Source organism: Nicotiana tomentosiformis, chromosome 1 (genome assembly GCF_000390325.3).
Source record: "Nicotiana tomentosiformis chromosome 1, ASM39032v3, whole genome shotgun sequence".
NCBI lineage: Eukaryota > Viridiplantae > Streptophyta > Magnoliopsida > Solanales > Solanaceae > Nicotiana > Nicotiana tomentosiformis.
Window position 1 is genome coordinate 112,249,651 of NC_090812.1, and position 72,089 is coordinate 112,321,739.

The 72,089-nt window shown below is 35.7% G+C and overlaps 1 protein-coding gene across 1 annotated transcript; it reads left to right on the forward strand.

The window, feature by feature from the left end:
* Positions 1-24,068: 24,068 nt before the first annotated feature.
* LOC104108919 (myosin-6-like) lies at positions 24,069-44,406 on the forward strand. Its single transcript, XM_009618071.4, has 39 exons — positions 24,069-24,507; positions 25,345-25,473; positions 25,646-25,789; positions 25,880-26,025; positions 26,106-26,265; positions 26,395-26,453; positions 26,567-26,726; positions 27,446-27,595; positions 27,686-27,822; positions 27,936-28,082; positions 28,212-28,313; positions 28,692-28,749; positions 28,831-28,932; positions 29,550-29,587; positions 29,900-30,026; positions 30,131-30,301; positions 30,407-30,538; positions 30,627-30,736; positions 30,809-30,869; positions 31,718-31,895; positions 31,988-32,193; positions 32,485-32,604; positions 33,651-33,749; positions 34,374-34,586; positions 34,695-34,834; positions 34,973-35,084; positions 35,177-35,221; positions 35,310-35,390; positions 35,484-35,654; positions 36,889-37,044; positions 37,191-37,382; positions 39,900-40,025; positions 40,142-40,212; positions 40,294-40,393; positions 40,491-40,547; positions 40,911-40,967; positions 41,170-41,250; positions 41,356-41,438; positions 43,901-44,406. The coding sequence occupies exons 1-39, from the start codon at positions 24,505-24,507 to the stop codon at positions 44,013-44,015; spliced, it is 4,539 nt and encodes a 1,512-aa protein (XP_009616366.1). The 5' UTR covers positions 24,069-24,504; the 3' UTR covers positions 44,016-44,406.
* The last annotated feature ends 27,683 nt before the right edge of the window (positions 44,407-72,089 follow it).

Consider the following 72,089-nt stretch of genomic DNA (forward strand, 5'->3'; position numbering starts at 1 on the left):
ATTATCACAAGAAAATATGCCTATATGACTAAGTAAGTAATTATGAATATCCTTACGTGATTACCATTATTTATTATTGAGTAGAACACCTAGACATCATGCTTATAGGTTTAATCCCCTTATGCTTAAAATCAGTAGGCAAATTATGTAGGTTTCTGGAAATCGTATTTAGGAAATGGCTTTTGCGTGTAGCTGTCTGCTCATTAATTTGGTATCACATAGAGATCCTGCATATAGGATTCTGCAACCTTAACTCATTAAAATATGTCAATGTTAATCAGTTTGGCTTGCATTTGTTGTCTAAATGTGGAGGCTAACTTGAGCCCTTATTTGCTTATATGTGAAAGACCTAAATATTTTGCTTGTCGCCTAGTATTTTTCCTTTTGAGCAACCTAAGTTAAAGTCTAGAACCACCCTGAAATAGAGGTCCAAATGCCTCCTAGACCATAGGCATGAGACGGGTAGTGCACGCATAGAGTACGACTTAAAATTGACTAGTGCGCTTTAGGTAAACAACTTAAAGATAGTAATCGGGTAGCAGGAGATGATAGTTTGTGTCCGCTGAATAATATGAGTAACACCCATCTTGAGGGAGTTACGAAGTATTATTTATATTGCACAGGGTGATCCTTTAGGTTAAAAAACTTAGGAGCCCCCTCACCCCCACCTTTGTTTAAAGTCAATCATTTTATTTGCCCAAATTGTTTCCCTTCTCTTACACTAATTCATATAATTTGAGTTCGGTCGGGACCCACCATTGTGAACCTCGAGGAGTGCCTAACACCTTCTCATCAAGGTAATTTGAGCCCTTACCCGATCTTTGGTGATGCGAACTGGTTAATCCAGAGTTATATACAAAACAGGTGCCCTAACGCACCTTAATCCGTTATGTGGTGACTCTCTCTTTTAGTACCCTTAAAATATGAAGGTAGATGGGAATAGGAAACAAATTGTTGAATGGGATAGGAAGAGGAAGAAGAAGTAGTGGGTAAGGGAGGATGTACATAATCAGTTAACCATATAGAAGGTCTGGTGACCCTTCCTGACCTTCTAGGTTGATCAGGAGTGATAGTGACAGGAGTAACAGAGGTAGGAGAAGGGCAGGAGAGGTTGGCATAGATTCAGATGAAATAACATGTAATTATGGAGCAGGGGAGACAGGTGTAGACTCAATTGGAGAAGCTGAATCAAGGTGAGGTGCATGTATGGGATTAAGAGGGGGTTCATGATGAAAAAAGGGAGGAGAAGATGTTTTGGAATGAAGGAAATGAGATCTGGAAATTTAAAAGGGAAAATATGTTCTTTGAATACAACATCTTTGTTGACAAAAAACTTCTCAGACTCAATGTCATATAGTCTCTAACCCTTTTGATGTAAGGAGTAACACATGAAACTAGAAGGCCAAGACTTGGTAGAAAATTTATCACTGTAATTGGGTCTTGTGGCATAACACAAACATTCTAAAGTTCGCATATGATATAGGTTAGGAGGATTACCATGGAACAACTCATAAGGAGTCTTTCCATTCAAAACACTAATAGGTAGTCTATTAATGATGTAGGTTGCTGCAAGAATACATTCTCCCAAGTATTTTAAAGGAACATGGGCTTGAAATCTCAAAGCTCTACTAACTTCAAGAAGGTGTCTGTGTTTACTTTCCACTACCCCATTCCGTTGAGGGGTGTGTACACAACTACTTTGATGTATAATTTCTTTGGATTTGAAAAGAGTGGAACAAAGTGTATTAAAGAATTCATAACCATTGTCTGATCGAAATATTTTAACTTTGGAAGAAAATTGACTTTCAATCAATTGAAGGAAATCATTAGAACAACAAATACATCATTTTTGACTTTTAATAAGAAGGTCCAAGTCATTCTAGAGTAATCATCAACAATAGTAAGAAAGTATCTGAAACCACAATGAGTACAAATGGACCCCAAACATCCATATGTACACAATTCAAATGTAGAAGTAGACTTAGAAATACTAATAAAAAATGGTAACCTAGTTTGTTTAGCTAAAGGACAAATTGGACAACTACAATCAATAGATCTTGAGAGGTGATTTTTAATTGCAGGAATTTTTGGTAGAATATATCTATGGTGCATGACCAAGTCTTTGATGCCACAAAATATTTGAGTTAATCTGAAGAGAAGAGGACAAACACTTGGAGGCAGGAGCAGTAGCAGGTGTGTAAGGATTGAGAATGTACAACCCATTCTTTTCACTACCAATCCCCTTCACCTTGCCACTTAAGAGGTTCTGAAATAGAGAGAAATTAGGATAAAAAGCTATTAAACTCTTTAAATCCTTAGTGTATTTGGAGACAGACAACAAATTGTATTTGAAATGTGGAACATATAATACATTGTCTATGACTTGTGAATTGGGCAAAAAACAAGACCATGAATGCGTAATCTTAGTACTATCCCCATTAGGTAAGTGTGTACAATTAGAAATAGAATTAAAGGGTATAGATTGTGATTGGGAAAACAGATGCAAGGAGGAAACCATATGATTTGAGGCTCCGGAATCAATTATCCAACAACCATAGGTAGTAACGGATTTACTTGCCATTTTAGCTGTCTCGTTTGCAGTCGACTCTGCCATATTTTCTATCTCTATTGCAGCTGATCCTTTGTTCTTGTTCAGTAATATAAGTATCTGTTGATATTGCTCAAGGGAAAATATAGGTGCATATACTAGACCTTTTGTATGTCCGGTTCCTTTTGTCCCAGTGGTATACATCTCCTCTTGTGCTTTCACATTTGCATTGTGTGCCACTGCTTGAGTACCATTGTAACCTCCTCTTCTCCTATTGTTGTTGTTGAACTTAGGCCCTGTTGGATAACCAACCAGCTTGTAGCAATTTTCTTTTGTATGCCCCTTCATGTGAAAATAGTCACACTACAGGTTCCCATTCATCCTAGGCCTTGCATTGGAGATTTGGAGGCATTAATTGATATCATAGCACTGGATTCTCCATCCATAGGTGCACTCCGTAGGATTCCACTTTGTATTCCTAAGTTGCTATTCAACCTATGGCTTTATTCCTATATTAGCATCGAATAAGCTTGATCAATTGTAGGCGTAGGATTCATCATCAGAATTTGGCTCCTTTGTGGAGCATATGTATCATTCAATCCCATTAGAAACTTCATCAATTTTTGTTGTCGTAAAAAGACAACAAATTCTCTAGATTTTACACAATCACACCCAGGGAATTGACTCAAACTCAGCCCAGAGATCATTTAACCTTGAGTAATAGATTGAGACACTCGATATTCCTTGAGTCAGACTCCCAATCTCTATGTTCATGTGATACACCTTAGTCACATTTACTTTGTCAAACCTTTCTCTAAACGCTTCCCAAATTTTTTGTGCATTCGAGGAGTAAACAATACCTTTCCTAAGCTCTTGAGTCACTGAACTCATGATCCACGACTGTACAATGGCGTTACATCGACCCCACTGGTGCAACTTGAATGAATTTGCTTCATACTTCTCCTTAGTGCAGGTTCCGTCAATGAAACCTATTTTGTTCTTCACTAAAAAATGATATTTTTATAGAGCGACTCCATTCCGAGTAGTTCTCTGTTTCGACCAACAATTGAGGAACCAACGCAATCCCCGGCATGTATGAGGGATGAACAAATAACGGATCGTTGCAATCAAGCAATTGACTGCTTGCATGTGAAGTTTCGACTCCAATTTGTGGAGAATCACTCGTCATCGTAGCAAAATTTGTCAATAGTCAGAAAAAGGGTTAGGATGAAAATTGAAGAAGAGAGAACTTTATTTGGGGAAATTGAGAATATCTAGAAGCTTCAGATTACATATCTTACTTGACGTGCTCTGGTACCATGTCAAAAGCAAGCTAGATCTGCCATGGATATGGAGGCAAGGTCTAGTGAGAAGAAGAGAGGAAAAGCAGAGAGTGGGACAGAGAATCGTAGAGAGAGAATCAGAAATTATATTTCTTTCTTCTTATCTATACTGTACAAAAATATGTCTAATATACACAAAATTAATAATATGTCCTAACTAACCAACTAATAGATACATCTAGAATAGTGCATATTAAATAGCACAATGTACAAGTAACCTCAATTACACTTTATATCTCTATAGGAGTCTTTTCAATTTTCCATCTCGAAAAGATATTTAGAAATATTTTTTTAAAAATTTGGTCAAACTATAATTGTTGCTCGAAAGTACTTTTCGAGTTAAGTAGCCAAACATAAATTGTTTCTCGTCAAAAATACTTTTGAAATAAATAATTTTAGAAAAAAACAAACATTTCTCAAAGGGAGCTGATTTTAGAAGCTTGGTCAATAAGTGAATAAAAGGAGTGAGAGCAACCGGTGTTTTGTTGAGGTGACGTCTCTCTTAAACCATTCTCTTGGACCTTTCACCCTTTCTGTCAGCTCTCCTCTGCCTTATCTATGCATTTCGTTTCCTCTTTCAAGTCACCTCTCTCACTCGTCTACTCCGACACCCCATATTGTTTTACTCTCTCTGCACTACCCTATATTAGTACGACATTCAAAGTATTTAAATATGATCATCGTTATATATAAGCCATCAATGTGTTCTTATAATCATCATTTAAAATATAATTTAGAAATAATCATTTTTATGTGGAAAATAAAATTTAGCCACAAAATACATCTAGCTAAAATATGAAAAGTATGTTAGAAGTTTGAACTAGTAAAGGTTCAAATTCGAAGTTTGAACTACTGATAAATGTCCACCATAATAAATGTTCATGGAGTTTTTTGTCATGTTTTAACTGGGGATATTTTTATCAAAATTTTATTTCATATTTTAAAGTGGTCTACACGACTACTAGCGTTCTCTTCTTTCTTTTTTTCACAAAATATTTTCTTAGTGGAGGAATTGGCCCTGAATAGAGGAATAAGAAGCAAAAGGAAAAAAAAAAAGGTCATTAGTAAGAATTTCACCCAAAAAAAACATGCAGCATCTGATTACAGTGTAAAATTTTGAGCACCAAAACTCCAAATCTGATATCAAAATTATCTACATGTTCATGGTACCAATATAGCAGCTCATAACAGAAAATAACCCTAATTTTTAATTTTTACAAAATCTAACCAGTTTGATAACTATATAATATGGGTAAAATAAGTGTGTGTGTATACATTGACTTTATGACACATATTATACACTTGTATTTGTATATATTGTAGTCTGTATACATTTATTATACACTGAGTATATATTGGCACCAGGCACCGGCTACAAAGGATTACAACTAGGCGGGCGTAAATATCTTGGCTAAAACTGTTAAGAGCCTAATTTTAAATGCTTGCAATTCCTTTGGATAACTCGACAGCACGTCCATGCGAATTAAACCATCTTAGGAATTGGTTTAAAAAATGGAGAAACAACTATCGAAAGCAAGCAACCAACTTCTTCCTATAAATATATAGGACTTCCTATATAAAGAGAGAGAAATAGATTTTTTGGGATTTGGCATGGCATGACAACTAGGTCAAATAATTGGCATAAAAAAGCCGCGTTTTAGAATTTGGCATATGGTAGCCTTAAGTTATTCTATCTCTTCTAATGATTCAACCATCATCCTAAAAATAAGCCCCATCAAAATTATTTTCCTTAAAAATAGCAAAAAATATTTAAAATCATCTATATCTTCTCTCATAGCAACCATCCTCCTAAATTAGATTCCATTTCCTTCGGTAGTATCCGAAAAAACTTTCAAATATTTTTAATTATTTTTAAAATTATTTTTCTAATTTTTTATCTGTATATCCAAATATATACAACACATTAATAGTTATACTATTTGTATATCACAATATATAACATAATAATAATGTGTATATCAAAAAAGTGAAGTAAAATTTTATTTTTCTTCTTTGTATAATATATTTCAGATTGAAAACCCAAGTTCAAGACGACTCCACATGTGTATACCATATTGTATCCTGTGCATATCCCTATAAACATCAGTAATATCTCATGTATATCATGTGTATCTGTGTATATCCATGAAACATTATGTTATATATACGATATAGAATGTGATATAAACGGGCGTCCATAAAAAAATTGTGTTGTATACACGATATACAAGGTGATATATACATACGTCCTAAAACATGTGTGTGATATACGTTGATGTACACGATATACAACGTGATATACACATGTTGCAGTTGGATTTTTAGTTCTGATTTTTTTACCTGAAACCAGTCTAAATCACTTCCAATATTGCTCAAATTTTGTATATAGCCTCGTTTAGGTATTTTCAACCAATTTCAATCTCAACAACTTATTCAATCCAACCAAAAAAAAAAAAAAAAAAGTTGAAATGTATTTTCTCTCTCTTAGTTTTTGCTTCTAATTTTCTCTGATGTGAGATCAACCTTACCTTTTCATCCCACTGATTTTTTTGTATAATTTGCAAGAATTTTTTCTAAACTATGAGAGCGAAAGAGAAGAGATAGAAGACGAAATACAAAGAGAGAAAGGGGGGGAGCCAAAATAAGCGAGTAATTTATTTTTTAGAGAGAATATATAAGAGAGTAGTTTTTTTAGGATTTGGCTATATAATGCCAATTATTTGAGGTTATCTTTGCCAAACGTAATCTAAGGCTAAAAAATTATCAATTCCTGTTGTGTGTTGTTATAGGATGCCATTTTTCTATTTTTTTGCTACTATACTTTTAGTCCCCAAGAGGCCTGTTACAAGATTGGACCCAATTCCATCATTGAGAAAATATTCATTTGAATATGGGCTTTTCTACGTGCTTGATGCGAGCTTTCTTGTGGACGAGCCTCCATATACTATTGGCTTAGATTGCGAACTAATTGGAGTAGGTTATATCAATAATCATTTCAGGTAAAAATAGTATATACTAACCAGTTTTCGGATTGGTCATTGAAAAATAGTCAGCGTTTGCAAAGTCATTGAAAAATAGCTACTATTTTGCTGCAACACGGAAAGTTCCAGCATAATATACTAAGATCGGTGCACATGTGTATGAACTTCCAGCATATTATGTTGGAACTCCAACACGCGGAAAGTTCTAGTATAATATACTGGAGATTGGAGCACCGGTGCTCGAATCTCCAGTATATTATGTTGGACCGGTATATTATACTGAAATTCCAGTATATTATACTGGAGTATTTTTTCGGATTTTGAACAGTGTTTTCGTTCAGATTTATCTTTACATGAAAAGTGGCTAAATTTCGATTACTTTTGAAATTGTGACTATTTTTGAATGACCATTTGTCAATTTGGCTATTTTTAAATTTCTCCCCATTTCAGTGAATAATTTGTGTTCTCTAACCAAATTTAAAAATAATTATCAAACATATGACTTAAATCTGTTAAAACTTTATCAGTTTCTCAATTTGTGTGAGTCACTCTACCAAAACCTTGAAATTGATAATTGTACTATATTAATGTCTGTTAAATAATATACTTTAAATATGTTGACAAGAGAGTAGAAAACAGTCAAAAGAACGCAATTGCACAGTATCGGCCAGAAGAATATTATGATTTAATATGTGAAATGCAATTCGACTGTTAGGCTTTATCATCGGATACCTTTTACATAATAATTGAAGTACCTGAAAGTGTCATTCTCGTGTAATTTACATCATATATACTTATATTTTTCCTTACACATGAAATTTTCTTTCTAGACGAAAGATGGAAAAACAAAAGAAATGACGTACCTCAATGGGCCAACTGGGCCTAAACTCCTGGATTATTCTTCCTTGGGCATTAGTTGAGCCCATGAGAGTAGGACCATAAGGAAGTGCACAGTTAGTCAGTAATAAGAAATGTATTTACTTTTAAGCCACTGTTTAAAATATCTTTAGTCTTTAGCCACTGCTTTAATAAAATTTTACCCGCCCAGACGAAAATACCCTTCTGCTCATAAAGTTCAGGACTAGATGTCCTTAATTTATGAGCTTGTAAATCTAAGTTCAGGACTATCTGTCCTTAATTTATGAGCTTGTAACTCTAAGTTCAGGACTACATATCCTTAACTTTTGAACTTGGAACTCGAAGTTCAGGACTACTTGTCCTTAATTTCTGTGCTTGTAACTCTAAGTTAAGGGCTACTAGTCCTTAATTTATGTGCTTGTAACTCTAAGTTAAGGACCAAGTGTCCTTAATTTTTGAACTTCCAACTATAAGTTCAGGACCAAGTGTCCTTAAATTATGAGCTTGTTACTGTAAGTTCAGGACTAGCTGTCCTTAATTTATGAGCTTGTAAGTCTAAGTCAAGGACTACATGTCCTTAGTTTTTGAGCTTGTAACTTTAATTTTAGGACTAAATGTCCTTAACTTTTGAACTTGTAACTTTAAGCTCATGACTACATATCCTTATTTTTTGAACTTGGAACTCTACACATTCAAACAAAGAGAAAAAGAAACATGGGATGAAATACTAAATCCCAAATCCGTGTGTTCTAATTATGGGATAGCCATTCCAAAAGGAATTGGGTTATGAGATAAAAGCTAAGGCGAGATATCTATCCCTACTTTCTTTATTTTTCGTTACTTTGACACCTAGGAAGACGGAGAGACCGGCAAGGAAGAGAACATGGACAGAAAAGAAATAGAAGAAAGGGTAACATCGTATTTTCATATTAATTTTAATAGACTAATGGCTACTTTTGCTCAACATTAAAAATGCTGGATAAAAAGTAAATATCACTTTAAAAAGTGACTATCCCACACAATATTTACCCAGCTAATCTCAATGGGCCCAGTTGGTGGGCCTCCAAATGAGCTATCTTTGTGCCTGTATTTACTTTTATCAATTTCCCTCTTATTAAATTAGACAGTGGTCAACACGTGAATGCACCTCCGTGCGTTATGGCGGTGATACGGAAACATCACTCTCAATTAATCCACTCATTCAAGTGCTGAAATATATCAGAAAATATCAGTTTTTAAATTTTAACAGATGCAAAAATAAACGAATTATTTTTTTCTTAAACGAGTACTGTTTAAATTAATGAGTGTGCTGATAAAGAAATAGCAAGTTCCTGATAAATAAATATATTTACATACACTTGAATATATGACCTAGTAAGCAATAAAGTTGGATAAGGATCATGCGATCTCAAGTTTAAATTTGTCTGGAAGCGAAAAATGTTATATTAGCTTTTCACATCTATCTAAAATTTGATCGACAAACTTATTCAATTCATACAATGTCGAGCGATAGCAGGTAGACAAACGGTGCTACCGCCATAAAAATATATATTTGCACGTAAAAGTTAAACCAAGCACTTATGTCGTTAAAAAAAGATGATTTCGTTATGGGAATAAAATAATAATTGTAGCATCTTCTATTGCACGTCCTTAAATGCGTCAAAACGTAGTTGTCCTAAATGCTCCCAAGAACGTGCAACTAAGTTTCTAGCAACACCGTCAAGCAAATCTATCTTTCCCCACGCGCAGAAGGTTCACTACTCTATTTTGATACAGGGCATATTTAAAGGTCAGGGAAGTTGCTCCGCTGGCGAAATAAAGGAGGTGCTTGTACCTCCATATCAGCGCGTGAAAGCCGAATATTCGTCCGACAGCGAGGTTCAACCTCATGATTTCTGGCGACTACGTGGCATTTTATGAATGGCTGTTATTATTGTACTATCACAGACTTGGCCTTATTTTGAAATCTTAATGACGGTATTGGCACCTTGTGCTTTAAGGAACCGACAAATTCTTTCTTGTTTTATTCTTTTAAATTTGTTAAAGTAAGTTAGCATTAAATTTACCGTATTAATAACTCTTTGCTACCGAACCTCATATATAAACCTACCTTGGAAATTTACGTTTATATATTATGAACATTCAGTAACTTGTATCATGCATAAATGCAATTTATTACATTTAATTCAAACATGATAAAAATCGAGCATGTAGAAAAGTGAATGTTGATCTTGATGAGTTATGAAAAGATTTTGAATAACGGCTTATGTTTGTCGGGCCAGTTTTTGGATAAATTCACTTAAGCCCGAGCTTTAGGCCCCCAACTTTAAAAGGGCCTACTTTTTACCCTATAATTTTTTTTTAAAATTAAGTATATCTTGCTAAAAAACGAAAAGGAAAAATATCTATGTTCCTTAAAATTGGGTCCTTAACATGTAAATACAAAATTTATGAAAGGAATCAAGTGATTATGTCTTTTCCTCATTAAATATTATGTAAATTTTTCCACTTTCTTTTTAGGTTTTTACAATATTCAATTTTTTAAAAATATTTCTCGGTTCTCACCAAACGTTACTACTATTATATTTTTTCTTTGTGCCTCCAAGAGATCCTATTGTTCTGCATTTTTCGTCTATCAAGCTAAAGCCTATGAGAAGTATATCGTGAAAGCAACACATATTTATTTTCACATCAAATTAATGAATCGGTCCTTCTATTCCAACTTTTTAGTATTAGTTTTCATCTAACATTTATTTTTCTTGATATTTCAATATGTATGCATATATATTGTCCTTTTAGTATTTATCAAAATTTAAATATGTCAAATAGAAAGTATGAATCCGGTTATTCGAAACTTAAGAGGAAAAAAAGTTGAATCATTGATACAATACTAAAAAAGAAGAGATGATAATACCCTAGTCGATATACTCAATCAGATAAAAGACTTGATTCTTTTTCAAATGCTTATATCGCTTATAGAATAATAATACAAGTTCCTGTAACAATTGCCTCTAGCCACCCTCGACTACAAACTAGAAACTTGGAAGAAGTTTTTGAAAACTAAAATTAATAAAATCTTACTTAAAATCAATCGCGACGCAAGAAAGATTGAATGAATTATCTATATTACCGATTGAAAAGGAATTATTAGAAGAAATTTATAATAAAATAATTATTCATAATTTTGCATCTCAAAAAGTTAGAAAGTTAGATTTTAAATAAATTATAGTATATAAGATTTTTTTTGGGGGGAAGGTTAAATTCTTCTTATACTAGTTTGGCTTTAGGCCTCCAATAGTTTTGAGCCGCCCATGATGTTTGTAAAACCGTAACATTTCGTCTACTTCCTTTCATCTTCTTACTTTAAGCTAGCATTTGGATATAGATCTGACTGAAACTTGAAAATAGAATTTTTGAAGTTGTATTGAAAAATAAATTTTGAAAGTTAAAGTTGTGTTTGAACTTGTATTTTATTTGAAGAAAAATTAAAGTTTTGTAAGTGGAAGAAAAAATTTCACCCAAAAACTACCCTGAACTTTAAAATTTTTGAATTTTTTTTCCAAAACATCATCATATTTATAGAATGATGGTTCTTTAGACAACAAACTACTAGAGGCTTTTGTGAGATTCATCATACATTTGATGGTAGCTTAGATGTTCAACTTGTGTTGCCAACTTGTGTCACTAAACTACCAGCACTAAATTTGATTGATCTCTTTAATTAGCATTATAGTAATGGAAAGGAAATACTTAACAAATAAGGTAATAACCAAAATTATGCCTTACCCGTTTGATCATTCTTTAATTTAAACGATTTTTTTCGATAAAATCAGTTTAATATATTTCATTTAAAACAATCACAAGTTTAATAAATAGATAAATGTTATTTTGGTAAAACATGCTGATTAATTCTCAGTGCAAATTTAAGAATCACTTATTTATATAACTTAAAAGAGTAGTGGAGTCTAAACCAAACATGTTGTTTATTAGTTTTGTGATTTTTAGCCTTCACTCATTGTCTAGTAAAAATTGATGACACATAAAATTAACGCTAGTCTTCGACTCAATAAGAACCCTCTTGACATAATATTTATCATAAAACGCTTCTTTTTAAACATATCTAAAATTAACGAGATCAGTAATCTCTTATCTATTACTGTTAGAAGAGTAGAAAAATCAATCTCAATTAGCCCCACAATATGAGCGGCATTCAATTTAACCTTCAAATCCTCAAATGCCTTCAAACAATCATTTTTGAAATTAAAGTTTACATCCTTCTCAAGAAACTTACACATGGGATTAACTATTTTAGAAAGATGTTTAATGAATCGTTGGTAGACACATGCATGGCCAAGTAATCTCCTAACGATCTTTTCATTACTAGAGGAAGCAGTTTAGAAATCACTTCAATCTTTGCCTTGTCAACTTTTGTCTCATTCTTTGAAATCTTATAGCCACGTACAATATTCTCTTGGGCCATGAAGCGATACTTATCTCAGTACTAAATTTATTTATTTACCCGTACCAAAACATAATCTAAATTCTCCAAGCGCCTTTCAAATGAATCCTCCACAATCGAGAAGCCATTCATGAATATTTCAAGTTGACCCTCCAACATATTCGTGAAAATGGTCTATCGTATATCTTTGAAATGTAACTGGTGCATGACATTATTCAAATAACATCCTTTTGAAAGCGAATATGGCATGAGGACAAGGAAATGTTGTCTTACTTTTATCCTCCATAACTATTAATATTTATTTGTAACCGGAATGCTCATTAAGGAAATAATAATAAGCACAACTCGTCAACCTATCAAGTATTTGATAATAAATAACAAAGGGAAATGGTCCCTTATTGTGACGCGATTGAGCTTTTTGTAACCCATGCACACTCATCATCCTGTCACCGTTCATATAGGAATCAACTCTTTCTTTTCATTGGTGATACCATCATACCATCCTTTTTGACACACATTGGACTAGACTTATCCAAGAGTGATCATGCATAAGTTAAACCACCCTAGCATCCAATCACTTAATAATTTTTTCTTCATGACTCTTGATTGCTTGATTTATTTTTATTTTTTATATATTCTACCAAGGGCTTGGTACTGCATTCCAACTTACTCTTATGCATACAAAGTGCAATGCTTGTACTCTAGATATTCGCAAAAGTCTAACCAATGACCTTTTTATTTTTCTAAGTACATCCAATGTTAAGTTTATCTTCACATCAGACAAGTAAGATGAGACAACAATGGTAGAAATACAATAAGCACCGAGAAATTCATATATGTGATGGGGATGGATGAAGTTTCAACTTAAATGTTAGTGGCTCCTCAATTGAGGGTTTTGTAGGCGGAGTCGTCATCCAAAAGCAATTTTTTGGAGTGTATTTGTAAGAACTTATTCCTTCTAAGGAATGAACATAATCCACGAAGTCTTCGATATCGTCCATTATTTAAGCATTACATATATGTCGTTCCAACCATGGTGTAACTTTTAGGCACATAGATCATCCAATTCAATTTGGTACACTCAATTTACAATTTGTACTGTTTTTTCATAAAATATGTATCTCAAACTTTGAGGGACGGGTTGATGATGTTTAGTGAGTGTAAATGATTTACTCTCTTACTTTCTATACATATCTTTATGCAGATAGTATTTGTCACGACCCAAGCCTCAGCGCGCTGAGTCTCAAGGGGGGTGAATGTGATGCCCATGGCCATGACAGAGGGCGGTTCAAGCAGGACTGACAGACTTCTAGGTTGGCAAGCTTTTGAAGAAGGGGTGACATGTCACCTTAGGCAAATCACACATCAGAATGAGAGAGACAAATGATGAGCTATATAAGGAATGACATAAGTTTATATGGTACGTGCGCTTTTGGAGCTCGAGGTGGCGTAGCCCAAAAAGATAAATATGTGCGGGCTTAGGCCCAAAACGGACAATACGTGCCATGGGTTTGGATCGTGACAGTTTAGTAGACGTCCGAGTCTTTGTATTCTTCCTAGCGATAATAGTGGTAAGCCTTTCCCTCTCTCCCCGTCGAGGCTATCTTGGGATATTATGCTTGATTTATTTTATTTGGGATTCATCATATTTCAAATGTGCTCAAATATTAGATGATGCACCATGTACTATGTGGGTTATGAAATTGTTGAGCAGAATTGCCCTTGCTATTATCTTATTGGTATATTATCTGCCTCAATTATATCATATGCATGTTGTTTCGCTTAATATTCATTAATGTGATTAAGGGTCTGCTTAGTGTTGTAGTAGCTTGTTAAGTGTTATCACAATTGATTCAATTTTTGCTCATGATAACCACTTCTTATTGAAGGGTAAAACAGGTAAAGCAATGACTCCAGGCCCATAAATCTAGGGGCCCTATTTTTAGCTAGTAGTAGATTTATAAATTAATTTGTCTTTAAATAATTTGACGTATCATAAAGTAAAAAAAAATACTCATTTGTCTTATTTTTATATGACATTTGACTAGACATGAAATTTAAGAAAGAAAGAAAAATTTATGAAATTTGTGGTTTAAAATAAGTCATAGACAATTATGTGGCTTAGATCACTCATTAAAGATAACACAAAAAGTTTATAATTAAATTATTTTTAAAATATGTCATTCACTTATGGACAAATCAATAAAGAAAGAGTATCTCATAAATTGGGATGGAATGAGTAAAATATTTTATTAAAAATGAATAGAGAAACCTATGATCGGTGAGATCTGAATAATTCGAGACGTGAAAATATATGAAAATATATTTGATTTTCTATTTAATGGTAGAAAGTTAAGATTACTAAATAATGACATTTTTTAAAAAAACATTGTCTTAACACCAAAAGTTCCTTAAAACATAATAATAATTCTGATATTGATGATTTATACTTATTTTTTGATTTAAAAGTATTAAGAAAAATATTCTGAATAGAAGATAATACTCTAATCTACATACTCAATTAAATGAAACAACTCGATTCATGTTCAAATACCTATAATACTTGTAAAATAATATTAATAGCACTTGTAACAGCTCATCATATGTGGAAGAACGCTTTCCAAAGTTAAAATTAATAAAATCTTATCTAAAATCAATAATGTTTCAAGTTAGATAACATGAATAAGCTATGTTATTATCTAAAAAAATTATTAGAATAAATTACTTACAGGAAATATATTAATAATTTTTTTTTCGTTAAAAGGAAATTTTTCATTTAACCAAGTATCAGAATGTACATATGACTTAGTTTGATTCATGAGTTAAATCTCAAGTGAATCAGGACTATGCGAAATGTAGAGCTATATTTAAACCACTAAAATTGTATATCTCATACAACTCAAATCTATGTAGGGTAGCTATTCAAACAATTTAAACGACTCTGCCAACTACAAAAATTTTGACCATATATATGCAGTTGCTATATGATTTCTCAGATCAGTTTCCTGTCACCCCTTTTTGTTGTCCGGATCTTCTCTTATTTCTTTCCGCCCATATATGATATACATTGCTGCAAATACGAATCAAATGATACATGCTCCTTGTGTTTTACTGCTTGTTTTCTTGGTTGTCTAGGCGACTTTCTCCCCCATCTTTTGACTTGTTTCTGTTCTTCTATCCATCGCATAAGTGTGCTCCATACTGAGTTAGAGTAGGAGCAAGCAAAGAAAAGATGAGGTAGAGATTCCACATCATTAGAATTACACAAGACACATTCTTGCAGAACTTTTATATTCCATTTCATCAATCTGTCTTGACAACCTCTTATGGGCAGCTAGCCAAAGGATAAAGTGGTGCCTAGGTAGAATGTTTTTGTTTAGCACCAAACCTCGCCATGGTACCTTCTGAAAATGGGTCTAAAAAAATTAAGAACATAGACTTCTAATATATACAAAGTTGTTTTCTTCTTAAATTAAGACCTTTTATCAAGATTTGATTTTAAGCCACCAATTTTATTGAACCATCGTAGGTAATAATATGTATATAAGACTAGTATAAATGTGTTATCGATAGTAAATATGAGGTTAGATTTTTTCAGTACTACTAGGATAGTTTGTTAAATATGAAATTTGAGTATTGTACTTTTGTGATGAAAAAACTGAACATTAATTCTGCTTTGTTATAAATATATATTATATTATGGATGTTCATTTAGTACTCCGTTGTAAATAAACTTTTTGAAGAAGCTTATTCATATGAGACTCCACCGTAAATATGTTTATCTATTTAGTACTCTATTGGAAATAAGCCTATTGAAGAAGCTTATCCTTTCGGTACTCCGTTATGGATAAATATTACCCATGGTAGAATATTATCTATATATGACACAACAACTTAGAGTAGCAGCTTACAAGTAGCTTGCAGCAGCAGCTTGCAGTAGCTGCTTACACAACAGCTTCCTTTCTTCTATAAATAGAGGAGAATTGAGCTCATTATGTACATAAGTTTGAAGTTTGAATAATATATCAGCTTATCTCTATACTTGTCTTTACTTTACTGTCTTTATTTTATAACACGTTATCAGCACGAGACTCTGCCATCTCGAGCAAATACTTTGAAAGTACCAGAGGTACGAACTTTCCTTTTCTAATTAATGTCAAATCTTTCTAAACTTGAATTTGTAGCACTGGATATATCGGGCAAAAGCTACATGTCTTTGGTGTTTGATGCCGAAATTCATCTTGATGCGATGGGTTTGGCAGACACCATCAAGGACAAAATTCAGGCATCAAACTAAGACCGTGCCAAAGCAATTATATTCCTACGCCATCACCTTGATAAGGGCCTGAAAATAGAATATCTTACTGTTAAAGATCCAGTCATACTGTGGAATAATTTGAAAGATAGATATGACCACCTGAAGATGGTCGTTCTTCCACAGACACGTTATGATTGGACTCATCTAAGGCTACAAAATTTTAAATCCATCAATGAGTATAATTCTACTATGTTCAGAATTATTTCCCAATTGAAACTATGTGGTGATAATATTATTGATCATGATATGTTGGAGAAAATTTTCACCATTTTTCATACCTCGAATATGCTTCTGCAACAGCAATATCGAGAGATGGGATTCAAAAAATATTCTGAACTTATCTCACATCTTCTTGTAGCCGAGTAACATAATGGTTTATTAATGAAAAACCATGAAAGCCGACCTACTGGTCCTTATCCATTCCCTGAAGTGAATGAGACAAATTTACACCAAGCTAAGCATAGAAGATAACGTGACCCTAGTCGTGGTCATGATCGTGGTTGGGGAGGAAACTCTAATCGTGGTAATAACAATGCACCAAAGAACCATCCTCACCACCAGCAGTGGAAAAGGAAGGAACAAAAGCATGAAGCGATGCAAGCAGCAAAGCCAGAAAATGCATGCTATATATGTGGAGGAAAAGGGCACTGGTCACGTACATGTCGTAAGCCAAAGCACCTGGTTGAGATGTAGTAGATAGTATGGTTATGTAATTGTTGTACATAAATAAAAGTTATGCTTTGAAAATGATGTTTACAATCATATTTATTTTGTTTATGTCATTTTGAAGAATATGGATAATCCTCAAATTATGTTTGGATCAAAGACCAATCACGAAGATATTTGTGTAATTGATAGTGGAACAACTCATGCCATATTCAAAGATCATAAATACTTTTCTTATTTGCGCAAGGAAAAAGCAAATGTTTCAATAATTTTCGGTAATATAAGTTTGATTGAAGGCTCCAGAAGAACTACTGTATTTCTGTCTAAGGGAACAAAACTTATTATCGGCAATGCATTGTTCTCCTCCAAGCCACGAAGAAACTTGTTGAGTTTTATAGATATCCACCGAAATAGGTATCATGTTGAGACAATAGATGAAATGAACGTGGAATATCTTTGTATTACAAAGAATATTTCTGGCCAGAAATATATTGTAGAAAAGTTACCAACTTTATCTTCTGGCTTATACTATTCAAAGATTAATACAGTTGAAGCACACTCTATCGCAAACCAACAGTTTACTGATTCAAATACTTTTTTGATTTGGCATGGCCGTTTGGGCCATCCTGGATCAATAATGACGAGACAAATTACTGAAAATTCAAGTGGGCATCCATTAAAGAACCTGCAGATTTTTACAAATGGTGAATTTTCTTGTGATGCTTATTATCAAGGCAAAATGATCACTAGACCATCACCAATGAAGTTTGTCATTGAGTCCCCTGCCTTTTTAGAACGTATACATGGGGGTATATGTGGACCTATTCACCCACCAAGTGAGCTGTTTAGATATTTTATGGTCATAATAGATGCATTTTCAAGATGGTCTCGTGTGTGCCTACTATCATCTCGCAACATGGCGTTTGCAAAGTTATTAGCCCAAATAATTCGATTAAGGGCACAATTCCCAGATTATCCTATAAAGGCTATTCGTCTTGATAATGCTGGAGAATTCTCATCTCAAGCTTTTGATAATTACTGTCTATTAGTTGGAATAAAAATTGAACATCCTGTAGCTTATGTTCATACTCAAAATGGCCTTGCAGGGTCATTTATTAAACGACTGCAATTGATAGCAAGACCACTACTTATGAAAACAAATTTTCCCACTTATGTTTGGGGCCATGCTATCTTGCACGCAACATTACTTATCCGTCTCAGACCAACATATTATAATAAATATTCTTCGTCACAGTTAATTTTTGGTCATGAACCAAATATTGCCCATCTATAAATTTTTGGATGTGCTGTATATGTGCCAGTAGCACCACCACAATGCAGTAAGATGGGCTCCCAAAGAAGGTTAGGAATATATATTGGGTTTGAATCACCCTCTATTATTCTCTATCTTGAATCATTAACGAGAGATTTATTTACTGCTCGATTTGCAGATTGTCGATTTGATGAAATAAATTTTCCACAATTATGGGGAGAGAAAAAGGAAATCAAAAGAGAAATTGTGTGGAAAGTTTTATCATTATCTCACTTTGATCCACGTACCCCTATATGTAATCAGGAGGTCCAGAAGATCATCCATTTACAGAATATAGCAAATCAAATGCAGACGCATTTACTGATTTGAAAAGGATAACTAAGTCGCATATCCCTGCAGAGAATGTGCTTATCCGAATTGATGTGCCAGCAGGACCATCTTTTAGCATGAGAGTTAGTGAACCTAAAGCACGCCTGAAGCGTGGTAGACCTTTGGGTTCTAAGGATCGAAATCCTAGAAAAAGAAAATCGACAAATGATCAAAATGATATTATGAAAGGATCTTTTGAAGAGACCCAAGATCTAATTAGTTTTGAGATTCCTGAATAAATCAATGATCCCAAGACTTAAGTGAGTGAGGAACTTTTAATAAGTTCTACTGCTGATGGAATTAATTTAAATCGATCTAAAATAGTAGTGGATAATATTTTTTTGCATATAATGTTGCACTTAAAATTATGCAAGATAGTGAGAATCTTGAACCTCGATCTGTCGAAGAATGTTGACAAGGATCTGATTGGCCAAAATGGCAAGAGTCAATTCAATCGGAATTGAAGTCACTTGCTAAAAGAGAGGTCTTTGGACCAGTAGTCCAAACACCTACTGGTATAAAGCTAGTTGGTCATAAATGGGGTTTTGTGCAAAAAAGGAATGATAAAAATGAAGTTCAAAGATACAAGGCTCGCCTTGTTGCACAAGGATTCTCACAACGACCTGGAGTCGATTATGAAGAAACATATTCACCAGTTATTGATGCCATAACATTTCGATATCTCATCAGTTTAGCCTTACGTGAAATGCTTGAAATACATCTAATGGATGTGGTTACAACTTATTTGTACGGGGCACTTGATAATGAAATTTACATGAAAATCCCTGAAGGATTTAAAATGCCTGAAGCATATTCAAAAACTCGGGAAATGTACTAAATCAGATTACAAAGATCTTTGTACGGTTTAAAGCAATCTGGGCGCATGTGGTATAATCGCCTCAATGAATATTTGCTGAAAGAGGGTTACATAAATGATGTTATTTGTCCATGCATTTTTATAAAAAAAATATCTTCAGAATTTGTTATACTTGTTGTTTATGTTGATGACATAAATCTTGTTGGAACTTTAGAAGAGCTCCAAAAGGCAATTGAATATCTTAAGAAAGAATATGAGATGAAAGATCTTGGAAAGACAAAACTTTATCTTGGTCTGCAAATTGAACATTTAGCATACGAGATCTTTATCCATCAATCTGCCTATTCAGAAAGGGTCTTAAAACGCTTTCACATGGACAAAGCGCACCCATTGAGTACATAAATAGATGTTCGATCACTTGAAGTGAATAAAGATTTGTTCCGACCTCCAGAAGAGGATGAGGAACTCCTTGGTCCTGAAGTACCCTATCTCAGTACAATTGGTGCACTAATGTATCATGCTAATGTTACAAGGCCTAACATAACATTTTCTGTTAATTTACTAGCAAGATATAGTTCTTCTCCTACACGGAGACACTGGAACGGAGTTAAGCATATATTGCGATATTTAAAGGGAACTCTTGATATGAGTTTGTTTTATGCTAACAAAGATAGTGTAGATCTTGTTAGTTATGCAGATGCATATTATTTATCTAATCCCTATAAAACTAGATCTCAAACCGGGTATGTTTTTGCATGTGGAGGTACTATTATATCATGGCGCTCCACAAAGGGATCTATTGTTGCTACTTCTTCAAATCATGCTGAAATAATAGCTATTCATGAAGCAAGTAGGGAATGTGTATGGTTGAGATCAATAATTCATTTTATTCAGGAAAAATATGGTTTGGAAAGTGAGAAAAGACCCACAATTTTATGCGAAGACAATGCTGCATGCATAGCCCAATTGAAGGGGAGGGGGGGTATAAAAGGAGATAGAACGAATCACATTTCACCAAAATTATTCTACACACAATCTTAAGAAAAATGGTGATATTGATGTGCAACAAATCCAGTCAAGTGATAATCCAGCAGATTTATTCACTAAATCTTTACCAACTTCAACTTTTGAGAAGATGGTATACAAGATTGGAATGCGAAGACTTAAATATTTGAAACAAGGTTTTCATCAGGGGAGTAAAATACGCGATGTACTCTTTTTTTCTTACTACGGTTTTTTCCCATAGGGTTTTTCTTATAAGGTTTTTAATGAGGCAACTAGCAATGCATATTACTAAATATGTGTACACTTTTTCCTTCACTATGATTTTTCCCACAAGGTTTTTTTCTAGTAAGATTTTAACGAGGCACATTATCTTTTAATGAATATCCAATGGGGAGTGTTATAAATATATTATATTATGGATGTTCATTTAATACTTCGTTGTAAATAAGCTTCCTGAAGAAGCTTATCCATATGAGACTCGGTCATGAATATGTTTATCTATTTAGTACTCTATTTGAAATAAGCCCCCTGAAGACGTTTATCCTTTCGGTAATCCGTTATGGATAAATATTACCCGTGGTAGAAGATTATCTATATCTGGCACAACAACTTAGAGTATCAACTTACAAACAGCTTACACATCAGCTTGCAGTAGCAGCTTACAAGCAACTTACACAGCAACTTGCAGTAGCAATTTACACATCAACTTCCTTTCTTTTATAAATAGAGAAGAATTGAGTTCATTATGTACATAAATTTGAAGTTTGAATAATATATTAGTTTCTCTCTATACTTGTCACACCTCCTTTTTACCCCCTCCCCCCAAAGGATAAATATGTATTATGGATGGTGGGTTAAATCGTTTTTCAAATTAAAGTGACAAACTTGATTAAGGATTATTTTATTGCTCAGAGTCGCCACTTGGATTTGATTTTCGGGTGTTCCAAGTCACCTTTTATTTGAATCCCTAGACAAAGGAAGGTTTGACTATTTTATTATTGGTCTGCAAAAACAAAGTTCGGGTAAGGAAATCTGTTGAATTGAGAGAAGGTGTAAGGCATTCCTCGAATTCCGTGGTTCTAGCACGGTCGTTTTATTGACTACAACTTGGCTTGAATTAATTTTGGATAACCTGTGTTTTATTGGTTTTCATGTTTTAACTATGTCCGTTTTAATTGTTTTATTGGATTTATAAAAATTATCTTGAAATAAGTCGCGCGTACGTGTATTTATTTTGTTTGGTGTGTCAAAGACATGTCACGCGTACGTGTACACAATTAATAACACTTTATTATTATCAAGAATGTTTGGTCAAAGTCGCGAACACGTACTTTGATTTATGTTAAAAATCAAAATTATGTCACGCAAACGTATAAATAATCACGATAATTTGATTAATTAAGAGTGTGCCTAAAAGCATGCTATCGATGTTAATTCTTACTATATTTGGGGTTCCTTGTTAGGCCAAAAGATTATGAATATAGTGAGCGAGAGAAAGATGTGAACTTCAGTTTCCATGAATTTCCAGCAAAAGCAATCATATTCACCAAAAAGGAAACTTAACAAATTATCAACATTCTGTTAGAAGCTTAGCAAACCAAACCAACTCTTAGATCATATACTATCAAAACCAAACAAATATCCTTAAAGCAAAATATAATTTTAATCTTATGTCCGGTAGCCCAAATTACCCAACTTCAAATTAAACCACACGACAAACTTTTCATTTTCCAAGACTATACGGTGACCTACCAAATTCAATTACAACGAAACCTCGTTCAAACTAATCTATTTAACAAATAATAGAAATACACAAATGGAACCTAAAACCATAACCATTACCACTAAGTTGTAGTTGTAAGCTAATAAAGAGAAACTAAAAATCAGTATAATGTTATAATAATTTTTTTGCCAAGAAAGAATCGTCTCCATAAACACATAAACAGTGCACAAATAATGTAAGCTCAACAACATTAAGCATCAAGCCATGGATGAAATAAATATCGAAAGTAAAGATGGCCCTATATTGATAAAATTCTAACCTTTTGCTACGTACAAAAAAAGTCAACAATTTCGGCTTCGGAAATGAAAATCGACGGCGACGTTCGCTGACTGGAAAACCTCTAACGGGATACCTCGACTTGCACCTGAACAAAGACTCGGACCACGACCTTCGACGACCTCGAAGCTCGCCGGAACACTCGAGATGAACTAGTGACCAATGAACAGAGCATAAAGTTGCTGCTGCGTTTTGCCTTTTTCCTCAGATTCCCTTCTTCTTTTCTACCAGGGTTCGACTTTGAAATAGACAGATCGCCTAGGATTTAGCTAAGGGAATAGAAGGATTCATGGAGATTTTGTGCTAGTGGGGTGTGCGGCCGAGAGTTTTCGAGAGGTGGGGTGGTCGTTTTTCATTTTTTATGTGTAGATTAGGGAGATGCTCCTGTTGTTCTGAGGTTGAGCCCCCTGAGAGGTGGGGGATGCTAAGATATATAGAGAAAATGTGGGTAACGGCTAGGGTTGAAGAAGAGGGTTGGCAGCTGAAAATAGGGTACGAGGTTTGTAAGCGGGGGACAAAGTGTGAGGGACAAGCATGAGGGCAAGCGTGAGGAACAATGAAGAGTGGAGTAGGGAGCAAAGTATGGGGGACAAATAAAAGTGGAGTGGGGACACGCCTGAGAAGATGTGAGCGGAAAATATTCAAGCACGATAAAAAATTAGATGCTCACAGTACTTATCTTTACTTTACTGTCTTTATTTTATAACATGCTTATACTTCTTAGGTGAATCTACTTTTTAAGGTTTTCTTTCGCAATAAAAAAATAACTTTTACTATTACTCAAAAATATTTACTCTTTTCCTCAAAAAATAAGTCAAATACCTCAGCTCTTCAAAATATAATATATTTTGAAAAAGAAAAATAAAACTTTTAGTATCCTGAAAATTTGGGTAAACAAATAGAAAAAGAAAGGAAAAAGAAAAGACACTGTTGACCAATTGATTAGAGTTGGTATATAGGTTTCCCTTTTTTGCTTTCACCTACCTGTGGGCTGTGGGTAATAAGTTGACCAGAAGTCCTACTGTGGCAAACAACTTAACTACTACTCCCCTAAACTGACTGTTGCTTTATTACCTAGTGGAATCCATTTTTACCCTAATTTGACAAAACATAAATTGACAACATTACACGATGTCGTATAACCTAATCAAACGCTATATCCTCGGTACATTACCGCCGCGCCGTTTTAAACGGTAGGGACCACGGACAATATTTTGTCCGCGTTTCTGACCTGTTCGATTTTGGTACTCGCTGTAATAACGCAAATCTAGGAGGGTAGACTTGGTATTCAGTTCATTTAACAGATATTCTTATTACTCTCTTTAATTACAATTAAGTCATTAAAATACTTACTTATTAATATAACTTAGTCCAAACCCCAAACAACGTGGGTTTGTGAAAGAAGCAAGAAAAAGAAAAGAAAAGAAAAGAAGACGAAAAACCAAAAAACTCAAAACAAAGCCTCAATTCTTTGCTCTTCAGTTAGAGCATTTTCTTGAAATCTTTAAACCTCTCCGATTTTTCTTTAATTTTCCACGAAAAATCGGACTGGTTATTGGTACAGAATAAAGGTTTTTTTTTCCAGTTCATTTGCTCACTAGATCTTGATTTGAAAAAGTTGAAACAAATTTGAGTCAAGTTGAAGTCAGAGTGCAATAGAAGAAAAGTGGAGTCTTGCTTTATACTTATCATTTTGAGGAGAAAATCAGATTTGGGTTTATTCAGTCACTGGTTTCTTGATCTGTTTGAATTCAGAAGCTGATTTTGAATTACCCAACAATCTGATCTGATTGGACTCATTTAAAAATATGGTATTAGATTATTTCTTCTTCTGTTGTTATTGCAGTACAGCATTGTTTGATTTGCAATTCTTGATATATTGTTTGTTTTGAACAGATTATTTGATTTAAAGGATATTCCTCATTCTTAGTAGATTGTGTGATTGCTATTTTATGCCATTGGGTTAATTTGGTCATTTTCACTAAGACTTGTTTATGCCATTTTATTTTGCTAATTAAGTACTGTAAAAACTTCAGCTTTGGTTGAGAAAAATCATATATTGCTACAAGTCTATTGATGTTGAAGGGACTATGTTGTTTTCTTTTAATTTGTATCGTTTTCTTTTAGGTGGAATTATTAATTTTAGGTCAAGTTGGTCATGGTGATTAGACTTATTTATGCCTTTTTCTATTGCTGACTAAGTACTGTCAAAGCTTCTGCTTTGGTTAGGAAATTCTTAAGACTCTACGAGTTTAGTAAAGCTGAAGTACTATGTTAGTGTTTTTTTTTCTTCTCCAATTTGTGTAGTTTATTGACTTGTTGTTTTAGCGGGTTGGAGGTGGGATCATGGTTGATGTTTAATTTCTGCTACTGTCATGCTTTTCAAAGTAAAGTTGGTAAATTAAGTTAGTTTTCGTGGTGCACTCTAATGTATTTCTGCAACTTTTTAGTGGTCAACGAGAGTGAGTAGTGAGCTGAGTTGCAGCATAATAAAATGATAAACAAATCATGACCTTTATGTGGCAGCCTCAATCTGAGTTGTATTCAGTTTGCTTATAAGTTTTAGGCAGAATAAAAGAGTATAAACCATTGATATGGGCTCTAATACATATTTCTGAATGGGCAACCCCACATTGTTGTATTTGCAGGCTGCTTCTGTTAGTTTACCGGTTGGTTCTCTTGTTTGGGTGGAGGATCCTGATGTAGCCTGGATAGATGGGGAAGTTTTGGAGCTTAATGGTTCAGACATAAAGGTTCTCTGCACTTCTGGTAAAACGGTAAGTGAGCACATGGCATCTTATTGTAGGAAAGAAGTAAATGATGAGCAGGTTCATCCAACGAATAGGACATTGAGTTGTATCTTGCGTACTCTTTCTAACACATTGGTAATCAAGCAGAGTTCTGGAATATGACGAACCTCGTTCATTTACTTGCTGAAATATATGGCAGGTTGTTGTTAAGTTTTCTAATGTCTACGCCAAAGATGCTGAAGCTCCGCCATCTGGTGTCGATGATATGACGAAGCTGGCTTATTTGCATGAACCAGGAGTCCTGCATAATTTAAAGGCTAGATATGATATTAATGAAATATATGTGAGTTTCTTGTCATTTTATAAGATCTCTCCTTTTAGTGTTCCGGTGTAATTGTCTTTAATGAAGTAATCTAATAAATGATGATTTCAGACATATACAGGGAATATATTAATCGCTGTCAATCCTTTTAGAAGGCTACCTCACTTATATGATACACATATGATGGCCCAATATAAAGGTGCAGCTTTTGGGGAGCTAAGTCCACACCCTTATGCTGTTGCAGATGCGGCATACAGGTCTGTGCTTCTCTGTTTTTTATGAACCAATCAGTCTATTTTGAAATTGTCATTAAAAAATATATTTACTGTGGATGCAGACTTATGATCAATGAAGGAGTAAGTCAGTCAATATTGGTTAGTGGGGAGAGTGGCGCTGGTAAAACAGAAAGCACCAAGCAACTCATGCGCTATCTTGCTTACATGGGCGGGAGAGCTGCAGCTGAAGGTAGTAGATCAGTCGAGCAGCAAGTTCTGGAGGTAATAAATCTTACACTGTTGTACCTAGAGCGTGGACAATTGATTGTCGATATTTGTTGTTTTTGAAGCATCTGTTGCCATTGAATCTTAATCTAATCTTCGCGGTGGCTGCATTTTTGCATATTGCAGTCTAATCCTGTTCTGGAAGCATTTGGTAATGCGAAAACTGTCAGAAACAATAACTCAAGGTTGGAAAGATTTTTTCAGTTTGTTAAGTGATCAGAGGACACAAGTGTATAGTAACCTCTGGTTGGATTGTTTTTTGGAAATAATTGCCGCATGGTTGTAATTTCGATTGCAGTCGTTTTGGTAAGTTTGTGGAGATCCAGTTTGACCAGAAGGGAAGGATTTCAGGAGCTGCTGTCAGAACGTATTTACTTGAAAGATCTCGTGTTTGCCAGGTGTCTGATCCTGAGAGAAATTATCATTGCTTCTACATGATTTGTGCTGCACCCCCAGAGGTAATGCAATCACTATTTACTTCATTAGATGGATTTCTAGGAAAAATAAGCATTCCGAACACGCAGTATTTTATATTGTTACCTGCTTGAATATTCAGTTCCCTCTTATGTTTTGTTGGAAAATTCAACCAACTTTTTCATTCGCTGTTGCACTCTCCCTTTTACAGGCCACCTATACTGTTTTTCCTAATGGCACCTGATTTAACATTGTAAATTGTTCTCTGCTCTGAAAGCTTATTATATTATTGGCTGATTTTATATTTTGTGATTGGCTTCAGAAGTTCAATAATAGTCCAATGTGGGTTATTCCATTGAACACCAAATCTTCTTTAGAGTGTAAGTATTGAAGGGTAAAAGATGTGTAATCTACACAACTTACAATTTTTTTCTTGATAGGTAACCCGACAGCTTCAATATTTGTTATTTGTGCCCCTCATGACTCATGAATATGCTTTGCCCCTTACAGTAGAAAAATAGTACCATACTTTAGTTTGAGTAGCTGATATAGGGAAAACATCTTTGCATTTCTACAATTCATTTATAAAAAGTTTAATTCAATACTCTGTTTTAGTAACATAATTAGTACAGGTTCTGCAATGTCTTTGCCTGTATGCTTAACTCCTTGTCCTTCTCTCTTTGATATCTTAGTTCATATCGAGGAATAATCTTTCATATGAACATGTTTACCAAACTTCTTATTTTATTTTCTCCACTTTCAGGACATTAAAAGGTTCAAATTGGACAATCCCAGGACATTTCATTACCTCAATCAGACAAATTGTTTTCAGCTAGATGAGATTGATGATTCCAAAGAGTACTTGGCTACAAGAAGGGCAATGGATGTTGTTGGCATAAGCTCTGAAGAGCAGGTATCTTTGGGAAATTACTAGTGACAGTAAAATATGCTTAAATCTAGATTTTCCTTATACTTTCTTGGTTACCTTGTGCATTCTTCCCAGGATGCAATATTTCGAGTAGTGGCAGCAATTCTCCATCTTGGGAACATTGAATTTGCAAAGGGGAAGGAGATAGACTCGTCTGTGCCCAAAGATGAGAAATCTTGGTTTCATCTGAGAACTGCTGCTGAGCTATTCATGTAAGTGGTATATTATGAACATTGAATCAATGCATACTATTCTCTTTTACTGGTTTGAAGCATTTCTTTTATATATATATATAGTAGCCACTAAACTTATATTTTACTCATAGGTGTGACGTAAAGGCTCTAGAGGATTCCCTTTGCAAACGCGTTATTGTAACTCGTGACGAAACCATCACCAAATGGCTGGATCCAGAAGCTGCACTTACCAGTAGAGACGCTCTTGCAAAAGTTGTGTACTCAAGATTGTTTGACTGGTAAGATTTAGTTTTGTGTCTGGACAGGAATTACGTGACAGGTTCAGTTATCTTATTTGTTTGTAGTATTCTTTACTTACTACAATTTTTTTTTCCAGTTTATTCATACCCTTCAACCTTTGTTTGCAGGCTGGTTGATACGATTAATAGTTCAATTGGTCAAGATCCCAATTCTAAATCTTTGATTGGCGTGCTGGATATCTATGGATTTGAGAGTTTCAAGACTAACAGGTGCTTTACACAGCCTTTTGGTTGGATTGTACGTGAGTTGTCTCTTGGAGTGAACTATTAAAGAATTCCCTTGACATCTCCACGAGCAATCAAGTGGCATGATACTTCACATTGTGTCAAGGGTCGCATTTATTTTATTGAAATTATATTGTATTTATCTGATCACTTTCATCGATCACATTTAACGTGAACTTAAGATCTCGTTGTTAGTTGTTAGTTAACTGTTCTCGATTTCTTTATCCGTGGAAGCTTAAGGACACACACTTTAGTATCTTGTTACATTTTGGTAATTCCAGTGTGTCTGAAATTTTTTTGCATCTCAAAGCTGAGTAGTTTTGGATATCCTTTTGTATAATGCATCATTTTTGTGGTCTGCAGCTTTGAACAGTTCTGTATCAATTTAACAAATGAGAAGCTTCAGCAGCACTTCAATCAGGTTCTGGCTGTCTCCTTATCTTTTTCGCACTAATTTTTTGTCCTGTGCACAGCTTTATGAAACCTACCAATGTTTTTGCAGCATGTTTTCAAAATGGAACAAGAAGAGTATACAAAAGAAGAAATTAACTGGAGCTACATTGAGTTCATTGATAATCAAGATATACTTGATCTGATAGAAAAGGTTTGTGCTGAGTTTTTGGATGCATAAGGTTTTACAATTCTTTACTTGCAAATGTCCCAGAATATATTTCTAGTCAGTTGAGTCAGTAAAGGAAAAGTTGCTGCTTTCCTCTATGTAAAATCTCTGCAGTTCTTTTGGCAGTCACTTGCCTTTCATTAGGGATATGTTATTTTCTTTGCAAACGTTTGTCGGATTTACTGATGCAGTGTTTTTCAGACTCGTTTTGCTAACATGTTGTGATCGTAGAACCTTTTGGGTTAAGGGTTTCCTTATTGCAGGTTTAGGGTTTAATAGCTTCAGAGATGATTTTTCCATTGATATGCAATAATAACAGGTAGCAAAAAGGCTTATGCAGAGAATATAAAAATCTACAGAGATGTTCTAGTAGTAGAAGACCAAAAATCATGTTATTTACGTCGGCTAATCTAATGAGCTAACTGGCTAACATCTTCTATTTTCTTCCTTATCAAAGATCTGCTTAATAATAGAACATAGATAACTTCGTTTGCCCTTCATTTTCTCATTCAGTTTATTTTTTTTCTTATTTGCATTTGACTAGCACTTAATTACTTCCTCTTTCCTTATTTTGGTGACATCTTAATTTTTCCATTGCTCAGAAACCAGGTGGTATTATAGCACTTCTTGATGAAGCTTGGTAAGTAACTTGCTGAAGTTTTTCTTGTAGCCCTATCATTTTTGTTTTTGATAAAGTAATAAATTTTGTTAATGAAGGGCGAAACACACCTGTATACAAGTAATATACCAAAAAGTAGAAAACCTTACAAAAGATGTGGTTTTCTATGAACAACACCCAATCTTTTATACATATAGGAAGCTTGTGGGTGCACAAAAAATAACTGTAGCCTTATCATCCATTCTCACTTACAATTGTCACACTTATATGCGCTACTCATGCTCATGTTTGGTTGCTTAGGATGCTCACAATGTTTTCTTTTCGTGTTTGTAGCATGTTTCCTAGATCTACTCATGACACGTTTGCTCAAAAGCTCTATCAAACTTTCAAAAACCATAAGCGATTTTGCAAGCCCAAGTTGGCTCGTTCTGACTTCACTATATGCCATTATGCTGGTGATGTAAGTTTTTTGATTCTTTTGATATATATACCATTTCTAATATCTTGTTTAGAATTGTTAATTAACACACGACATGGATACTATATGCATGTTATTTTCTCCAGGTCACGTATCAAACTGAGTTGTTTCTGGAGAAAAACAAAGATTATGTTATTGCTGAGCACCAGGCGCTCCTGAGTGCTTCAACGTGTTCCTTTGTATCTGGGTTGTTTCCAACATCAAATGAGGAATCCTCAAAACAATCAAAATTCTCTTCAATTGGCACAAGGTTTAAGGCACGTAAATTGCACTTTCTTTTTTCTCATTTTTGCTCTTCCCTCTTATCTTTGCTATGGCTGGGAGCACGTTGAACCATGATTTGTTTCGTTCTATTTTTGCAGCAACAACTGCAATCTTTGCTTGAAACATTAAGTGCAACAGAACCCCACTATATTCGATGTGTGAAGCCTAATAATCTGCTAAAGCCGGCTATCTTTGAGAATCACAATGTTCTGCAGCAGCTGCGCTGTGGGGTAAGCAAGTATTGCATTTTCTTGTTGTTAGTGCCTGTGTGAGTTGGATTTGCACTCACTCTAATTCTAATTCTAATTCTAATTCTAGGGAGTGATGGAAGCAATTAGAATAAGCATGGCTGGATATCCTACACGGAAACCATTCTATGAGTTTCTGGATCGCTTTGGCATCCTTTCGCCTGAAGTTTTAGATGGAAGGTATGTTATTACTTTTTGTAATTCAAATTGTTAACAGATTCTTATTTTATATGTTTGAACAATTCATGACAGTACGGACGAGGTCGCTGCATGCAAAAAGCTCTTGGAGAAAGTTGGACTTGAAGGCTACCAGGTAATTTTTTGAAATTACTTTATTGGGATATGAAATACTGTCAAACTTTTGCATGTACTTCTCTATCTTTTGTATTATTTCAGAATGTCACAAAAATCATTTGAATTTACTGTAAATATGTGTTAACTTTCTGAACGTAGCTGTTTACTTGTACACATGTAACCATTTATTCACTAAGATATATCAAGTGAGTTGTGTCCCATTTTGTATTGTTATGCTTAATTGCCATATTTAAAAGAAAGTATAATACAAATGTTTGGAAGATCATAAGTTGATTGCTTTTACCTTTGTGGCTTGTCTTCCATCTCTTCTATGTCATTATCTTATTCTTCCTATCATTGCCCTATTACTAGTTGGGTAATAGCTTTTGACAAATTATTTCATATATGGTCTTCTTTCTTGTCTCTTTTGTTGGTTGACTCCTCATGGATGTGCTTTGAACTTGTTTAGATTTGCAAATTTCTTGTTTTGACCTAATGATTGAAAACTAAATAGGCAAATAAATAATAATAAGAAAATCTTTGTTTGACCTCTTTCTGGATTTGGCTGATCTCAAGTGGGCTCCTGAATTTAGTCCATTTTCCTCTTCTTGACCATTGAGTGCTAAAATGCACTTTTTGAGTTTTTCTTCTCCTAGTGTATACTGTTTTTTCTGCTCAAGATGCTGCACACTTCAGTTGCAAGTTTAATATGCTGTATTTATTGTCTTCACAGAGTTTTTTTTGTTCTTTTTATTAGCACAATTTAATATGGTTTGAATATAAAATCTTCGTCCTAGTTTCGTTTGTGAGACATCTGCCACGTCTAGGCTTTGAAAGCCATTCATTGGTCCTTATTTGGTTTTGTAGATTGGTAAAACGAAGGTGTTTCTAAGAGCTGGTCAAATGGCGGAGCTGGATGGTCGAAGGACAGAGGTGCTCGGGAGATCTGCCAGCATTATCCAGAGAAAAGTTCGTTCTTACATGGCTCGGAGAAGTTTTACGTTGTTACGTCGGTCAACAATACAGATTCAATCTCTGTGCCGAGGTAATTAATTTGCTGCATGCACGGGTTCGTACTTTAGGATGCACATTAAGAATCATGTCAGTCATTTGATTGTTTCCATTTGGTTATTGTAGGGGAACTTGCTCGACGTGTATATGAGAGCTTGCGGAGGGAAGCAGCTTCTCTTAGAATCCAGACAAATGTGCGCATGCATCTTTCTAGGAAGGCTTACAAAGAGTTGTGGTCCTCAGCTGTTTCAATTCAGACAGGACTGCGGGGGATGGCTGCACGCGATGAGCTTCGATTCAGAAGGCAGAACAAAGCAGCAATTATTATTCAGGTAACCTTTCAATATCTGAAGGATAAATCTGTCTCTTTCTTTCTTGTTTCAGGAGAACGGTAAACTTAGGCTAAGGTTATGGATAAGCGGGGTTCAATTTCATGACCTTCAGGTTTATGGTAGGACTGTAAATGGTTGAACCAAACCTTGGGGCTAAATGAAGGATAATCATTTTAAAATTTGAGATAGATTACTTTAATAGATGTAGTCTATTCGCAACAGTTTTCCAACTGAATAACATATCTCAAAAGCTACTGCTGAATTTTGTGAACCCTCACACTATATGTCCAGAGCCATTGTCGCAAGTTCTTGGCGTGTTCGAAATTTAAGAAGCTCAAGAAAGCTGCAATTACCACTCAATGTGCTTGGAGAGGTAGAGTTGCTCGTAAGGAACTGAAGAAACTGAAGATGGTAATTTCTCATTCTGCATCTCTTTATCATCTTTGTTGGACAAATTTTTCACTCTCTAAAGCTGTCTTATTTTGGTTATATATGCTGCCTGAAAATTGTCAGATACTCAGATATAATATTACTGTATGCTTGAACCCTGTAGAAATTGATCGTGAATGGTTCTTGTGCTGACATCAAATTCTTTAATTGAAAAGTTACTTTCATGATTTTGGCCAAGGAAGTGGGAGTGACTGCTTTAAGGGAATCAGTGTTCAATTCTTAAAATAAATTATTTAAAAGGTCCCAAGGGGGTGACTTAATAAGACAAAAGAAAAAGACCCCCAAAGGGGTGGCATAGCGATTGAATATTGGGGTAACAACCTTGGGAACCAGGTTCAAATTCAAACAGTGGCGACACTTGGTGAATTCCTCCGATATGCCTAAGTCTTGGTAGGCAAAGTTACTCTGTATCTGTGTTGGTGGGAGGTAGCAGGTACTCGGTGGATTCGTCGAGGTGCATGCAAGCTGGACCAAACACCACCGCTATAAAAGAAGTTATTTAAGATGGTTCTCTACCTCTATGAACTTGCAATCCATAGTACTGAATCAAAGACTACAAATAAGGCTCATATTAAGAATTAAGGCCTTATTTTAGCAACCACTTGGAGTCTTGGACTGTAAAATTCAATATACGTAGCTTCAAGTTGCATATTGTTTTTCCCTACTGCTGGGTTGACATCTAGGTTCCTGTTCAACAAAAGCGTAATACATCATTTAAATCAGTACTTTATACATCTGTACGAATTGATTTTATTCCATATTCCAGTGATAGTACTTCAACAACTAGTTGTTATCTATAGATGATTCCTTTTTTTTTTTTTAAATTTTTGATTGGTGTTAAACATAGTCATATTGAAAGTCAACCATACATATTCTCCGCGCATCGTGCACTTCAACTGAAAATAGTTAAAGATACGAATATGCTTGCTAATAATATGACTCTTGTTCGGTTGATACATTCAATTTATCCTTTGACCTGAGTTCTATTCTTACTTATCCCTATTCAGGCTGCACGGGAGACTGGGGCTCTGCAAGCTGCAAAGAATAAATTAGAGAAGCAAGTTGAAGAATTAACTTGGAGATTGCAGCTGGAGAAACGCATGAGGGTCAGTAGATAAAATTCTATAGATAATTGTTCAGCCACATTTTGGTACTTGTTTTTTCATGACACAATATCCTTGATCAATGCATTCTCTAAAGCAAGTCCCAGAACAATCTTCTTTAATCTTCGTAGGTGCCTTTATTGATCCATTAAAAACCGGGGAAGAAAATACCAAAAATTGCCTTAAAAAGTAATACCAAATATTTCCTGTTAATCAGGTTAAGGATTTTGTGGGTAGTGTTTAGAACTAGAATAGATACACGCAGCTCTATAATTGTATTTGGTGAAGCTAATACTAAAGCACAAGAATATAGGAACTCGGTGTAAGTAATGCACTGCTTCAGCTCCTTGAGAGATTTGGGTCACTTTCTTGCTGTCTTTGTTTTATATCATTTGGAAACAGTAGTTTGTGGGTGATTGAATCACATCCAGTATCCCATTGGTTGAAAGCTACTTAGCTTGAAAAGGATGCATGTCAGCAAATGTGCCAAAAACTTTCAACTTTTGTGTATGCTGAATAGAAGTAATGCTAGTGAGAATATAAGCTTGTCCCATCTCCACCATTATATCGTTATGTGATCATTTTGTTTCTTCCTTACAGCTTATTATTCAAATTCCGTTTTTGTAGGCGGATCTTGAAGAAGCAAAAACACAAGAAAATGCAAAACTACAATCTGCTTTTCAGGAGCTGCAAGTTCAGTTCAAAGAAACCAAGGAAATGCTTGTCAAAGAACGTGAAAATGCAAAACGGGCAGCAGAGCAAATCCCTATTGTACAGGAAGTCCCCGTTATTGACCATGAATTGATGAACAAACTTAGCATTGAAAATGAGAACCTAAAGGTAGGTCAACCAAAACATTAAAGCCAGATGTCTATTGCTGCTTGCTACGTTTATTAACTGAAGCCACTTGGCATTCAAGTTCTGATAATTATTTTCTTTTAATATTAGAGTATGGTAAGTTCTCTAGAAAAGAAGATTGGTGAAACAGAAACAAAATATGAAGAAACAAATAAACTTAGTGAGGAGCGGTTGAAGCAAGCAATGGAGGCAGAGTCCAAGATCGTTCAGTTGAAGACTACTATGCAAAGGTTGAATGGATTTATTGGCATATGTTGCTTGAATTGAATTAATGTATAGAAGTTTTATTGTCGTACAAACACATGTATTGACATTTAGGTCTAGTGTTAACTTTCATTACTCATCACTGTTTTGTTTTTGGCTATTAGGCTTGAGGAGAAAGTTTTTGACATGGAATCTGAGAACCAGATTCTTCGGCAGCAGGCCCTGTTAACCCCTGCTAAGCGGGTTTCAGATCATTCACCTAGTCCGGCTTCCAAGGTACTTACCAGGGGAAAGTCGTCATTTTCATTCTTCTCTTTCCTTTTGACAAATACTGTTAACAAACTTGAGACAATGTTTTGTATTTTCAGATAGTTGAAAATGGACACCATCTCAATGATGAAAACCGGACTAATGTAAGACACTTTTGTAGTCATTAAGTTACGTCACTTGCAGGATGGTGTCAAACTCTTAATTACTGCTTACGAGGACTGATTTTTGCAGGATGCACCGAGTTTCACACCTTCTAAAAATTATGAAACCCCCGACAGCAAGTTGAGGAGACCTCCTATTGATCGACAGCATGTATGTGCTTCTCTGGATACTTTATATTATCTTTTTCTTAATTTCTGATATAGAAAGTTTTGTCAACTGGAGTCTTTGTTGACCTTGTTACAGGAGGATGTTGATGCACTCATTGACTGTGTGATGAAGGATGTGGGGTTCAGCCAAGGAAAGCCTGTTGCAGCTTTTACCATCTATAAATGCCTTCTCAATTGGAAATCCTTTGAAGCCGAGAGGACCAGTGTGTTTGATCGTTTGATTCAGATGATTGGTTCAGCCATTGAGGTATGTACATGTAGTTGCAGATTATATTTACATTGACATGGACATGTTTCATGGATATTGAGAAACTGAAGATTTGGACCAAGGAATCCGCTAACGTTGGACAATAGTTGCCTGAATGCAGTAAAAAGTGATTTCTTGGTTCTGGTCAGACCTGGAGATAAACATACATTTATTTAAGTAAAAATATTGGAGATGAATATACGTTATCTTAATATTGTTACAGAGAAAGCAATTTTGCAGTTGCTACCAGCATTGATTAGGAAAGGAAAAAAATCTGCACATAGCATTCCTATTTAAAGTTTAAACCATTGTGGAGGGAAGTCAATATGACCTTCATCATCTTATTTACCTGTAATGTATGCGCACGCAACAGTAACGTAACAGATTTTGGTGGAGTCAGTAGCTGTATCTCAACATTTCTCTTGAATAAGTTCATGAACTTCACCTTTTTAGCAGGATAACGAAGGTTTTTTTAATCATTCTTGTCTGGAATTGAGTTTTTCATTTTGAAAGTTATCTGGAGGTGTTACATTAGAGATGATCCTGGAAATCAGAGACCCGTAGACAGCAATAAAGGTTTGAAGGTTGGAAAAGAAGTTATAAATCATAGCATATTGAACTAGATGGGAACTGCATTTCAGCGGGAGAATTGCAGAAAGATTTAGCTGCAGCTTTTGAATAATATATTTTCGCCTAGTATATTTTAGTCAGCTGCTTATATTGTCTCGTCCAACCATCATCAACAACTGTAGGTCATTACAATTTAATGTGAAATACTTCTTGATTTAGGAATCTCTATGTTTTACTTAGCTGGAGAATTGTTTAATATTCTATATGGAAGTAGAAGTTTCCAGATTTTAAATTTATTAGACATTCAAACCCGATTCAAATTATGATTTGATATCTTTCTGTATGAAATAAACTTGATACACCACATTTAAGGATTAACTTGGTGTTTCGTTTTAGAGGCAACTTGAATCATTACCGAAACGTGGAAAATGAATATCAGTGTTCTAGTAACTTCAACATAACTTCCATCATTAGTAAAGTGTGGAATAGGAAACTTATCTGTCAGTTTCCGCTTTCTGCTGAATGGTATAAGTCTTCATCCATGAGACATGAGTACAGGGAAAACTGGAGTGCCGGCCTACTTTGTCAAAATTTTGAAGGTTGATGCTGCATTTAGAACCATTATGACAAACTTGAAGCATAACAAAGTATCTACTGATTGCAGAATCAAGAAAGCAACGACCACATGGCGTATTGGCTGTCAAATACCTCAACGTTGTTGTTCTTAATCCAAAAAAGTCTGAAATCAGGTGGCGCAGTTGGTGCAACTCCTACCCGCAAACCACAACCTCCGACATCTCTATTTGGGAGAATGACAATGGTATTGAAGCTCTTGAATTTTCCTCACCTCTTTCTTGTTTAAGCTTGATTCTAGTAATCTAGTCCTGTCAAGAGTAATAGAACTTAGCTTTAGTAGTTTGACTCTCATGTCTTTTCAAGCTGCTGATAGTGCTGTGTTGTTTTCAGGGATTTCGTTCGTCGCCTTCTGCAGTCAATCTTGCTGCAGCTGCAGCTGCATTGGTAGTGCGCCAAGTTGAAGCAAAATACCCTGCTCTGCTTTTCAAGCAGCAGCTTACAGCATATGTTGAAAAGATTTATGGAATTATTAGGGATAACTTGAAGAAGGAGTTGGGATCACTCCTTTCCTTATGCATCCAGGTTTGTTGAAAAATTCTCCCAGCAATTCACTAACTGCATTTGTAACAGCTTTCTGCTCTTCCTTATTGGCTTACCACTTCCGCGAGTTCAGGATGCTCTTAGAGGTTGATGCATAATTGCCAATCCTTTCCACTAAATTTTACTCTTATCTAAAGATTTTCAGTCAGTTTTCGTTCATAAGCAGATATCATGGCTCATAACAGTCATAATATTATGAGTCATGAGGTATTAGGTCAGAGTCTACAGAGGATATTCTCTGAATTTTTTTTGTTTTTAGGAGCTCGACATTCATGAAAGTTTTTTTTCCGTTTTTGTTTCCCTTGTCACTCAATATAGGGTTTTTCATTCTCCTGAGAAAAGGGGAACAGATTATAATGCCTATTTCCTTCTTTATCACATGTATTTCACGAAAAATTGATTATGTGTGATATATCAAGTCCTGTAAGCATTCAATTAATATTCTCTTTGAATTTGATCATGAGAAAACCTATATACTTGTGCTTTTAATACTTGATTATCTTGGACTTGAGAAATAGTTCATCTGAAAGGAGATGCATGTATTTATAACATTTTAGGTTATTTGGTACAACAATATTTATAACTCACCAAAGATAACGATAGCTGTAAGTTATAGTGTTAAATATTTTGTAAAGATAAAGGAATTGAACAAGCTGAGCAGACTTGCTTTTTTTCTTTGGTGATAAGGTAATGTTTGTGAGGTGTTGGAGCAGACTTGCTAACGTGTCAATGGTCCTTTAAGGCAAAACCATTTCTGCTTAGCAAATAATAAAGCTATAGGTTGCTATCAGTGCATAGGTATAGCTAGGGGTATGCAAGTTGCTGAAGGAGAGATGAATGTTGACATAAAATGATCTGTTACCACACCCACTTATGAGCTTAAGTTGCATTTGCAATGCCTGGGTTGGACTCAATGTTTCGCGGCCCTTAGCATCACTATGTGAGTCACTTCAGTGCGTGCTAAGATAAGCACTCATTTCTTCTAATGCGCACGAAACAGAGCTATCTCCCGCAGTGTTTAAAGCGATCGCTTCGTTGCTTTAAGCGAGAAGCGAATTGACAACTCGTCGCTTTTCTGAAGCTGAGGCGACTCGACCATCAAAAGCGATCGCTTCAACACCTGAAGCGTGACACAAAAGCGAGAAGCGAAAAAGCGATCGCTTCAGTCAAAAGGGGTCAATTTTTTTTTTTAAAAGATTGGGTCTTTTTTATATTATACAAAACATAGACCCCAAAGTGAAGACATTTCTTCTCTTCTTCTATTCCATCGAGCAACGCTTCTGCTGCTAGGGTTCTAGAAGTCCGTCCAGCCTCCAGGTAATTTCTTCTTCTTTCTTCTCCTTTTTCTTCTCCTTTTTTTCTCTTCTTTCTTACTCTTCCCGTCGACTGCTGCTAAGTGCTAGGGTAGGCAGCGGTCCTTTTTTTCCTTTTATTCTTCTTATTTAGCCTTTATTTATTAATTTTTGTGTGTATTTCAGTTTATAAACTTAATTATTATATTTTGAAATGTTGCTGCTTTGCTGATTTTAGTATATTAAACATAATTGTAAAAAAAATCCAATTTTTTTCCTTTTTATTTGAAATGTTACTGATTTCAGTTGTTAAATTTAATTTAATTAAGGTGTTGCTGATTTCAGTTATATATATGTATGTTATATTTTCAGTTTATTTCATTATGTTTGTCTCTTTGCAAGGTTTGACAAGAGTGGGTTGCTCTAGTGGTGAGCTCCCTCCACTTCCAACCAAGAGGTTGTGAGTTCGAGTCACCCCAAGAGCAAGGTGGGGAGTTCTTGGAGGGAGTGAGCCGAGGGTATATCGGAAACAGCCTCTCTACCCCAGGGTAGGGGTAAGGTCTGCGTACAAACTACCCTCCCCAGACCCCACTAGTGGGATTATACTGGGTTGTTATTGTTCTTTGCAAGGTTTACTTTATGTTCTTTAAGAATTGCGCTTCACTTCAATGAAGCATGTGCTTCGCTTCTGAAGCGAGGCGAGCCCCTGTCGCTTTTTTGCGCTTCTCGCTCTCAAAAACACTGATCTCCCGGGAACTCCTCTCCTAGTAATGAGCTACTGACCATCGATCCTACTGTGAGAAAGGAAAGCGCCATCCCTTCTTTCTCTCGCAATCAGGATAGCGGTGCAGTTGAACATTGAGTTGTGGAGGAACGAGTATCTAAGTTGCATACCTGAGTGAAGAACTGAAATTTTGTTGCCTAGAATGTACATATACATATCATTCTCGCTCTTTTGGAGAAGCTAGTTTTAGGCTAGTAGCTATTCTTTTCCATTTATATGTTAATAGGTAAAACACCGATAAGAAAAATTAAGTAAAAGATCTGCTTCTGCTCGTTTGTGGTTGTTTCTTGAGATTGTTCGAATTTAGCACTAGATTTTCCTATTCCCTTTAAGTTTTTAGTGTAGTTTTATAGTCAGAGTTGGACTAAAATTTTCAATTGAAGCCTTCCTTCTACATACTAATAGTAATATGTTGAAATTCAGGCACCAAGGACTTCCAAAGGAAGTTTGAGAAGTGGGCGATCCTTTGGCAAAGACTCTTCGACAAATCACTGGCAGCGGATTATTGAATGCCTCAACTCTCTTCTCTGTACATTGAAAGAAAATTTCGTATGGATTTCATAACATTTTTCTTTTACCAAATTTCCAAGAAAAGCTAATGCTTGCAGTTTATATATGTCTATGGATGCGAATTTTAAAACTAATTTTTGTTGTTTGTTTTTCAGGTGCCTCCAATTCTTGTTCAAAAGATATTTACTCAGACCTTCTCTTATATCAATGTACAACTTTTTAACAGGTGAGGGAATTTTGGTATTCTAAGTTTTTGTCTTTATTATATGTTGTCAAATACTTATTCAGCTAAATTTGCAATTTGCAGTCTTCTTCTCCGAAGGGAGTGTTGTACATTCAGTAATGGGGAGTATGTTAAAGCTGGTTTAGCTGAGCTAGAGCTGTGGTGCTGCCAAGCAAAAGAAGAGGTAAGTTCCGCATGTCTGTAATCTTACGCATTGCTAGTCATGGCTCAATATTATTGAAACAAATGGAACTCATTTCCTTTTTTTTCTTTACTTGCAGTATGCAGGTTCATCTTGGGATGAACTCAAACATATTAGACAAGCTGTTGGGTTCTTGGTATGTTAATTTCTTTCATTGTGGTTCGATGAAAGTTTCCAGCATGTAGGCATGGTTAATTCTGTAACAAAACTCCCCCGACATTTTTTATAGAATTGAATGTATAGTGGCGGACTTAGCTGTTGAAGTTTTCTCGAGGCGTTTTAGCTAATCACTAGTTCTTGTTGTTTCTTTTGGTATTGCAGCTGTCATGACTTGTTTGTTGCCAGATAATTATTGCTCATTTTTTCCTTTTTAGAATTTGTTCATGTCTACTTTTTTAGATGTAAATTGCAACTCAGAATTGATATCAATTTTCCGGTTTGTTTTTATGTATTGCAAGAACAACTGATAAAATTGCCTTTTCCTGTTACTTGTCCGCAGGTTATACATCAGAAGTATAGGATATCTTATGATGAGATCACCAATGACTTGTGTCCTGTAAGTGTCTCTTCCTCAAATCAGCATTAGCTCTGTAAATAGTCTCGTCTCACGAAATTCATATGTTGAAATAAGAGTTAAAATTGGATTTTTTCCTGTTGCCATTTTGCCATTTAGATCGAAAGAGTTCTTTGTCAAATTCTCCACTTGAGTTTAACACAAAATACCATATGTACTCTTTCTGAATTTCTTTCTTTTGCAGATTCTTAGTGTCCAGCAACTTTACAGAATCTGTACGCTCTATTGGGATGACAACTATAATACACGGAGTGTTTCCCCAGATGTAAGATATGATATAGTGATGAGTTTTTTCTTATTGAAGTCTACAGTGTGTTTTCGCACGAGCATAATTGAATGTTTTGAGAAATTCCCTTCTCCTTGACTACAGGTCATATCAAGCATGAGGGTGTTAATGACAGAGGACTCAAACAATGCCGAGAGCAACTCTTTTCTATTGGATGATAACTCAAGGTAAGCGATTGTCCTTTGTGTTGTGAATATTTTTCCTCTTTTGCCAACTACAAACCTTAAGTTTGTAGGGGGTCCTATGACCCCCTAAACTTGTGAGAAGTGAATTATTACCCCCTTATTTGCTGATGTGGCAAATAGGGTGTATTAACTCAATTTGAGGCGCGTGAGTGAAAAACAGCGCAAAAGAGTACCGCTTTATGGCCCGAATATACCATATTTTCTGGTCGAACACTATATTTTTCCATCAAAAGCGATATTTTCCGAACAAGAGTTGGGCAAATGTCATTCGTCTTTTTCCTCAGCTAGTGTCAGAGCCACTTCCAGTAAACGCTGCCTCCTTTTCTGTATAAAATTCGAACACCCAACCAGCTCAAATCTTATAGTATACCTGTCATCACAGCCAACTCAATCTGCAGAAAGCATCAAAATTTTCAAACAAAAACTTGATGAAATGATTTAGGTCCTTTGATAATGATAAAAGAGATAAAGGGTTAAGATGATTTAAATCTTTTGATAATAATAATAATAGGTGGTTAGATGATGAGGAGAAGATGGCAGGGAAAAAAAAAAGTAAAAAATGAAATAAAAATCACGTCTTGGAAAAAGAAAGAGGAAATATGATGGGGAAAAACGGGTGGCAGTGCGTGGAGTTACATTGCCCAACTTAAATCTGTTTTTTTGGTTTATTGGGGGTGGTAATAACCCTTATTCTCCAATAATTCGATGAAACTTTTTTCCTCGTTATCATCCCTATTTGAAAATTCTGCGGCTAGTGATATTATTTTGACAACCTGTTTCAATCGTTCAAATTCCGTGTAATTAAAAGCATGAGTATAATTATTTGCTCCCCTAACAAATAAATCGGTGTGTTACAGTGGTCGCCATTATATTTTCTCGACCACCATCACGTGTATGGCAAAAGTTTTCTTTCGTCTGTTGAAAAATTTATTAACTCATCCACTCATTTGACTTACAAATTGTGCTTTACACAGCTTTTCTAAACTTCTATTACTAAACTATCTGGGACTTTCTATTTTCTTCTTTAAACTTATCTTCTAATTGTCAAAGATAACTTTCTGTATTTGAAATTTGGCAGATTCACTTTATGTTAGTTTACTGATCCGTACTTGTCCTTGTACATAAGCAAGTTCTTGCATTTTCTTTTTCTGCTTATTATAAAATAGGATGTCTTTCAGCGCTTCTACATCCATCTGTCTTTTCTCTTTTTGACTAAGAATGTCAGTTCTTCTGTTTCTTTATCTTCCATATGATCCTCTAGTTTCTCTTTTTGTTCCTTGTATTATAATTATATTAAAATAAAAATATAAAAAAAAATTCAATGTTACTTAATATTTTTAAACTTCTTCCATGGGTTGAATAAGAAAGCATAGATTTCTGGCAATTTTTTCGCTAGGTATTGAGTTTGAGCAGATGTAGGTGTTTTTCCAATATTGGGTGTGTTTATTTTAATACGATGTGTGGGGATAAGATTAAATTTCAGTTCTTTCAGATATGGACGTAAAACTGTGCCAGAAATCATTACCTTACCTTGTAAAAGAAAAGGGAAAAAAACAACTATGCCAGAAATGAGAAGTCAAAGGGCGAAGTAGGGCAAAATATAGTAACAAGCTGGTTTCTTATCGTCCGTGCCTATATCACATAAAGTATCAAGTTATTATTAAGTTCTCTCTGGGTCCCTAGGAAAATGTATTCTCCTTTCAGTTAATTCAGATCTATAAATAAAGTTTAATTACCTTTAAAGAATGACATGTAAAAAAAGGGAAGATTCAGAAAGTTCATAGACTTTGTTAGTTGTCTTCTTTTGATTTTATAAGTTTAGGTCGGCTTATATAATAGTGATGCAATTTTTCATCAATTTCCTCCTTGCTTGTTGTATTCATTTTCTTAGACGTATTCTAACTGATACTAGAACAAATGTATCATAACTTTTTTGAGACTTTCTCTAGCTCCTTATTGGAGGGAATTTGCTCAAATTTATATTGATGTTTTTGCAAGGGATAAATTGAAAAAAGGAATTATTTGTAAATCTTTTTCTTTGACCTTTTATTCTAACAGGGACATGTTTGATAAAATCTCAATACTGAAATATGAAGGCTAAATTTTGTACCAATAAATATGAGTTAAATCAATTTTAAGTACCAACAAGTTACTGAGTGCAAAATTTTGTTGTATTCTTGTATCAATAGAAGTAAAAATGATTGGCTTTTTGATATCTAATAGACTGCTCTTTTTAAAAATATATCGATACAATTGCCAGATGACCATTTTTAGATTTAGTGACAAGTTCTTTTCCTTAAGAACAGTGTGTAGTTTCTAATGACTATATTCCTTGTGTTCTAAGTGTTGGATTGGACATGATATAGACAACTTAAGACCTCAAGTGCAACAATGTGAAGTAGGTGAAAACATTAGCTATAACAAATACATGTCTTTGAATGCAGCATCCCATTCTCCATTGACGAAGTTTCAGAATCGCTTCAAGTGAAGGATTTTGCAGATGTTAAAGCTGCAACACAACTTCTCGAGAATCCAGCCTTCCAATTTTTACACGAGTGAGGCCTAGGAACCTCGAGGGTTTCGTGCATTTTCGTTACAGATTTGTATGTCCTAGATGGTGGATATATTCAATTTGTTGTATATTCATTCTTTTTCCCTTTTCAATTTTTTTTTTACCCAATATAGAATATTTTTTGTTTGTTTGTTTATAATTGTAAAATTTCAATAGCATAAAGGTTCAGTCAGCAAGTAGTGGGAGTTTTGTATTCGTTTTGGTGCAAAGAGCAGCAGCATTCTTTTATTAGGAAAAAATAGGGGGCAAAGTATGTTGGTAATAGTGATGGGTGTAAAAGTCTTGTATTCTGTCCAAATTTCATATATGTAATGAAACAGAAACATACATTGAACTCATCTATTGTCTTATGAAAATCATATCAAAGTTGATTTTGTACATTGCGTTGCAATTTTATTTGTAAGGATGTTATTCTCTGGTTATTATGACTCATTTCTCAGCCTTGCTAGTTAAGTAGATTATATGTTTTGTATCATTGCTCAACATATACTACTAAAAAATTAAGGTAACTACCTAGGGTTTTGCAATGTGATGGATGAGATCCTTCCGTCCTTAATTAAAGGTCTCGAGTTAGAGCTCTAAGAATGATAAAAAATTCTAGTGCGAATTGCTTCCACTTTACGGTTTAGTACAATGTGGTACCGACACCGAATAGAAAACAAAAAAAAGGTAGACCACGCATAGTCATTGGGTGGAAGGGACAAGGTTTTAGTTGAAATTGCAATATAATTTAATGAAAAAATTGACGTATATCTGAAAATCAAGAAAGTACACAACATTTTGTAGACTTGGCGTTTTGGTACCCCATGAGTATGTGCCACATGCTTTTATTAAAACTAACCACACTCCTCCATCGGGGTTTTGGGACCTTAATATTAATTTGCTACACTTACTGGACCACCTTCCTAGTTTTTCAACCCACAATTCAAGAAAACAACGTAGAAATTATAAAGATAATCGAGTTCAAAACTTAAGCTGTTCTTGTCTCAATGCTAATTAAATTCTGTTAAAACCCTACTCTAGATAAAAGTATTTGATTGCAAAGAGTAAGTTAACATGGCTAATTTTGAACTAGGACCTAACTCGATCTACAAATTAATGGAGAGTACCATCTTTTCTGTCAAGCGGTAAGAAGATATATATGGTAAATTGACATTCTTCTAGTCAAAGATATAAGTAGTACGTTGTCGACAGTTCAATGTGCTCAAACTAAGCCAATCTCTAGTCAACGGATATAGTAGGCATTGAGAAATGAAAAAGAGTTGGATAAGTTATACATTTTCCCGATCAGTTAAGAATAATTAAAAATATATATTTCGCTCTCTCTATATATATATTGTGTAGTCTGGCTCAAAGAATTAGAGGTAGGAAGATGGAGTTGTAAGGAACTGAAAAGGACAAATTGTGAATTTCATTTCACCTGACTGAGTTATCCAAACACCCTGTAATTGGTCCATTTCACCATTTCTTCTTTGCACTTGTGTCACTTAAAGATTCTCTGTGTCCACCTGGATGATACTAAGTCCACGCCCACCGTAGGATTTTTCAAATCAATAATTTGCTATCTCATTCGCTTCCGGTGTCTTATGTGATAAGAATGTGCCGATGGGACTTAAAGTTAAGTTCTACAAGGTTGTAGTTAGACCGACTATATTGTATGGAGCAGAGTGTTGGCCGGTCAAGAACTCTCATACCTAGAAGCTAAAAGTAGTTGAGATGAGAATGTTGAGGTGGATGTGTGGGCATACCCTGTTGGATAAGATTAGGAATGAAGTTATTGAAAAAGGTGGGAGTGGCCCCTGTGGAGGATAAGATGCGGGAGACGAGGTTGAGATGGTTCGGGCATGTTAAGAGGAGAAGTATAGAAGCCCTAGTTAGGAGGTGCGAGCGGTTAGCCTCGGTAGGTAGCAGGAGGGGTAGAGGTAGGCCTAAGAAATCTTGGGGAGAGGTTATTAGGCGAGACATATAGCGCAACTGGAGCTGACCGAGGATATGGCCCTAGAGAGGTCAAAGATTATGGTAGAAGGTCCGTACGTAGTCGAGCGTTTCTCTTTGTCTTACTCAGTTCGCTAGCATTAGAGTTAGTACGATATCGTTTATCCATAGATCGCTATTACTACCTAAAGTTTGACTGCATTCTTGGATTCAAACATATTTCATCTTGCTGTTATTCCTACTTCTTGTAATTACCTTTTCTTTTTCAGTCGTTCTCTAGCCGAGGGTCTATCGAAAACAGCTTCTCTACCCTTCTAGAGGTAGGGGTAAGGCTGCGCACATCTTACCCTCCTCAGACCCCATTTGTGGGAAAACTACTGGGTTTGTTGTTGTTATTCCGAGTTATTCACAAATTGCTTAGTTTAATTACATTAAATAAATTTCTCTATTTTGGGAATTTGGGAGTTATATTGGGCCTAGATGGGCCCGTCAGCATTTTATTTTGGGGTATTATCACTTTTAGTATGTGCCAGAAATTATTTACATCTCGTAGTCGAAAAAATATATAAAATTTGTACTATAATTTTTGTATATAACATACAGAATGTATATATATACAAAAAATATATAAATTTTATAATTTTTTCGGCTATTATTTTTACGGTAGCTATACAACGTTATTTTTCCTTTTATTTTCAAGAATTGAGTAGGGAGTACTAGGTCAATGGCCACCCTCCACGTATATCTCGTGCCTATGGACCGTTATTCGAACCCTTCTCCCACTTCTACTGCGGGAGCGCAAAATCAAATTCTAAAAGATCTTTTGCTTCTTTTTCCACCCCAAAAAACGGTTGACCGACAATTAATATTTTTTTACTACTAAAATTATTTGAAAGTTGAAAATGATTCTAAAGCCAAATGGGTTAGTCATTTTCCAACTAATGGCAATGTGACTGCTGCACAAAATCCATCTATATTTCTCATCGTATAAATAGGATTTTATCACATTCGTGTGGAAATATGTGGCTCTTCTTTGTTTTCTTTCAAAAATTGGACCATTCAACATTCTCAATAATGTCTGATGAAAGATTCATCCTATCCATTCCATTAAGATTGATCTGGACCACAAGGTTAAAATAATACAGCAAAAAAATAAGTTATCCACCGCCACTATAATCCTTTTAATTACAAAGATATCCAAAAGTATGAATTTCTCTCATTTTCTTAGACTAAACAACATTTTCTAGTGAAATTAGTCGCAATTTAAAAATGTTCATAAACTATTCGGGTCCTAAGCTCAAAAGAGAATTCAGTCTAAGCCCATTAACCAAAGCTGATTATATACTTTTTTAAAGAATTAATCTAAATAGCTGCATCCAACCGCTTAATTAAATTTTAAAAAGTAGGCGGATATATATATATATATAATTCATGTATAATAGGTATATAACCATCCATGTATAATTTATGTATACCTGTAAGAAGATATAAAAAGTGGATCTGATTGGCTATTTGTGTAATGATCCCTAAATATTCTGCATTAGGCTTAAATACGATAAATCTTGATTAGTTGATTAGATAGAGAAAGAGGAATATAAAGATAAGAATTTGAGCAAGAGTGTTAAGCGTCAGGGCCCAATCCGTTATTAATCCAAGTTGCCAAAAATATTGAAAAACTAAAGACACTGGAGAAAAAAGAAAGAAGAGACATACTCCTTCTGCCCAACCTGTTGAATACTTTTCAGTTTTCACTTGCAAGTGTAAATTTTACCAACTCATTTTTGCGAGGATCAATTTGACAAAATTTTAAATCTTAAAATGTAACTCAAATTTCGCTTAATATGAATAGAAGGACGTAGAAACATTTTCCAACATTTTGAGACACTAGTCTTAGAGTACGCTCGTTGCACGTGTATTTAATAGTATCAATGAATATAAGTTTTTTAAAAAATTCAAAGATATTATGCAAAAAAGAGTTTGAATTATCAACAACTCCAAATTACTTGAGAAAAAAAATCATCAACGTTAATTACATTTATCTAACTCAATAGATCTCTTCTCTACAAATGCCTTATTATTAGGACTTTCGTTAATAATAGATTTAAGTTTTCACGCCATCCTTTCTAGGTAGATCCCTTAGTTATTATGATAAAAGATGATACTTGCTAATATATGTTGTTACTTCCTTTAACTCATTATATAGTAATTGGTAATATCGGTTAGCCACACATTCCTAATTTGATATTTGTTCGCGATTACATGCAATATTTATCGTCTAGATAGATTAATGGATACTATAAGAAACTATGAAATTCTATGACAATATTTTTGGAAATGTTTATTAGCATTTCCTTAAAAAGAAATATCTTAAATAGCTAATATTTTAAACATTACCAAACCTTAAATCTTAAAATTTTAGCAATCTGAAAATAATCGTGAGTTGCTGAGTATAATTTTTGTACAATTGTCTTTAAGTTTTTGTCTCTTGGTATTTTTAAAGTGGAAAACTTCTAATGTCACCTAGATTATTATCTTTTCGCGTGAAATAACAATTCCTAAAATTATGAGTTATTGTGAAAATTAAGTTACTCAACTTATAATAATTTATATTATTGTGTTTACATTCCTACATATTAGGATTTCCTATATAGGTTAAATAAAAAATATTCAATAGTCAAAATTTTAGTTAATTTCAACTTCCTAAATATCAAAAAGTACTAATTAAATGATAATTTTGTCTAATGTAAATTTTTTTTTCAAATAATAAAAAGGTTGATCAATTTTGCGTTGAAGTTTTGTGCTTTTATAATAGTCAAGAGTGAATGAAGAAGACAAAATTAAAAGAAAAGTGAAACATTATTTTCCTATATATTTAGTAGTTTTTAATTTTAGTCTCACATTATTTCCCAATAATTTGAATAAATTAATGTAAGTTGTTGTAAATACTAAATGAAGTAAAATTGTTCTTAAGAAAATATTACTCATTAATGTTAAAAAATTATTCTGTTCATAATGAATACAATTAGAGTGTCATCAGGATGTCACTTAATTGCCGAAACTACTTCAAAGAACGTCTGCAACTTTTGTACTAATTAACATTATAAGTAATTTACTTTAATTGATTCTAAAGTCTTAAATTTTAGGTATCTATTATAAATAAGGAAAGATTTAATAACCTATTTCATCGAATCTTAAATATTAGAAAATATTTAAATGACTATTTTATCTAGTGTGAACTATATTATGGAGTACTACCTGAAGAAATCTTCTTTTCTCGCAAGCAAAAAATAAATTGTTCTATTTCTTTGATCAATAAAAAAATACTATAGAATTTATAAACAACTCAAAAAATGTTTTTTTTTGTTGTTGTTGAGAATTTGGCCAAATAAGCTCTATGTTAGAGAAAAGAGGGTGGCGAACATTGTCAATTAACTTAAGTTTTATATCCGGTTGGAAAAATCATAATAGAGCATTAAGTCACAGACAACGTATTTTATATATATCAATTATGTATCAAACAGCATGCTGTATCCCTTAAAAGAGTCCTCCTTTCTAGAAATTTTCTATGTCCTCGCCATGTGAGTAGAGTAACTCAATTAAAAATAGTAAAACAAATATGAAGTGTCCATTGTACGTTCTTTCTCCCAACCTCACAATAGTTTTCCAAACTCTATTAAGAAGAGCTAATCACCAGGATAATAAAATAAACTAATATTTTTATTTATCCGAAAAATCGGATAACGTTAAATTTGTGTATGGTTCTAAGGATACGTGATATCCTTTGATACAAATCGTATAGAGAGATAACAATACGAATATTCTTGACTATGACAATGAGAATAATGAATCAGAAAGAACGAATAAAATGAAGTAAAACAAGCACAATGAGGTATCTTTTTTCCCTTACAAGAATCTCCTTTTATAGTAGAGGGTCATTACTTTATTTATAACAAAAAATAATAAAATAAAGCATATAGTGGATGACCCATGATGATTTGTCTCTTTCTCGATTCCCGCCAATATTCTCTCTCTTGGTGCGATTGCAACGACTCTTGTCTGTGAGCTCGATACTAGCTTGAACTCGTTACTGGGTCGAGCCCTTCGGTCTTTGGCTCGAGTTCGACCTTCGGGATGGGCGTCGCGCATTTCCGACCTCGAAGCAATGCCTTGCAGATCGATTTGGTCACGGGCTCGATAAGGTTATCGAGCCGACTCCTCGAGCAGCCTTTCTGACTCGAAGCTCGTTAGTACTGTCTTCAGAGCTCACTCCCAAAATTCCACTCCGACTTCTTACCACTTGAACTCGATCGAATGTAAGAAGGCCGAAATCTATTTCGACCATATACAGATAGTCCCATCGTTTCTCACGAATGATGCAGTGAGAATCGATATGATTTTCGACGGTTCGATCGGGTTATAAGCTGGCGTTTTAACAGGAATCGATTATGATGTATGTGATAGATGTCCCATCGATTTAGTCTTCCAAGGTGTTTAATGCTTGTCAGATGGCGGTCGGCCACCTCTAATATTGAACCGTCATGATGCGAGCCTATAAATAACCCTTCCATCTAACATTTACCACTTTTACGCATTCACTCCCCCCATTTTTCTTATCTTTTCTCTCTATCTCGTCGCTTGCAGAGCCATCTACACCAGAGTTTTGGTGTCGCCAATTTTTCACTTTCCTTTGCCTTTCTTCCTCTCATATCAATGGCCAAAACTTCGAAAACTGTACCTCAAAAGGAGAAAGCTTCTTCTTCAAGGCCGTCCGGCGACAAGGCGCCGGTGAAGCTGTCCACCTATAACTATGTTCCCGGGCCGTGTACTCTGAAGATCGATTTTAAGGTTGAGAATCCTTCGTTTGTTCCGGGTCAACGCGAGCACCCGTCGATATACATGTGCTCTATAACAGAGGGTCATCTCGAGGCCGTTAGGAAAGACTGCAACTGGGGTTGCAAATTCCATCCCCCGAAGAGAGCGTCATCACCCATGTGAAGGGATTTTTAAGTGTTTACACTTATCCCTTCACATTGGGTCCCGTCGACCCGGTGATCTTTGATTTTTACAAAAGATATCAGGTCACCCTCGGTCAAATTCATCCATCTCTATGGCGTATAGTAATCTTACTTCGCTTCTTCTCCATCAAAGCCAGGGGGCTCGATTTTTCCCTGAATCACCTCATACGATTGTATCGGCCTAAAATCTTTCGAGAACTAATCAGGATTCATCGTCGGGCATCGAAGGCTTTAATGTCGAGCATCGAAGTCTTTGATGTCGAGCATCGACGAAGACAAGGATCGGGGTTGGATGTGCCATTATATTTGGGTGAGGACCCGTGACCTTATTCCGGAAGAGAAGATGTCGTTCCCCGAGGAATGGAATTTCGACCGTAAGTGGTTCTCATAAGACGTTGCTTTTCGTATCTTTTTCCAATTTTTTCTGATGTCTTTCTCCGATATATAGCTGCCCCTTGGATGGCACAAGCGGTGCCCGACCTCGAGGATTGGGTTCGGAAGTTAGCCTCGACTTCCTCTTATGCCGAACGCACTTGGCGTGATTTGGCAAAAGGTAGATGGGATGCCAAGAATCACGGTAAGGTTTTACTTCTCGTTTCCTTTGAAGTGTTCTTTGTGCTCCATTCGTTACCAATTTTCTTTTATGCAGGTGTAACCAAGGATACCACTTTGAGGCGTTCGAGCGGTGAAGAAGGAACCAAGTCCCCGATCCCGAAACCCGGTAAAGATAAGAAGCGAAAAGCTGCTTTTCGGTCAGAGGACCCCAAGCCCAAAACTCGAAGGGTGAGGAGGAAGGCAATTGCTCTTTCGATTAACTCGGTCCAACGACTGAGAGAAGAAGAAGAAGAAGAAGAAGAAGAAGGTGCCTCGGCTTTGGTGATCCGATCTGCGAGAGCTATCTAGGTCACCAAAGCTCCTGATCCGATGGAGGCTGTACCGGTCGAGGTTGGACCAGGGATCCCGAGTATTGATCGGAGTGCCCCGAGTGATTCGCTTGGGGCTATGATAATGGGTCATTCGCCTTCCCTTCCAACTTTTTCTGAGGATGTGTTAAAGGAAGCTCGAGAATTGAAGACCCCCGATATGGGCGGAAGCTCTAGTGTAGGGGATCCCTTTCGGGATTGCTTTATGGGCGGGAGAGAATTGGTGACACTTCTCTTCTACTAGAAGAGGCCCAACGTTTCATTACTCGGGTAATGATTTTACTATACTTGGTTTCTTTGTTCTTTTCCAAACTTGACTCGTGTTCTTTCCCTACTATGCAGGCCATTAGTAGGTTTCGAGTCGACCTTAGCCAGTGTGAGGTCGAGCTTCAAAAGGTCTCGGGGGAGAGAGATGCCTTGCGGCTTCTTTGCATCCAAAAGGGCAAGGCTATAAAGGACCTCCAAGCGGATTTGGCTTAGGCTCGTGAAGAAGAGGCCGAACTCGATAAGCAGGTGAGCCTCGTTCTGTTAAAATATGGGTTTGACTCGACTGTGGAAGTTAACCCTTCGTTATCTCAGCTGCAGCAAAAGGTTGAAAAGATCGGGTCACTTCGGGAAGACGTTGATCAAATCAAAGCTGAATGTAATCGGTGGAAGGAGACTATCGACCTCCTGGATGCGGAAAAAGAGACCATTTTGAACAACTTATTATCGGCCGATGTTCAGCTTCGAAACGTCAAGCAAAAGGGTTCGCCTCAAGCTAAGAGGATCGAGGAGCTTGAAGCTCGGCTTGCTGAGGCCAAGGCGGACGTTGAGTCGTCGAAAATCTTGGCGGATAAGTCCATGGCAATGTATCAGGCTGATGCCGAGGTTGCTCAGATGGAGGCACGAGAGGCGGCGGATACTGCCGACACTCAAGCACATTGGATTGCCGAACTTGCTAAATGTAGGTATCAGAGGGAGTCCCTCGAGGAGATACACGCTCGAGATTTTGACCTTAGAGAAGAAATAAAAAAGGCTAAAGAGCTCGAAGCTGAAGCTGAAGCTGAAGCCTTGGCTTCTGATGGCGATGATGATGATGACGATGACGGTAGCAAGAGCGGATCTAAGGACGGGGAAGATCCTGACAGAGAAGCAAACGTCCCTGAGGATGATCAGGAAGCTTAGTTCTTAATATTTTACGTTTGTAATCAATCATGCAGAAATATTTGTATATAGACAACTTGGCCGACTTGTGAAGACTTTATACGTGCCTTACAAATGTTTTCACAAGGATCTGAACAATTTAATCAAATTTGAACTTTGTATTCTCTATGACTGATTATTTTTTCAGACTCGAAGTGACGTAGCCCTTAGGCTTACTAGTTGAGTCAATGATTCGAACTCGAAGAAATATAACCCGTAGGCGTAATAGTCGAGTGAGTGCTTGCTTGAACTCGAAATTAAAGTAGGCCATAGGCTTTAGTCGTCGAGTGAATGATTCGAACTCGATGTAATGTAGCCCGTGGGCGTAATGGTCGAGTGAGTGCTTGCTCGAACTCGAAATAGAAGTAACCCGTAGGCTTAGTCATCGAGTGAATAATTCAAACTCGAAGTAATGTAGCCCGTGGGCGTAATGGTCGAGTGAGTGCTTGCTCGAACTCAAATTAAAAGTAACCCGTGGGCTTTAGTCATCGAGCGAATGATTCGAGCTTGAAGTAATGTAGCCCGTGGGCATAATGGTCAAAGAGTACTTGCTCGAACTCGAAATAAAAGTAGCCCGTAGGATTTAGTCATCGAGTGAATAATTCGAACTCGAAGTAATGTAGCCCATGGGCGTAATGGTCAAGTGAGGGCTTGCTCGAACTCGAAATAAAAGTAGCCCGTAGGCTTTAGTCATCAAGCGAATGATTCAAACTCGAAGTAATGTAGCCCGTGGGCGTAATGGTCGAGTGAGTGCTTGCTCGAACTCGAAATAAAAGTAGCCCGTAGGCGTAATGGTCGAGTTTATCTTATTGCATAATAAATCTCCAAATAGAGGAATTTTTCTTGGATATAAGAACTTTTCCAAGTCGTTATACATGTGTTCATGTTTCGCGTCTGGGTTCGGGCCAACTAAATGAGCATGGTTCGTTTTGACCATTTTGGCTCTTACAACCTTTCCTACTGGAACCCCGTTGTTGCGAAATAACTTTCTTATATCAGAACTTGATATATTTGAGGGATAATGCCCCCCAGTATTTGAGGTCGATTGTACGGAGGCCTCAGATACTTGTTGTAAGTGCATCACGATCATTGATTTCCTCATTAAAAACCTTGCCGAAAAACCCATTTGGGATAAAACCGGTCTAAGAGAAAAAGAGTGCAACACGTGCTTTCAAGCGATGGGTCCATCTTAGCTCTTGTTCGGACTTCTGCAGGGGTTAGTTTTGAAATATAAATGAATATGGAAGGGTCGTACCTTAGTGGTAATATCATTTTAGATGTGACACATTCCAACTGCTTGATAGCTGTTTGCCGTTTATAATGCCGAGCCTCTACGATCCCTTTCCGACGTTCTTGAGAACCTAATATGGTCTTTCCCAATTCGGTCCTAGTTTTCCTTCGTTCGGATTTCGGGTATTGATGGTGATTTTTCTTAACACTAAGTCCCCGGGCTTGAAATGGCGGAGCTTGGTTCTTCGATTATAATATCTTTTGATTCGCTACTTTTGGGCGGCCAATTAGACGAGAGCAGCTTTACGTCTTTCGTCCGATAATTTGAGGCTGGTATTCATAGCCTCGTTATTTGATTCTTCCATCGTGAATCGAAATCTGGTACTGGGTGCACCGACTTCGACTGGTATCAATGCTTCGGACCCATATACTAAGGAGAATGGGGTCGCCCACGTACTGGATTTTGACGTTGTCCTATACGCCCAAAAGACTTCGGGCAGGATTTCTCTCCATTTTCCTTTAGCACCGTTTAATCTCTTTTTTAGGTTTTGAATGATAGTTTTGTTTGTTGATTCGGCCTATCCGTTCCTACTGGGGTGGTATGGTGTTTATAGTATCCTTCTTATTTTGTGATCTTTGAGGAATTTTGTTACTTTGCTGCCAACAAATTGTTTCCCATTGTCACATACTATTTTGGCGGGTATCCCGAATTGGCACACGATATGATCCCAAATAAAGTCTATAACTTCTTTCTCTCTTATTTTCTCGAACTCATGCGCTTCAACCCATTTAGAAAAGTAGTCAGTCATAAATAAAATAAATTTGGCTTTACCTAGGGTCGATGGCAGAGGGCTGATGATATCCATTCCCCATTTCATGAATGGCCATGGGGATAGGACTGAGTGAAGTTGCTCTCCGGGTTGATGGATCATTGGCACAAATATTTGACATTTGTCACATTTATGAACAAATTCCTTCACGTCTTTGCCCATATCGGTCCAATAATACCCTGCTTTGATTATTTTTCGAACTAATATATCGGCACCAGAGTGATTCCCACAAGTGACCTTGTGCACTTCCCGTAGGATGTAATCGGTACCTCCCAGACCCAAGCATACTGCCAGCGGTCCATCTAATGTCCTTCGATATAGTGTTCCATCTGAATCCAAAATGAATCGAGCAGCTTTAGTCTGAAGGGCCCTAGAGTCTTTTGGATCCGATGGGAGCTTTCCGCTCTTTAAGTATTCAATATACTTATTTCTCCAATCCCAGGTTAAGCTTGTAGAATTTATCTTGTCATGACCTCCTTCGATTACCGATCTCGAGAGTTGGACGACAGTCTCCGAGCTCAATTTATCTTCCTCGACCGATGATCCCAAATTCACAAGTGCATCGGCTTCTCATTGTTTTGTTCTCGTGGAACATGCCGTAAAGTCCATTGTTTGAAATGGTGCAAAGTGACAAGTAGTTTGTCTAAATACCTTTGCATTCTACCTTCTCGAACTTCGAAGGTTTTGTTCACTTGACTCACCACCAGCAAAGGATCACATTTGGCTTCAATGACTTCTGCTCCCAAGTTTTTAGCTAGCTCGAGACATGTAATCATGGCTTCATACTCGGACTCGTTGTTAGTTAACCTAATAGTTTTAATAGATTGCCTAATAGTGTTACCCGTGGGTGGTTTAAAAACTATGCCCAACCCGGACCCCTTCACGTTCGAAGCCCCGCCCGTAAACATGATCCATACTCCCGATGATGTACCCGATTTCAACAGAAGTTCTTTTTCGACTTCGGGTACGAGGGTTGGCATGAAATCGGCCACGAAGTCTACTAAAATTTGAGACTTGATGGTCGTACAGGGTTGATATTCGATATCGTACCCACTGAGTTCGACGACCCATTTGGCCAACCGGCCTGATAGTTTGGGCTTGTGCAAAATATTACGAAGCGGGTAAGTGGTTAATACACATATGGGATGATATTGAAAGTACGGTCTTAACTTTCTAAAGGCACTTATCAGTGCAAGTGCCAATTTTTCTAGGTGCGGATATCTAGTTTCTACTTCTCCTAAGGTCCGACTTATATAATAAACGGGAAATTGCGTACCTTGCTCTTCTCGAACTAGGACCCCACTTACGGCGATTTATGATACTGCCAAGCACAAACAATGTTTTTCGTCCGTTTTGGAGTGTGAAGTAGTGGTGGGCTCGATAGATACCGTTTTAGTTCCTCCAATTCTTGTTGGCACTCCGGGGTCCAAGCGAAATTGTTCTTCTTTTTGAGTAGAGAGAAAAATTTGTGACTTCGATCTGACGATCTCGAAATGAATCGACCTAAAGCTGCAATCCGCCCCGTTAGTCTTTGTACAGCTTTCACGCTGTCCACGATGGTGATGTCTTCGATGGACTTGATTTTATCGGGGTTAATCTTGATTCCCCAATTTGTCACCATGAAGCCGAGAAACTTGCCCGAACCGACCCCGAAAGCATATTTTTCGGGGTTGAGCTTCATGTTGTATTTCCTCAAAATCTCAAACGTTTCCTGCAAATTGGTCAAATGGTCCTCTGCGCGCAGGGACTTAACTAGCATGTCGTCAATATAAACTTCCATTGATTTACCTATTTGTTCTTCGAATATTTTATTTACTAGGCGTTGGTAAGTAGCCCCTGCATTTTTTATTCCGAAGGGCATCACATTATAACAATATGTTCCATATTTGGTGACAAATGAAGTCTTTTCCTGATCCTCCGGGTTCATCTGGATATGATTATATCCGGAATAGGCATCGAGAAAAGTAAGGATCTCATGGCCGGCCGTGGCATCAATCATGCGATCGATGTTGGGTAGCGGAAAGGAATCTTTGGAGCATGCTTTGTTCAAATCCTTATAGTCCACACACATTCTAAGTTTGTTCCCTTTTTTAGGCACTACAACTACGTTGGCTAACCATTCGGATATTTTACCTCCCGAATGGACCCTATTTTGAGAATTTTGGTTACCTCGTCCTTTATAAATGCGTGCTTTCCCTCGAACCGGGGTCTTCTCTTTTGCTTCACCGGTCTGAACCTAGGGTCCAAGCTTAGCCGATGCGTCATTATGTTTGGTGGGATCCCTGTTATATCTAAGTGGGACCAGGAAAAACAATCAATGTTATCGATATGAAATTTAACAAGTTACTTCTTGAGTTCGGGACTCAACCTCGTTCCCAAGTATACCTTTCGCTCGGGCCAGTGCTCGATTAGTATAATTTGCTCTAGTTCTTCAATTGTTGATTTGGTGGCGTCGGAGTCGTCGGGAATCATGAAAGATCGAGGGACCCTTTGACCATCATCTTCTTCGATCTTCTGGTTATCTGGCTGGGTCGAAGCCGACATCTGTGATTTCTATTTGGTGTCTCGTTCTCCTTCTAAGCCCGATTCCTTTATCGACGAAGGCGAGGATATTGATTTTGCTTCCTCGACGACGAACATTTCTTTTGCGGCCGTTTGTTCTTCGTACACTATTTTGACACCTCTCGATGTCGGGAATTTGAGGACATGTGTATGGTCGAAGGTACAACTCTCATGTTGTGGATCCATGGCCTTCCGAAAAGAGTGTTGAACCTCATGTCGCCTTCAATCATGTGAAAATTCGATTCCTGGATGGTTCCGTCCACGTTTATTAGTAAGATTATCTCGCCTTTGGTGGTTTTACATGCCATATTGAATCCGTTTAGAACTAGAGTTATGGGTACGATCTGGTCATGCAGGCCGAGTTGTTCTACGACCTTCAATCTTATGATGTTGGCCGAGCTACCTGGATCGATTCACATACGCTTAATTTTAATTTTATTCATGAGTACTGATATTACTAGTGCATCGTTATGAGGTTGGATGACTCCTTCTACATCTTTATCATCGAAGAAAAAAGTCCTCATGGGTGCGTAATCTTGAGTTCGAGATCGCTTTCCCCTCACAATCGATATTCATGATCATCTGAATGACGTGCTGCGGTTCTTATTGCTCGTTTTGCCTGCCAAAATCCCTATTTTTAAAATGGTTCTTTGACCTATCACTCAGAAATTCCCGAAGGTACCCTTTGTTAAATAAGTGGGCTACTTCCTCTCTTAGTTGCCTGCAATCTTCCGTTCTGTGACCATGGGTGCCATGATATTCGCACATTTGATTGGGATTCCTTAAGGCAGGATCGATCTTCATGGGTCGAGGCCACTTGGTGCCTTTAATGTGTCCGATAGCCGACACGATGGCGGATGCACCAATGCTAAAGTTATACTCTGGTAACCGAGGTTCTTCTATAGGATCGGGATATTTATCACAGCCGCTCTTGCTCATAAGTCCCCGAGAATTTTGCCCTCGATCAATCCTTCGATTGTTCCGAACTTTATTGCATGTCGGGCCGTTGTTCATCAGATCTGCGACGTACGCTTGATATCGGTCTTTGTTCGACCTTTGTTCTCTGTCGATCTCCCTTTGGTTTTTAGTAGCTGTCCTGTTCTGATGCACGGGTCCATACAGAGCTCCCAACTGGTCATCTTCGACCCTAATTTTCAATTGATATCGGTTGTGTATATCTGCCCAAGTTATTGCTGGATACTCGATCAAATTTTACTTCAGCCGACGTGACGTTGTCGAACTCAGCTTGTTCATACTCGATCAAATTATGCTTTAGCCGACATGACGTTGTCGAACTCAGCTCGTTCAACCCTTGGGTAAAAGCTTGTACGGCCCAATCGTCTGTGACCGGTGGCAATTGCATACGTTCCATTTGAAATCGGGATACGAATTCCCTCAGCATTTCATTACCCCTTTGCTTTACTTTGAAAAGGTCCGATTTTCTTGTTGCAACCTTTATGGAACTAGCATGTGCCTTTACGAACGAATCTGCTAACATGGCAAAAGAATCGATGGAATTAGGCGGCAAATTGTGATACCAGATCATTGCTCCCTTCGAGAGGGTCTCCCCGAACGTTTTCAACAACACGGATTCGATCTCATCGTCATCCAAATCGTTACCTTTGATGGCACATGTGTAAGAGGTAACGTGTTCGTTAGGATCGGTCGTACCGTTATAATTGGGAATTTCGGGCATACGGAATTTTTTGGGGATTGGTTTTGGGGCCGCACTCGAGGGAAAAAGCTTTTGTATGAATTTTTTCGAATCAAGCCCTTTTATCATTGGCGGAGCCCCCTGGATTTGATTGACCCTGGTATTGTACGTTTCCACTCTCTTGTCGTTAGCTTCGACTCGTTTTGTGAGTTCCTCGAGCAATTTAGTAATTTCGGGAGTGGTCCTCGATTCTTGCTCGTTTGATTTCACTATGGTGGGCTCCGTTGTGGGGGTGATTTATTGAAGCGGGTTGGGATCCGGCCTGCTTTGTATATGAGTTTGGCTCTTTAATTGGGCTACCGCTACTTGTTGGGCTTGTAGCATCTCGAAGATCATACGTAAGCTGGCTTCAAGTTTCACCGCGTTATGGGTATCTCAGGCTACGGATCAAGTACCGCCCTGAATATTTTTTTTCGGTTCGAAACGCTGATTCACCTCCAGAGCTATTCATGAATTGACATCCAATGGTACTCTGGCTCAAATTTCGGGTACTTCGATTCGAGCCTCAGTGCCATCATCAAGTGGCCTTCCGCCCCCGAGTGCCAAGTTATTAGTTTCATCTTGAAGGCTGACTTCGTGGTCGATAGGAAAAGCCATTGCTGATTTGAAGTTGTAAACTGGTGTGTACTGCAGATTATGTTAAACAATTACTGTTATCCTTAACCTCACGGTGGGCGCCAAACTGTTTACCCAAAAAATCGGATAACGTTAAATTTGTGTATGGTTCTAAGGATACGTGATATCCTTTGATACAAATCATATAGAGAGATAGCAATACGGATATTCTTGACTATGACAGTGGGAATAATAAATTAGAAAGAACGAATAAAATGAAGTAAAACAAGTACAAGAAGGTATCTGTTTTTCTAGTGTATTCAGTGTGTCCATATCTTACAAGGATCCCCATTTTATAGTAGAGGGTCATTACTTTATTTATAATAAAAAATAATAAAATAAAGCATATAGTGGATGACCCATGATGATTTGTCTCTTCCCCGATTCTTGCCAAGTTTCTCTCTCTTGGTGCGGTTGCAACGACTCTTGTATGTGAGCTCGATACTAGCTTGAACTCGTTACTAGGTCGAGCCCTTCGGTCTTTGGCTCGAGTTCGACCTTCGGGATGGGCGTCGCGCATTTCCGAACTCGAAGCAATGCCTTGCAGATAGATTTGGTCACGGGATCGATAAGGTTATCGAGCCGACTCCTTGAGCATCCTTCGGACTCGAGGCTCGTCAGTACTGTCTTCGAAGCTCACTCCCAAAATCTCACTTCGACTTCTTACCACTTGAACTCGATCTAACGTAGAAAGGCCGAAATCTATCTCGACCATATACAATTTTCAAATTATCAAAGATAGTCCGAGAAAAGTATAAAGATCTAGTATTATATTAGAAAAAAAAAGGGACAAACATACCTAGTCGAGAAAAATGACGGGAAAAAAGGCATAACCATAGGCTAAAGCAGTAGAGCTCCAAAGACAAAGAATTGAGTCCTAGTGTTATATTAACTTATATATTAGGTTTAGACTTGTTTAGGTTTTAGTTGTAAACACTACTAAAAAAGAGTGTAATTCCGTCCGCTATTTCCGACCGAAATCAGTCAGAAATTTATAATTTCCGACCGAATTCTAACCGATTTTAATTGGTTGGGAAAACAATGGTCGCAAATGTGTACCGACCGAAATCGGTCGGAAACATCAAAGCGTTGACTGACTGGCAAACTTTAATTTTCGACTGAAATCGGTCGGAAATATTTAATTTTGTTTTTTAATTTTCAAATTTCCGACCGAAATCGATCGGAAACTATTATTATTATTATTATTATTATTATTTTTCATTTTCATTTTCCGACAGAATTCGATCAGAAATTTAAAATAATAATAATTTTATTTAATTAAATAATTAGTTGTAAATTGTAATAAATTGTTAATTTATTTATAAAAATAAATATAAATTCATAATTTCCGACCGAATTCGGTTGGGAATTTCAATCAAATGGAGAATTTATTTGCAATTTCCGACCGAATTCGGTCGGAAATCTGGGTAAAAACTGGGCAAAATGCCTATTTTTGAGCTACACCACCTGCCAATTACAACCAATATCGATCCTATAATGGCAGCATTACATTGTTGCCATTCAACCATAATTAATCAACAACAATGAATGTACTAACAACAACGACAATAATTAACTAACAAAAACTATTAACTACACTAACAACCATTATCTAACAACAACAACAACTAATAACAACCACAACAAGAACTACTAAAATGTTCAATAACAAAATAACAATATAATCATCATTCAAAACTAGTCTCAACTAAATATTGACAAGTTCAATACTTTGTTTAGTAATACACACCATTCACTGAGTTTTTTATCTAGCATCATCTCCATCTTCACTCCTAGAACCTTCATCGTCGGCACATGGGGAAGGCTCACGAGACCGGGGAATGGGGAAAGAACCACTAGCAAGAAGATTGGCCAGCTGACCTTGAAGGAGATTAAATTGTTTGTCCTTCCTTTCTAGCTAAACTTAAAGGGTACCAAATTGTTCATCTCTCTTTTTTTCTCTAGCCTTTGTCTCTTCAAGCTTTATTGTCATCTTTGCGATCTTCTGTTCCATAGACGATATAGTCGACCTATCAATCGCCTCGATCTTCTGTTTATATAATATTAAAAACATTTATAGTAGTTATGAAACTTACATGTGTAGTCTCCGCCTGGTCCTCAACCCATCTATTTGGATTTGTGGGTGCCTTCTTCTTCCGGATGTGAGTCTCCATGAAGAACTCATCATGACTCATCTTCATCCCATATTTTTTTCCCTACAAATATAATAAAACGTGTTAACAAAATTAACATATATAAATATAGTTCGATAAAAATATACCCAAATATTTTAAGGAATTACCAGTTGTCTTCTCGTATTCCCTATGCTCCTTGAACCCAGACAATGCAAGGAGCCACCCTTCTCAGATGCTCGGGCCTTCTTTCCCAGTTCACTCTGCTTCTCGAATTTCTCGGTGGCCCAATATCTCTGCAGATCCTCCCATAAATTCGGTATAACCCATGAAGGCTTCTTGTTAACCTTTAGAGCGGAGCAGAAGGAGTAGAGAGTCTCTTACGACATTTGTACTCTCAATTTGCACAAATTTTACGGTTATACCGGTCCTCCCAGGCACACTTAGTGTGCAAATAAAGTATGTAGTGTTAGATTAAAATATTATTAATATAATACTTAAATAGATAAGAATTGTATTAAAACCTTAAATTGGTTGAACATTTGTTGCACGAGATCCTCTGGAAGTCACTCCAAGTCGGATGGGGTGCATTATACAACCCGCCAAGAATATCAGTGATTATCTTTGTAACATAATGATTAGGAATGAACCTGCAACATAGCAATTACATTAAATAAACAAGAGTAGCTATTCCCTTCCCTTAGTGGATGACTAACGGCCTCTAACTGTTTATAAAAATATTTTACCTCTTCGTTAGGAGGTTGTTCAACACTTTCATGGGTTTCAAAATCGAAGTGCATCCCAAAAGCATCCGCAACCATTTCATGGTATCTAGGAAGTTGAACGTTATTCCCCACCGACCTACTACTTTCACCAACAACTACATTATGAAATACACCATCACTACCATCAATCTCTCCATGACTAGTCCACACAAAATAATTATCCATAAATCCTTTTTTATAAAGATGAGCCTTAACATCCTCCGATCCAAAAAATTACAAACACTTGCACTTCACACAAGGACACCTAATCAACCCTCCAATCCGAAATGGTTCAAGTGATATTGCATGCGTAATATATTCCTTAACCCCTTCTATAAATTACTTTCTTAAAAACCGATGATTAGGATAATTCCTATTATACATCCAACTACGATATTCCATCTACATAAAGAACAAATAAATTATATTAATCATAGTTCAAATTAATTTATAGAATTAAGTTACATAATAAACTTTCGTTATAATATAATTAATTTAAATAATTTGAGTGCTTATTAATTTAAAAGTTCATATATATCCCTAAAATAATAATAATCTTCTAACATAGATAATGCTATCATAAACATAATCAATAGGGGTAAACCCTAAATCTAATTAATCATTAACTAAACCCTAGTTTATACAATAGAAGAATTAAAATTACTTAAATTAAAAAATGTAGATAACTAACCTTGAAAGAGAAGAGAGGGGATTTGATTTTGGGTGCTAAAAGCAGTGGGTGGTGGTGGCGGAGGAAGCAGTGGTGGCAGTCGTGCGGCCGAACAATGGCGGGGGAGGGGAGGGAGACGATGGGGGGCTTTGATTTTGGGTGAGGAGGGAGACAAGAGTTGATTTTGGGTGAAAATGCAACTAGAAAGGAGATGGTGAGAAATGGAAGAGAGATAGAGAAAATGAGAAAATGGGGAAGAAGCCCGTCCCTGGCAGATCTAAATTGGAAATTTCAGACCGAAATCGGTAGGAAATATTAAGTGACATTTGACCGTTTAACCATGCCATTTCCGACCGAAATCGGTCGGAAATGTTTAGTTAATATTTAATAATTAGTTAACTACATATTATTTATTATAAGTTATATATATATATATATATATATATATATATATATATATATATATATAAAAGTATTAAATATTATTTATTTAAAAGCTCAATATTATTTACACACACAAATATATAGTATAGTATAATATATATACTAAGTGTATAGTATATAAACTACATTCGATATAACATTAGCTATATTAAGATGTGTATAGTATATAAGCTATATTCGATATAACATTAGCTATATTAAGATGTGTATATATATATATATATAAGCTCTTTATTATTTACACACACAAATATATAGTATAGTATAATATATATATATACTAAGTGTATAGTATATAAGCTATATTCGATATAACATTAGCTATATTAAGATGTGTATAGTATATAAGCTATATTCGATATAACATTAGCTATATTAAGATGTATGTGTGTATATATATATATATATATATATATATATATATATATATATATATATATATATATTCGATAAAATATTAGCTATATTAAGATGTCTATATATATATATAATATAGTATAAGATGTATATATAGTATAGTATTAGAGTTGTAGTTTAGGAAGTAGTTGAGTCATGTCTTATTTCGTACCGTTGTGAGACTTGTATGGTAGGGTTTTTGTCTAAGCTAGCTCGAGGCAATGTCGTGTCTTACTATTTTGCGTTTCAGTGTCAGACCTATTTACTAGCTATCGTTTTTGTTTTTGCTTTTTTCGTTTTTGCTTTGCATCTTTCTTCTAGATTTCATGTTGTTCTTATTTTTCCTATGATTTCTGTGGTGATATTGATATTGTCTTATTTTGTCCTTTTGTTCTCTTGAGCCGAGAGTCTTTCGGAAACAGCCTCTTTACCTCTTCGGGGTAGGGAAAGGTCTGCGTACACACTACCCTCCCAGACCTCACTAGTGGGATTTCACTGGATTGTTGTTGTTGTTGTTGTTGTTGTTGTTGTATATATAGTATAGTATAATATATATACTAAGTGTATAGTATATATAAGCTATATTCGATATTACACTAGCTATATTAAGATATCGATATCTATCTATCTCTCTCTCTCTCTCTCTCTCTCTCTATATATATATATATATATATATATATATATATATAGATATCTTAATATAGCTAATGTAATATCGAATATAGCTTATATTATATAAGCTATATTATATCGAATATAATACTATATTAAGATGTATATATATATATATATATATATCAAATAAGTATTAAATATTGTTTATTTAAAAGCTCTTTATTATTTACACACACAAATATTATTAAATTTATATTTTAATTTGTATAAAAGTATTTTTCCAACCGAATTCGGTCGGAAATATTGAATTATAATTATTTCGGTTGGTTAATTAAATATATATAATTTTTGTCTTGGGCGGGAAACAAAAAGTTCAAACTTTTCGACCGAAATCGGTCGAAAATTCTGAAAATATTTAATATATAATTATTTTTGTACATTATATACAAGTATGACAAAATATTTGACCAATTTCCGATCGATTTCGGTCGGAAATTTGGAAATTTTTTAATAAATAATTCTTTTTGTACAGTATATACAAGTGACCAAATATTTGACCAATTTCCGACCGAAATCGGTCGGAATTTTTATTTTTTTGCTGTCAGAAAATTTTCGTTGACTTTTGCGACCAAATACTCTTATTTCCGACCGATTTCGGTCGGAAAGCCTTGGACGGAAATCACCCGATTTCTAATAGTGAAATTTTTTATTCCTTTTACCTTGGATTTATATAAGGAACTATTATAGTAATTAATTGTATAGTTCTATATATTAAAACTTACTATATAGTTCAAAAATAGTCCAAATAAAAAAGATTTAATTATTTAAATTTTAGTTGATTTCAAATCCGTAAATATTAGAAAAATAATGAAATTACAATTTCATATAGATAGATATGGATATCTTGTTTGTCTAAACTTTTAAAAATTCCTTATTTTAAGAAGTACTTATTTTGTAAATTTTCTGTTTTGAAATTGATGTGTGCTAATTTTCTTTCCAATCTACGCACATTTTACATTTTCATAAAATTCTATTTCTCAAAATGTGTATATATTTCGAATGAAGACTTGAGATTTTGTTTTCCTATTTCAGGACTTGGAGATTTGTTAGTGCTACAATCGCGACTTTAAATTTGATGTTAGCTAGTTTAGGCAGTCGATATTATTTCTACCTAGTCATTGTTTAATTGTAGTTGGCAAACCTTGCCAATTGATTAAAATGTAATTGACATGTCAAAGAGATAAAATTTTATTTTATTTGATCTTATTCTTGTGAAAGGATTTAGCTGATAATCAGAAATAATTCTTCAAATTAGAATACTTTCGATCTACGCTTAATTCTTATCTATGCATTACCAACCAAGTTTGGAGCCGAACCGCGTTTCCTTAATTCTTCTAGTATCTATTTTCTTAATTTTGAGTTGGTATTATTTGTAAAAGACAAGTAATGACATTGATTTTTTTCAATTCTTTTATTTTCTTTATTGTCTTTTTCCATTTTTTGTGGAGAATTAAGACCAGTCACAGATTATATAGGCATTGTATTAAAATTGGAATTTATTTTGTCAGTATCTCATGCAGCATAACCGTCCAAAAACACTTCTTGGTCAATATCAGGTAAACAACTTAAATTGTTTTTTTTTGGGCAACTTAATCAAATAGAGGAAAAATAATAATAATGTCCTACAGTTATTATTTTTAATATTACATTATGAGTCTTGGTGGAGAATTAAAGAAATCAAAGGTCTTTGGTCAAGAGAACATTTAATTACAAGTAGAACTAGTAATGAAACAATTAAGATGATTCATATGATTATCTCAGCTATAGCACATGTTAATTATTAGATTCATAGTTTGGTATATCAGAAACCATAATTAGGTTGACTTATTTTCTTGCTAATAGTCGCTGTGAAGTCTAAATGCCATTTCCATGTGGTCTCGTGTTGTTTCATTTTTTTTAGTTCCTTTGTAAATCTTGGTCAAACTTTTCTTCATGTTCCAAAATAATTAAGCATTTTGGTATAATATGTGGTTACCGTTATTATAGTTATCTTGTTAGTTATGCACTTTTTCCCTTTTGTGTTTTTTCAGTTTTTTGGTAAGTTTAGAATAAAAGGGTCAGTTCTCTCTCATGTAAGAATAAAAGAAAACAAATTAAGTTTGACTGCATTAATGATATGGAATCGTTTTTTTTTTTTTGGATAAAAAATGATATGGAATCTATTCGTCATGGATTAATTCATCGAAACAAAAAGGATTAGGATTCATGTCACGACCCAAAATTCATAAAGGTCGTGATGGTGTCGGACTCCATTGTCAGGCAAGCCAACAAAAAAAACTTAATTGGCTTCTCATTTTTTTTATTTTTGAAATCATGTTTTTCCTTCAATTTAAATCGTAAAAGATAAAGTTCACAAAAATAAATAATAATATCTTTAAAATTTTCAATACAACACAACCCATAATCCTCCCAAAATCCGGTGTCACAAGTGCATGAGCATTAACTAGGAATGTAAAATAAAATACAACAGTTGTCCGGAATACAAATTGGACAGGAAAAGAAAATACAATACTCTCAGGGAAACTCCGTTGACTACGAATCGTCGTAACGAATGCAACTCACCTAAGTCCCTGCCATAATCGCGCCTCTGCGCCCGCAAGGCCGCTAAACATATGTGTATCTCCGCATAAATGTACAGCAAGTGTAACATGAGTACGTAAATCAACGCGTACCTAGTAAGTATCCCGCCTAACCTCGAAAAAGTAGTGACAAGGGGTCGACTCAGACACTTACTATGAGCTATAATTAATATACCAATGATATGATTAAGCATGGATCACGTAGAATGGATGTAATCCCGATATCATGAAATAAGTAAACAATTCTTTTGTTAACAAGAAATTTCTCAAATTCATTTTCATCATTTTAATAGTTTATATCTTACGCCAATGAGGCAATATCAATTATTATAATCTCCGAAACAATTAATACAATCATGCGCAAGTCATGCCGAGGTCGTATGACCCGATCCAACAATAAAAATAAACTATGCACTAGCGAGGGTCGAACGAAGCGAACCATAGATGCATCTATAAATTTTCCCGCTCGCGAATCATACATGCGACGCGATCTCCGCTAGCGAATCATACATGCGACGCATTCAAATATAAATTTAAGAAAATACCCCGCTTGCAAATCATACCTGCGACGCGGCCAAATATAAGTTTAACATTTAAATCATATTTCTTTCTTGATTCTTTTCAAAATAAGGAAAATTCAATTTGAAGCTTTTTAAGGAAATTACCCCGCTCGCGAATCATACATGTGATGCGGTTACACATAAATTTCTTAAGCTATTATAATATTTCTCAATTCTTTTCAAAATTACGAAATTCAAATAAAACCTTTTAAATATTAAATAATTATTTAAATTTCCATTCTTTCAAGACAATTATTACTCAACCTCAATCTTGCTACTTCTCAAGGCAAACAATAACATAAATCGACATCAATGTTAACAAGGCATGATGTAAACCTAGATTACCCGGACATAGGCATAACTAGTAGCTATGTACGGACTCTCGTCACCTCGTGCGTACGTAGCCCCAACAATTAGAAGCATATATTAATTTATTTAATCTATGGGTTAATTCCCTCTTATAAGGTTAGAAAGGACACTTACCTCGCTCCGAAATTTCATAACCGGCTCCCAAACTCTTCAAATAACTCGAATCGATGCACAACGCCCCAAAACTAGCCAATAATTATGCTAACCCATTAATACATACTCAAATACTCAATATAATCCAAGTTGTAATAATTTTTAACCTTGATCGAAAAGTTGATAAAAATCACCCTCGGGCCCACGGGCCTGAATTCCAAAAAACTTTCGAATATAACTTTATCCATAACCTAACGAACTCAAATATATAGTTTATTCTCAATTCCATGCCCAATTTCGTGGTCAAAATCCAAAAATATCAAATTCTAGGCCTTCTACCTAAACCTCACAATTTATACTAATTTTCATGTTTAAATTCTTATACAAATCATGTATTTAACTTATAATAAGTAGGAATCACTTACCTTGACATTGATGACGAAGAATGAGCTCCAAACTCGCTCCAAGACCGGCTCTCATGGAGAAAATTAGGTGAAAATGAGCCAAGCCCTCGTTTTTAAAGAACACCCTGTCCAACCCCGACGTTCGCACCTGTGGCCTCTTCGTCGCATCTGAGGTCTCGCAGGTGCGGCCAAAACCTCGCACCTGCTCATTTCCTCTGCCTAGCACGACTCCGCACATGTGCCCTTCTTCCACATTTGCGCCTCCACAGGTGCGGACAACCTTCGCACCTGCGCTCCCAGATTCTTCTTTCACTCTCGCGCCTGCGACGCACCTCCGCATCTGCGACCTCGCAGGTGCGGACAACCCTTCGCACCTACGGTCATTTCCTAGCTTCGCCCAAACCTCACGTGCGACCACTGGCTCGCACATGCGGCCCTTATTGCGTAGGTGCGATCACACTAGATATCAGCTACCTCATCTTTTCTTCCAAGTTCAAACTCGATCTGTTAACCATCCAGAATCCACCCGAGTCTCTCGGGACCTCAACCAATTATACCAACACGTCCCAAAATACATTACGAACTTAGTGGAGCCTTCAAATCGCATCAAACAACGTTGAATTCATGAATCGCACCCCATTCCAAGCTTAATGAACTTTAGAATTTCAAACTTCTTCATTCGATGCCGAAACCTATCAAATCAAGTCCGATTGACCTCAAATTTTGCACACATGTCACATTTGACATTACAGACCTATTTCAACTTCCATAATCGGAATCCGACCTCGATATCAAAAGGTCCACTTGCGGTCAAATTTCTCAAAACCTTTAAATTTCTAACTTTCGCCAAATGGCCTCAAAATGACCTACGGACCTCCAAATTCACATCCGGGCGTGCTCCCAATACCAGAATCACCATACGGGGCTATTCTCATACTCGGAATCCCAAGCGGACATCGATAACATTGGAATACACTTCTACCCAAATAGATGAAATTCTTCCAAAATGCTAACTTCCACAATAGGCGCTGAAACTCTCCCGGGTCATCCAAAACCCGATCCGGACATACGCCAAAGTCCAAAATCATCATACAAACATGTTGAAACCTTCAAATCCCGATTCCGAGGTCGTTTACTCAAAAATCACACTTTAGTCATTTTCTCTAACTTGAGGATTCCGAAATTAGAATTTTCTTTCCAAATCAACTCTGAACTTTTCGAAATTTCAATTTCGACCACGCGTACAAGTCATAATACCTTAAGTGAAGCTGCTCATGACCTCAAACCGCCGAACGACGCGCTAGGGCTAAAAACGACCAGTCAAATCGTTACAATTCAGTTATTTTCCAGTTTGGGGAAAAAAGAAACAGGAAAATACATTGGTCAAATCAATTGGTGATTCTGACGCACGAATAAAATAAACAGATTCGAATAAAAATTTTACTTAAGAATTTACTTGTTTAATACTCCTATAAAGTTTCTCTAAGGTTTTATATGAAAGTATTTATAGTTGCACCAAATCGAACACATTTTTTGTCTTTTTAGCTTATTAGGCTAAATCATATGATGGGAGTTATAGTGTGTAACTTAAACATATAGAGATATTTAAATTGTATTACTACAGAGAAATCAGCAGGTTTAACTACTTTGAACAATAATTAATTCATTTTTTAGTTTTCTTTTTTTCCCTTACATTACTTCTCTATATGTAACAAACCAAAGAGGAAATGTCCCCTACTTCCTGACCCTTTTTTACTTATGATGATATATTCACCACTTTGTCATAAATGAAAGACTACAACAAGGATTTTACTTTCTAAATTAAGAAAGTGATAGGGCCAAGACCCCATTTGCAAGGGTTCACGTGGATAGCCCTCTTAATTACTTCTTATCAAAGAAAATAATTAAAACCATCCACTGGAAATTAAAACTTATGGACGGTCCAAATCTGGATCATATTAATTAAGCAAAAAATAGAACATGCATGTACACGTAAAATTTGTATTCGATGCCATGTGCTCACTCCGCCCTTAATTCTCCCGTTATAGTATTAGTTTTAATATAATTTTCTTGTAAGTAGAGTAAACAATGAACCTAACATTTTCGAATTCTGCGTTGTTTACTTTTGAAGAATAACCAAAACTAGTGTATAGTTTAATATAAATTAATTAAAGTCAATGGGTATGGTTGCATGCATTAATGTTATATCATCTTGATGGGATAAAAATTGAAGAGCATGCATGTATCCTTTGAGATTCCACGTAAAATGTTCTGCAGACTGCAAGTTGCAAAATTATGACGTGTATCATTTGCGGGATTGGACAAACCCAATAATTTTTATTTTGACTCATGTACTTATATTATATAATTTATTAAATATGAATAATTTTTTAATTGCAAATCTAGTAATTAAGACGAATTATAAGTTTGATAACAAATTAAGAACTAATAAATTTTAAATTCTAGTACCGTCTCTAGTCTACCTCATTATCCTAATAAGGAGCCTACTTTAGGGGAATGAATTATTTTTGTGGTTGTTAGTTTCGATCGAGGATCCCTTAACGACCCCTTCTGTTTAACTGACCCTTCTGCTATTATAAAAATGGATGTCATTCATTTTCTTTTGTGGCCTTTTGAACTTAATTAGGATATGCTTCCACCCCATTACATTTAATTAATAAAATATTTTTTCAGTAAGATTGTTATATTTGTTATTCATAGCGTGGAAAGATCAAATTAAATTGATGGTCTAAGTAGTATTACCTCTTATTTATATACACCTTTTAAGAAAGAGATTTAATTAATAACTTAAATTAAAAGTATATATTTATCTAAACTATTATTTATTACGCTTTAAATATCTCATTTTGTTAATTCTATTAAAAAAGAATCATTTGTATATGCGCAAGTCACATTCTTCTAGGCTTCGCTGGAAGACATAATATATATAGGCCGACCGTACTTGT

Bases quoted from the DNA above. Each gene is read 5' to 3' on its own strand.
- LOC104108919 (XM_009618071.4), top strand. The intron at 30,737-30,808 runs GTATGTTATTAC...AATTCATGACAG, and splicing joins CCTGAAGTTTTAGATGGAAG to TACGGACGAGGTCGCTGCAT. The intron at 35,391-35,483 runs GTATGTGCTTCT...ACCTTGTTACAG, and splicing joins CTCCTATTGATCGACAGCAT to GAGGATGTTGATGCACTCAT.